We start from the raw sequence: 70755 nt of genomic DNA on the forward strand, positions 1-70755 counted from the left end.
GGTTTACTAGTAATTTCCAGTATTAATAACGTTGTTTAACACTCAGAAGGATGAAAGACATCCTCCAATTTAAGGTTTTTATCCTGACAGATTTACTTATGTTATTAATCAGTTATTCTTGCTGTCATACCACAAACTTTACTGGGACTACTTGTGTCAATTGGGCTTGTAAGATAAAGCACACAAGCTAACAATCTAAAAATTTAATTGTTAAAAGAATCCACTTGTTTTGCACACTGGGCATTTGTAATCATCCAATTGCTTTAGAAACTATATTTAAATAAATTTGAAGATGGGGTCAAAACTATATTATTCTTTTTTTCTTAGAACTGAAAAATCCAAGATATTTTGTAGAGCTTTGCAATATAATTACACAAAATATTATATCAGTAGTTGGTATGCCAGGGACATATTATAATGACATCTGTGCTTGCTTCATACCTACCCTGCACATAATAGATACAAACAATTGCAAAGAAAATCGGTGGGCACAAGTTCAGTTATCACGCTCACTGCACATGCGAGTGAGACTTTAGACATGTCTGTACAGTAATGTTACGTTAGAATATAATACTAAATAGCACAGGTGAACATGGGACAGAGCTTCAGCGAGGGCTAAAAATGAGTCTGTAAACTCTCCAAGACCACCAGATTGGTCTGTGGTTAATATTTTGTGATGTGTCCCCGCTGATATTAATTTGCTATAGTTCAATTAAAGTTAGCGTGAGACAACCTAGCTATGCTACACTTGCTTCCTTAAAGTGCTATGTATGCATATTTTTTTCTGTAAGTCATGGAGCTTTATATCCAGCACTTCACTTTGCTTACTTTCATGATGTCCTCTGCTTAGACATGGATATTATATATGGATTTATAGAGCCAGAAGTATGCCTTGGCCTCTGTAATTGGTAAGAATAAACAAGTTGTAAATCTAATGCAAGACTTTTCAACTTCTTGGCAATTGGGAGTGGATGACATCAGTCCCATTTACACTGAGGCCAGTTGTCAGATGAGATATGTAATTTTATACGATAGTGGAAAATTGTCCTGGAGGCCAGATGTGTCTTGCAAGCTGTCAGCTGAGCAGGCTTTGTTTCATGTGTTAGTATTCATAACTCCATTCTACATTACAAATGATAATATTTATATTCAGTTCCTCTGAGAAATTATCTTGTCTCATTTCGTGAGCATCAGATAAAATTCCAAGGAGATATAAGTGATTTCTTTAAAATAGGACATACCAGCATGTCCTATTGACTGAACATTTTTATTTTAAATATAGATGTACTTGTTGATATGGGATGAGCAATTATACTGTTTTAATTATTGGGACAGTAGAACTGTAAGACTAATGCAGAGAACTGTTATGAAAAGAACTAAATGTAATCTTTTGGGTGATATTTTAAAATTATTTTTATTCAGAATAGAATAGAATATTTCAGTTGGAAGGGACCTACAACCATCAGCTAGTCTTACTGCCTGACCACAAGCATTTTCTAAATTACCTTTAGCTGTCTTACTCAGCTCTAAGATACTCACAGGGACTCAGCCACCTCTGCTTTATAGTTCTGTCTTACATATGTGCTTCTAAGTTGGCATCAGTCAAAAAGCTGGATGCTCAGTGCTCCTCACTGTTGTATGTTCACGTAACTTCCATAAAATGACGTGACGATAACCTGTGGCTGGTTCTGTTTCTCCGCATTTCCAGATAGCCTCTCTGAGAAGAGGGGAATGCACTAAACTTGGCGAGACACAGGTTTGAGAACTTGGCTTCGTCATGATCCTCCTTTGACATTGAACTAATTGCTTATACTTCAGTGTTTGTGTTGTGGGTAATTGTACTGCGGAGTACTTAGCTGCCACGAAGGTGAGGGGGATGCCCTGGGAGACGTGGCACTTCTATTCCTCCAGTGTCAAGCAGGCAAGATTTTAGAGCAGGATGCAGAAGAGACAGGACAGACCATCTTTAGTACATCTCCCACGTTCTCATTTTCTGTTGATCAGCTACAAAACAGTTTTGGTATGGAAAATATTTATTTTGCAGCTGGGTCCAACCTCGCTCAGAGTCAGCGCTGCAAAGCCAGGCTGCTCCTGAAGCCCCCTGCACCAGGCTCGATGCCCTCTGCACTGCTCAGCGTCCAAGCGCTTTGTAACAGTAACCACGGGGCTTGCTTGCCCTACCCACGGAATCAGGGCATTATTCCTCAGTGTACGAGAGGCTCTGACTGACCAGACCCGGCAGCACCTTCCGAGGGAGTGGGGATGGTGTCCAGCGCCTGTGGCCTCAGCCACTGCCGCCCGTTACCTCAGTCAACGGTAGCGCTTGGGTAATGCCAAGGTTGGTAACCCTGAGGATGCACTGATACAAGTCATACTAAAACCACTGCAAACACTGCGGCATTCACAATCTTTCGCATTTTCCGTCACATACAGGCAGAGTGAGCGTTGTTACCAGTGCTTTCTACCCAAGCTGACCGTGATCACTAACGCACTGCCCGCCGATGCCGCTGTGCCGGGGCGGGCAAACCCCCAGCCCACCTTCCCGCTCAGGGGCCCATCCTCCGGCGTGCTGCCGGACAGCAAGCAGGCACCGGGCCCAACCGCTGCCGTCGCCCCGGAGTCATCGCCTGGGGGGGCGTGGCCAGGCCTCGGCTCCGCCCCAAGGGGGCGGGAGCGCTTGCGCCTGGCACCAGAGGGCGGGCGGCAGCGAATGAATCGTGTCTTTCTTCTCCCGCTCCCGGAAGTAAAGGAGCGCGCGGCTGGGGCGAACTTCCGGCGGCGGTTGCCAGGGTGACGCGGTTACCAAGGAGGCCGCGCTGGGCCTGCCGCGTCGCGCCGCTGTGAGGAGAGGTGTGGGTCGGCAGCCCTCGCCTTCCCGCTCCTCCAGGATGTTCATCTACCTGTGCAAGAAGGTGCTCCTGGGGCACGGAGGAATAGTCGGGGCGGCGGGGGGGACAGGCAGCCCTCGAAGCAGGCGGAGTTCCCGCTTCCCGCGCCCCCCCCCCCCCCGACTCCACCCGGGAGCTCCCCGGGGACTGCGAGCGCGGAGGCCTTGGGGCGCTGAGGGGACCCTCGGGCTTCCTCCCGCTGCTTGCGGCTCTGCTAGTGCTGGTGGTGCGGCCGTGGTCTTTGTCCCTGCCCATAGTGCTGCCCTGCTCTGTCCTGCCTGCTCCCTCTCGGCCTGGGTTTGGGGCTTGGGGTTTCTTTGGTCTTCAGCTGTCTCCCAAGCAGCTGCTTCCCCGGAGACGTTGGACGTAGCTCTTCATCTGGAGACCAGCTCGTGGCAAAGCCTTGTGCACTGTGTGATCCCTCTCACGTGTTTTGTTGCTCACAGCACCTTCTCTGCGCACCTTTGAAGATGTCCTGTTATTATTTACTGCATATGTTAGATTTCCCTTTTCTCAAGTGTTGCGTTGCACAGTTTCACTAGTGCTTGTAATGCTAATTGTCTTCTGTCTGGTTTTGCACGTACTAATCTGTTGACAGAAATAAGTTTATCTTGTGTGCTATTGTAGGTGTCTTGGAGGTGTTCAAATGGAGTATTTTAAAATAAAACATGATTATTACAACTATGTAGAGATATAAATTACTTCTTTTTCAGATTGCAATTCCTGGTAATGTTCGGTTAAAATGTATTTCCTGGAATAAGGATCAAGGTTTCATAGCCTGTGGTGGCGAGGATGGATTACTGAAAGTTTTAAAATTAGAAACACAAACAGGTAAATAAGACCTTTATTTTTTTTCTTTTCTTTTTTAAGAACAAAATCCACCACACTTCAGAATTCTGAAAGCATAACTTCTTCCATAAGTTACCTGACAACATTGCATGTGTTTTAAATGTGTACATAGATAGTTATGTATTTGCATAAACATTAAATGTGCGGTCACTTTCTTTTGAACACTCTGTTTTCCTTGGGCTCGTCTTACATGGCACACATGTCATTTGTGTACCTGTTATATCTGCTGAAGTTTTCTTCAGTGCTGCTTCTTTTTTATGGCATATGTTTCATTCTTGTTCCTTTTGTATAGGCTTCTAGTTTATTTTGGAACTTATTGTATCTTGATTTTGTTTGAATGTTCTCTACCATCTTCATGATTTTAGGAAGAAAGCTGTGTGGGTTTTTTTTTTTAAATAAATATGTTCCAAGACAAGTAAAATCTAATAAATTTTCAAGTTCTTTTAAGCCTTTTTCTGAATGTAACAAAAAGTGGTAGCCATAGTTGTTGTTGTGTGGGTTTTTTGTTTTGGGTTTTTTTTCCTGAAAAAATGCTAGACCTTAAAGAATACATACATTTGGATGACAGATGTGAATAGCAAACACATTGAACTGAGGAGTGGAAAATTCATCCTGCAGTTACAATTTACATACTTTTAGGTGAATGATTTTATCTATGTGAATAGTGATTAGAGCTGCAGTATTGATAGAGACACAGTAATTTGTATACTTTATTAGGTTTATTTTATAGCTATTTTTATTATTTTTAGATGAAGCAAAAATAAAGGGACTTGCAGCTCCTAGCAATCTTTCTGTGAATCAGACTCTTGAAGGTCATAGTGGTAAGTGTTTTTGGGCATTTAATGTACTTTTGATTAGAATAAAAAAATACAAAATTTTATGATGTTGACAGAGTAATTTTGCTATAACTTTTTATTATAAGCCTGAAATAAAGATTATCCGTATTCAACTCAGGTGTGTAACAGCTTGGCTATCTATTTTTACCAAGTTATCTGATGAAAGACCTACAGTTAATCTTTCATGATTTGTGAGTGAATTACTGGGTTGAGAATCAAACTGATGTAGTCTCACCTCGGTTGTCTTTGCTGATATGGTATGTATGATGCAGAATGTGTGCTGCACAAACCAGGCTCTCCTCTACCTGTTACAATTTAAAGTTTGCTTATGGATTTTGCAAGGTTAAGTCTGTGAACTTTGACATTACAGCCTAACCTGTGTTTTGTGTTACCTCAGGCTTTTCTTTTTCCAAATTATTTGGTCCCCGTTCATTATCCTGAGAATGAAATACTGATTTCTTTTTAAGTGGATGATGCTATTGTATGTGTTATATTACAGAGGGACTTTTTTTTACGTGCAGTGCTACTGGTATAGTACTTGTTTTCTCTGACATCAGTGTGGTTAATCTGGAGATGCTACTCAGTTGCATGGGGCTAGAATACATTTTTAAGTATCTACATAAAAGATCATGATACACTGCTCCAATACATTTGTTCACATGCTGCTTTGGTAGATGACAGATAAAGAATGCTTTATAGCATAAGAGAAAAGCTAAATTGATGGGCAGTTGATGCTGGAATTTCTGAATGAAAGAAACAATGATGTTATACTGTGGTTGTTTTTTTTTTTTTTTAAAAAAAGGGGGGGGAACAATTTTCTCTTAACACTGTATATATAAAGTTTTAAATCTGTACGATAGGCTAAAATCAGAAATGAGACTAAAAGCCGTAAGCATTTTTTCTAGTGACACATATGTGGGTAAGCCTGTGGGGTTTTTTGTGTTGTTTTGTTTTTTTATAGTGTCTATGAGATTTCCTTATATGTTATTGTAGCTTTACATTTTCTTCTGAAGAAATCAAAGTTAGTTTTCAGTAAACCTGATCTCTGTTTTAAATATATCTTCATTTCCCTTTATTGACAAATTGCAGAATGTGTAGGTATGTAGACTGCAGTGTGGCATACAGACAAAGTTTAGAGAGGTTAGAAAACAGGCTAGAGAAAGATAGCATGTGAAAGTAAAAATTGAATGCAGGGAAATTAGACAGGGACAAATTAAACTCTCACATGAGAGATATTAAATGGTCATTATACGTGGGCAATGAGATATGAAGAGAATGCTAATATCCTTACATTATTTGAAGAAATAGTCTTTTTACGAGGATTTGCAGTTGAAACCTGCCAACAGTCAGGTTATTTTAGCAGCCTGGTTAAATATGGTCGAAAAAATGAATTGTGAGGAATTGATTTAGTGTATATTTTGAATGGATGTCTTCAATTCTGAAATAGATTACTGTTACCTTCAAAAATCCCTGACATTCAGGGTATCTTTGATTGCATCCATTGATAAAGTTCATGACTGAAATCCTGAAAAACGGAAAGGATGCAGAGGACATGGATGACTGTAGTGGTGAGGGCATGAAAGTGTGATGCTTGAAGTGGCCAAGTACATATCCAGTGTTGAACTGATGAAATAAGTTGCTGTTTAGAAACAGTTTGAAGATGTTTCAAGTCAAGTCAAATACTTGTAGGATCTCATATGAGACTTGAGGGTCTGAAGGAATTGTGTGTAGTAGAGTGCTCTTTTTGGTAATCAGGAGGGAGATTTTGTTTTAAAAGTGTAGCACTACTGAGGATCAAGCTACTAAGAGGAAGAAATAAACAAAAACATCTTATGACAGTAAAGTTTTGTCAGCTTCCCAGACTAACATGTCAGAGGTAGTCTGAAACCACAAAACTATGATTTGGGTTTTGCATATTGAGGCAATATTCTGAGCAGAATTTGGAGAGGATGGGTGGGTGACTACAGAAGCAAAAGGAGCTGTTTAGCAGAATTTTGAAAGAGGAAATGAGTGGTAGAGAAAGAATGCCTAAAACTAAATCAAAGTCAACAGTGCAAATTTCTGCAAAGCTCCAGGTTGATTAAGTTGGATGTGGTGGGTTTTATTAACTTATTTAAATGGTGTAAATAAAAAATGTGTATAATTTTCTAGGTTCTGTCCAAGTGGTGACATGGAATGAACAGTATCAAAAACTGACTACCAGTGATCAAAATGGACTCATCATTGTGTGGATGCTGTATAAAGGTATTTTACAGGACAAATTTGAGATGGGATAATGTTCCATGTTGTGAGAAATCTTTTTTCTTTTATTTTTTTTCCAGCAATTTTTACAGTTATTTTTCAGACTTTTTATTTTGCAGACTGTAAAGCTCAAAATAGATTTATAACAATTCTCAAGTTTTTCTTGTGATACTTGTCTACATTTTTTGTAGTGTAGTGGCATATAAAAAGGCATTTGTCCTGCAGAGCTACCTTAGGAAAAGATATCAGTTCTTAGCCATGTGTTTGATAAACTACTCTAAATTTCTTATTTTCTTATCTCTGTTACTTTATTCCCTTGGAGGAATATAGTATATTGAACAAAAAAAGCAGCAGTGCTTCTTTGTGTAGATTCTATTTTGGGTTTCATTTAATATTTAAATAGTTCTGCAAAGTGCATCAAGCAGAGACATACTGGTAGAACTACAGTAACTTAGCAACTCTGCTTAGAACATCAATTAAATACTTTCATAAAAACAATCTTTAGAAAGGTTTAATTAAGGCAGTGAACTAATATGACTAACTGTATTGCAGTGATTGGCTTTTATTGTTCTTGACCTTTTCACACATACATATTCTTCCTTGGTACACTTATATTCATTTGAAAGCCAGCAAACCTCTCAGTCAGATTGACCACTTTCCAACACGTGGGAAAGAAAAAGGAAATAAAGGGTTTTCTTTTTCTCTTGGGGATTTTTGTTTAATGAAAAATGGAAACACATAAAATCTCAGCTCAGCTTCTTATTTTAGGAATAAAGAATATCACTTGTTTAGTCTTTCTGCCTGATATGTGGTGGCTACTGTCACATTAATCATCTTTTAGTTTTGGAAAAGAACCAGTAAATTACTTAATACATATTCCTATCAAAGACAGTTGTTCTCTCTGTTTATGTTTCCTAGTGTATTCTTGTCAGTTCTGAAATTATATAAGCACAGATCTCTTCCTGTAGGGCCCCTCTCGGACTTTGGCTCCCCTCTCCAATTCCTCATTTGTCAGGTTCTTCTTGGACATAAGTAACTCACATCTGAACACTGGGTTTCACAATAATTATGCCTGTATAGTCTGGGGGACACTATAGCATAGTCTTGCTAAAGATTTACTGAAAGGGCAGAAGAACTTTATTTTTAATTCCTTTCCAAAACTTATTGCTTCTGTAGCTTGTTTTATGTTACACTGCAAAGTCGTATGTAACCTACTATCTCATGTTTACTTATAACCAGACCATTCTTAGGTTTTTCCATTTCATTGAACACCTAATTTGATTGCTTGGTAACTTTTGTAAACATTTTGTGTGTCTGTACTATGTTTTATTTGGGTTTTTTTAAACAACTTCAGGAATTCATATTGCTAAGAAATGTCATGATCATCCTATTTGCATATCTTTTGAACTGAGAGTGATTTTACTCTTCGAATTCAGTGATTAGCGTGTACCTTGAATCCACTAGAGGATTGTCAAATCAGAAGTGTAACTCAGTTTTTCATTCACTACTAATAGGTGCTTGGTATGAAGAGATGATTAACAATAGAAATAAATCTGTTGTTCGAAGTATGAGCTGGAATGCTGATGGACAAAAGATTTGTATTGTATATGAAGATGGAGCTGTGATTGTTGGATCAGTGGATGGTAAAATTTAAGCTCTACTAATTGTTCTGGTATTACATAGCTTTTGGTTTCAGTATTATGTACATAGTGCCTCTGTTTCTCTACATAAATACAATGAATAGTTACTTTCTAATTGCTGCTTTGACTTTCTTTAGCTGTTTCAATTTTTACATTGGTAACTTACATCCTATTTTTAATTTTTGTGGTATGTTTATTAAGTACAATCAATGTTCTGTTACAGGCAATCGCATTTGGGGAAAAGACTTGAAAGGTACCCACCTGTGCCACGTGGCCTGGTCCTCGGATAGCAAAGTTTTACTCTTTGGAATGGCAAATGGAGAGATTCACATTTATGACAATCAGGGAAATTTTATTGTAAGTTCATGGTGGTATAATAAAGGTATTAACTTAAAATAGTAAGTTTTTCAGGCATAAAAACTTACTTCCTCTTAATTTATTTCATGTTCATTTGTTTAGTTGGTGGACTTCAGTACTGAGAACTAAACAAAGTCTTATGGACAAAGTTTTTATTCAAGATTTATGCAGCTGCAGCTTTCTAATATAAGTATTTCTTGGTAGCTAAATGAATATCACATCAACTAATGTCTTTTTGCCTTGCAATAGTTATTGAAAATGTCAAAATATGTATAATGATACTAATTAAATTAAGCTCATGTTAAAAGTACTGGTGTGCTTTTAGAATAAAACAGTAGTTTATTTTCCTATTGTTCCTTTCATTCTTTATTACATAAACAATGTTACATGCTTCAGAGAAAACCTGGTAATAAGTAGAAAAATGAAAGGAAGTAACTATAATTTGCTGCATTCCTACAACTTAAGTTTACTTATTTATTTTTATCTACTTATTTGGAATATTTGAATATGACTATGACAAAATGCTAAACAGAAGTAAAACACTGACTTTGAAAAAAGCAATGTATTTGGAACCATGTTCTTGACTTTTAGATGCCTATTATGGGGAATTTTCTCCTCCTTTCCTTCCTTTCCCGAAGAAAGTATGTGTTACCCTTCCCATTTTCATTTCTTTAACCCTCCACTGTATCTTTCTTCCTGCTGAGTCATGGTGTTTCTAGCATGTGCTGTAAATTACCCAAATTCTTTAAATAAGTTGTTGTTGCTCCCCCTACCCCCTCAACTTTTTATCAACAAAGTGTGGTTGTACACTCCCTCCCTCCCTTCCATAAGTTACCTGGTAGCCCTCCTTGAACTGATCCAGTGTACTCTTATCTTTCAGAAAAAGCCCTTACCTGTGTTACCAGATGTACAGGGCTAATTATTACAAAAGTAAACTTATTTTAATTGGTGTTCTAATTTGGACACTTTTCCAATTATTTTTATATATTATTTAAGAGACTTTTATGAAGAAAAAGCTGACAAAAGGTTTCTTTTCAAAAAGAATAAAATCTTCTGGCCAGGAATGGTTTGAAATTATTTTTATTTTTTTGCAAAATTCCAGTGGGGTTCCTCGTGTGTGTGCACCTGTGTGTGTTGGAATATTTTTGTGTATTTTGGTTTTTTTTGTTTTTAAGTTACTTTTCAAAGAATGAAAATGCCAACATTAAAGTACGTCTTTGTAGTTAAAAATATGTTTTTATATGTCTGATCTGGCTTTGAATAAGGAAGTTTTTCAAACTCTTAAAGTTTTGAGAATGTGAAAATTTTTCTTGGGACAGGAAAAAAATTTGCATAGACATCCGGTCTTTTGCAAGGTATCAGTAAAGATAGAAATTGTTCTTCTAAATAGCATGCTGTATATGACTTCAAATAATTAACCATTCTTGTCTAGGTGAAAATGAAACTGAGTTGTTTGGTGAACTTAACCGGAGCATTCAGTATTGCTGGAATACACTGGTATCATGGTACAGAAGGCTACATTGAACCAGACTGCCCTTGTCTTGCCGTCTGTTATGACAATGGAAGATGCCAGATAATGAGAGATGAGAATGACCACAGTAGGTACAAAATGTGAGGTGCTAATTACTGAGCTATTCTTGACCCAAAACCTCTACTTGTGTTTATATTCTTAATGTCTATTTCTTAAAAACTAGATCCTGTATTGATTGACACTGGTATGAATGTAGTATGTATTCAGTGGAATCACTGTGGAAGCGTATTGGCGGTGGCTGGCTCCCTAAAAGCAACTTCTCAAGATAAAGATGTAAACATTGTGCAGTTCTATACTCCGTTTGGTGAGGTAAAAACATTTAATATATAATTTAAATGATTTTTTGTCTTAGTATGTTTTGTCTATGCGGGCATTACTGGTGGAATTTGGATGCCAAAATGTAGATGTTTAGTGTGTTTAATGTACTCTAAGGTATCTAGGATATCCACCTAGATCTGGAAAGATGACAGGACCAGGTACACTTTTAGAACAGCAAGTTTGTGGCCAGTGTGAAAATCCAAGTGCATCTCATAAACCACTAAATGATGGGATCTATATAGTGTCTAAATGTGAACACCTAACTCAGATACCTGAGGTCAGGCTATAGACAGTAAGATTTTGGAACGCTTGGGCAGCAGTTAAGATGCTCACTTAACATCTGTGTATCAAATCTGGAAGTACTTGTCTTTCTCCACTGGCTGTGTAAGACACTCAGGCATCTCTAGATTAGGAGTTCAAAATTAGGCAGTGAATCCTCCCCTCTATTTTTATGGAATCAGTAAAACTGAGAAAACAGCATCTGGTATCAGTAAAAGCAATGGCTCAGAAACTTAAGAAAAGGTAAACTGTTTCTAATCTCATTTGTCTGTTGGGGATATTGTTTTGTAAATCTTTTTGTACTTCCTGTCTTTTTTATAAGATGTCTCTCAACTGTTCAACATTTAATAACTTTCCTATATATTTTTGTTCATAGTGCTACTCTTGCCTTGCAAGATAATTTCAGGTAATTTCACTTTGCCTCCTAGTAATATAGCTGGAAATCAGTAAGTTAGTTTTAGGTAGCAGAGTATGAGGAAGTTTGTCCCTTGTACAGAGGAAGTACTTGCCAGCCCTGAGGGTAATTGTGCAAGGATAGAGCTGTGAGCTGTGCTGCGAAAGGGGTTAAGATCCAACATCATCTGTAGGGGTTTCTTTAGTTGAAAGTATTAAATGGAACCAAAGATTTTGGCAATAATGTTACGTCTCTGGTTGCTAATGTCCTTCAGATTAACTGAAAGAGATGTTCCAGATTCTATATCTACTGTTTAGAAGTAAATTCTTCAGATTTTAGAACTGTTCTGTACTAGATCCGATATTCAGGTATGGACTTAACTTTTTGGAAGATGGTATCTTCTGTGAATAGTGTGTGACCAGCATTTGAACTTGGTATTTGCATCTGATCAAAGGCATGGAATAAGTACTAAACTGTGTAATTTCATTGATAACAGTTTATTTAGGCACAAAGTTTTGCCATCGAAACAAAAGTTAAATCTAAGCATAAGTATCAGTGTTCTGCTCAGAAAAAAACCCTGTATTTTTTTAAAGTCTAAAATTATTCAAAATCTTACAGTAAATAGTAGATTAATGTGTCCTTTATTACATACGTCTATATTACTTGAAAACAAAAAGCTTCCCACAAACAAGTGCTCTGTGGGACTAAGTTTATAGTTTTTGAAAACATTATTTTTTTAATTGTTTCCTTCATTCAACTTCAGATTCTAGAGACAAATAAAGATATAAAAAAAAGATGGAAAGTATATTTCTTTGCTAGCTCTTAAATTGTAAATGGACATCTAATTGCTTTTCACAGCCCTTTTTTGAAAGGGAACAGAGGAGAATGTCCATTGCCTCACTGCAAATTGTGTACCTCTGCAGCTGATTCATTGTATGCTCTTGACAGAGATTAGCTGGATGTTTTTATTTGTTTATTGCTGTGGTTAAGGGTGTTGTACATCAACTGACTGATACACTTCCACCATAAATGAAACTTCTGAAGCATGTCAGGTATCAGTACTGTTGTGTTTATCTAAGTAGTGACTGAAATTATAAAGGTGATTCAAATTACCACCGAAAGGAAAAAATGTTTATACTGTCATTCTCCATCTATTATTTATTTTTGTCAGTTTGAACTATCACTGAGTCCTGTTGTTTCTTTCTCCCTGACAAAAAAAGAATTGAGGCAAAAGAACACTTTATGGTAATGCATGTTAAATATCTCTACCTTTGTTTGCATGTGTATTGTAAGTTGGGAGTCATTATTGGGTACTATAAAGAAGGTCTATGGTTTTCATCAGCTATCAAAACTGTTGTTTATGTATTTTAGAGTGGTTTCCCTATGATTAATTCGGAATCTTTTTCTTTCCTTGTTTTAAACAAGCATTTGCGCACACTGAAAGTTCCTGGCAAACAGATATCTGCCTTGTCTTGGGAGGGAAGTGGACTGAAAATTGCACTAGCTGTCGATTCTTACATATATTTTGCAAACATTCGCCCAGATTACAAGGTATGTAGTAATGTGGCACTTAACCGTATTAATAGTTTCCTGTTACTTATTCTCTTTCTGAATGGTTTGAAAAAGTAGCTTTCTCTAATATATAAATCAATGCTTAACTTATTGCTGTTTGATCAACACTACTGACTTGAAGTTTTAATGGAATGTGAGTGTCTGTCTTGGTGATGGAATGACTTAGCCATTGCTTTTATAATGAATTAGTGATTTTATTTTTATAATAAGGAAATGTATGCTTTGTTAATATTAACAGAATTGAGCGTGATTATAAATTTGGTAGTAATTGAGGCTGTCATATAGGTAAGGCTCCGGTGTTTTCATTACTGTTTGGTTAAACTGCGTGGGCTAAGTGATACAATGGGAATTGTTTGAGCCTTACTTTTACTGTCATTTTTTTGGTGGTGAATTATTAGTTTGAACCATGAGAGTTGTGTAGAAACCTGAATAGTAGAAATTAATGCAACGTGATAGGCGTACTTACATTTCAATTCCCAATATACTTTTTACAAATGTGTGTTCAGCTAATTCTAAATAATGTTTTTATCTTGTCTACCAAATGGGGGGTTTTTTGTTAGATTTTTAAAGAGTTAGGACTATTTCACTTAAAATTACAGTTTAACAAAAAATAGCAATAACTGTCAATTGTACAGTATTGTGTACTTTTTTTTCCCAGCACAGGATATGTTCTTTAATCATCAGTGTGTAACCACTGTGATTAAAGAGAGAGAGTGCAATGTGAGGAACATACTGCAGCTATATTGAAATGTATTGTTCCACTCAGTTGTGAAAAACCATTGGTCAGGGAGTTATAAACACAAAACTGCTAGGAGGCAATCTCAAATAGTTTGTTGTAAATCTGCTGGAAAAGACTTTGGAAATTTGAGCTGGAAAATAGTCTTGCAGGAAATGCTACCTAATGTTTATTCTGGGAAATGTGTAACAGCTGGAACACAGGCCTATTGCTTTTTCTTAAACTCATCAGTATCTATGAGACCATGTTTATTTCAAGATCTGGCACAGTTTGCGAATGAATAATATTTTGAAACCTTAGTTTTAGAAACTGCATGTGTAAGCTCTTTTTTCCTTTTGCATATTTAAAGTTCAAAACAATGTGCTCAAATTAATTAATTTCTGCAGCAAATAAACTCTTAACCTGTTGGTAGTATACTCAGTTTCAATGTTAAATATTTTTATGGTAAATGATGTATATAATACATATTACTACTGCTATGTTCTTTTTTATTGTATCTGTAACTCCATTTTTGGAACTAGGTATTCTAAAAGGGGACAGTCATTAAATGGTAGTGATTCAAAACTGTCATTCACTTAGGATGGATTGGAATTAATGACCTGGAGATGAAGTGTTAGTATCCCACTACCAATCTACTAAATAATCTGGTTTTCTGTATTTTTCAAGGATTAACATAATAAGAAAAGGGGGGTCTAAATTAATATGACAGTAAAAACTATGAATTGAGCTGATCTCTTTTAAACTATTCATAGTTAACGTGGCATCTTTTTGGAGTTCTAATACTAATTTAGAGTCTGTAGCTCTAGTTTTATTTCTTCTGGTATATTCACCTTGTCCAAATCTACATCGGATTTCACTTTATATCCTCATCATCTAGCATTCTGGGGTCCTTTGCCACTTCTTGTATCAGTTTTAGATTTGACAAACTTGTTTTACAGTTTACTGACTTGCTACCTCATAACTTAGTCCTTTCATATAAATTTTGAATATTCAGAATAGTATAAGTTCCAGTTTGCATCTCTAGGAAGGATCCTGTGGGTTTTGATCTTGGTTGTCAAAACCTACCTTTTATTCCAATGCTTTTATTTTTCTTCCTGTATCCAAAATGAACTTGATTTTCTTGAAAATCCAAGTAGGTCATAGTTAGTTGGGTCATCTTCATTCGCATGTCTGTTGCCTCTCTGAAAGATAATAAATAATAATAAATGATGATAATAATGAATGAGGTACAACTTCCAGGGCTAAAAACATGATGACTGTCCAGTGTGTTGTTTTTATCCATGTCCATCTAATTCCATTGTTTATTGTATTATTTTTACTTTTTACATCTCAACCTTGTGTGAAAGTTGGATTTACTGATTTGTGATTCCTGGAATCACAATGCTTTTTATATCTGCCCTCTCCTGTTCCTCTGACTATACTCTACAACATTGTGTTTGAATTCCTGTAGAACTCTACTTGGGTGAAAACCATTGGGTTCTGACAATTTATTACCATTCGGTATATAGATGTATTCTAAACATTATTTTGCTGATACTTTAGTTTATTGTCTCAGTTTCATTCCCTGTGGAGTGTGGGAACCCTTCTGGCCAGCTCTCTAACAAGCTTTCTCCTCTCTCTGTCTAGTATATGCTGATGCAGAGAATTCTATTAGTTTTTCTACAATTGCATCATCATCCTTAAGTGGTTTGCTTTATACCTCATTTGTTTTTTCAGCTTCACCTCCCTTCTGAGATATTTTCTGGTTCTGCTGTGTTAGAAAGGGTTTTCATTATTAATTTCTATAATTTAAATCAGTTGAATGCAATAAAATATATCTCATGGTTTTTACAGTGTTTGGATATTCCATTTCTTCTTTTGCCTTTTTGCACTTTCTCCTACTTGTTAAATGAATAATTATATCCTCCTGGGAGGAAGGGAGGGTTTTTCTCATGTTACTGATATGGAAGAGGTGGTGGAGTTCTTATAGTGCTCTAATATAATTGCTTATTTTTGTCTGCTTCAGGAATTGCACTGTTTGTGTTTATTATATTACCCTTGGGAAATGAACTTTGGGTTTACAATTCAATAGTCACAGAGCAAGCATTTTCATGGCAGAAACCATCACACACAGTGGATATTTCTGTGTACCCACTGAACAAGGAAGAAACAAGAGGAAATGAGATCTTGTCACATTTTGAGGCTGATCGTCCAGTTCTGATTGCGATAGGTTATTCTGTGTGATGGGAAGGCTTTTTTTGCCAGTTTAATGTTACGCAAATAACTTATTACTGGAGCTGTGTTCACATACTTTTAAGAAATCAGTTCATCACTTGACATGTAAAGAATATTAAATACTGATCATATATATGAAATAAACTCTTTCATAGCTGTGAACAATTTTTTTTTTATTGAATTCTTACAATTTCTGATAGGTTTTATCAAAATTGTCTCTCTTGGCAGTGGGGTTACTGCTCCAATACAGTCGTTTACGCATATACGCGACCTGATCGTCCAGAATACTGTGTAGTCTTTTGGGACACAAAAAACAATGAGAAGTACGTGAAATATGTCAAGAGCTTGATTTCTATAACAACTTATGGAGATTTCTGTGTTTTAGCAACTAAAGCAGATGAAAATCAACCTCAGGTAAAGTCTTTATTTTAATTTTCACTTGAAATGCTCTGTTCCACGTGTCAGTGCTTTACAGCCAGAATAAGATTAAATATAACATTCTGAATCTGTCTCAGTGCGTGTCATTCAGTTGTCATTTGACAGAATGGCACTTGAAGGGGCTCAGTGTTTAAAAACAAAGAACCTCATCAAACAACAAAGTAATAGCAAAAACGTGCAGAACTCATAAACTGCCTCTATATTTTAACTCCTTGTACCCGTTAGTAACTTAATGAAAACTGCAGCCTTCAAGGTTAATGTTTCTTTAGAAATATTTAGAACAGTTCTCTGAAGCAAAGCTAAAAGCAGGAGAACATCAGAATGGTAACAAAGCGGGGGAAAAAAGGGGAATTTTTTAGGTGATATAAATCACGTTGCTACAAACTGGTCCATTTGTTTATTTATTTATTTAAAATGTAGTGACAAATGACATGATAAATGTATCCTTTGGTTAATATGTGTTCCATTAGCGTGATGCTAACCGTTACGCAGTTTTTCTTACTGCATTAATTTCTGAAATATTTTCTATGTCACTTGTATATTGCTTGCAAAGGAGGAGCATGAGATGGAGTCAATTGGCGCAACGGTAAAAAATGTTTTAGTGCGGCTTTGCTTGATTGTGGCATAAATGGTGTACTGTCTTATGGATTGAAAATATGATGGTGAAATGGAGTGCAACGAAATGAGATTTTTCTAGGTTGTATTTTTAAAATAGGAAACAAACAGTGGAAGGACTTAGTGTAACTCTTGAGAATAAATAAGACATTTAATTTTTGCATCTGAAAATTACAGATAATAAGCATCTTTCAATTATTTCAAAATGGTTCTGGTGTAATTATTAACACTGTTAGGGGGTCAGCTTTTAGGAAATGAACAAGCTTATCCTTTGGGTGGCAGTTCATTAGAGTTGCTTTCTGAAAAACAGATTTATTTTGCAATAGATTTTGGTCATTAGAATTGTGATTTCAAGAGGGCAAAATGTACAGCAATAGCTGATGGGGCAAAAAAAGACTAATTTCAGCAGGAACCATTTAAAGGTACGTGAATGTCAGTAAGTTATGAAGAACTGAATGTTGATACCCATAGCAAGGCTTGAGCTTTCTGCTGTGATCAAATCAGACAGTGCAAACTCCCTTGTCCTAGCACCACCATGTAGCTCGTGCAGCCTCTGTCTTGGATGCTGTTACTCCATCATCCCTTGGCAGTCTCTGGTCTACTGACTTAGAGTCTCAGAAATAAGTAAAAAGGGCATAACAGAGAAATTGATTAAAGAGTGAATGTTGGGATAATTTACCAGAATTAAGAATTAATATAAACGTAATGGAAACAAACAATAAATAGTTTTAAAAGCCAGGTGTGGTTTCCTACAGAGGTGGAGGCTCAACATAATTTTTTTGGAAAAAAGAAATTCGAGAATGCTGGTGGAAAGTTTAATTCATGAATAAAGAAATAAAAATATTATTTTTGAGAGGTGTTTATTGGTGGCAGAACCAGAAAAAATATTAAATTGAAAGAAATTCTTGTTCAGATCTTTTTCTTTGAAAGAATGGAGTTAATACAGCAGCTGAAAAGCTAAATTCTGCCATTCTCATGGGATTAATAAACTATCAATCTGCCAGTTTAAAAGGGTAAGCTATACAGCTGCTGTAGTCTGCTACCACAATTACATGAATTGCTCAGGAGACAAAAGAGCTATGAAGAACTAATTATCTTCCATTTCCTGGAGAGTCACAGCTCTTAGGTGATTGAAGTTTTGGCAGCCCTGTATTTTATTTATTTATTTTTTTAAATCCAAAGACTTTACAGTGAAAGTTGCTACTTCCACACTTCTCATTCAAGACATTCTTATTTCCCTGTGCAATCATCTTAAAGCTATTTAATCCTTGATTTAGGTCTGGAAAAATAAATACATCAGCAGTGACAATGAAGCATTGGTGTTTAGGTCAATTTTTATTTATTTGCATCTTCCTGAGTTTAACAGACCAATCGGAGGTATCTGTGCTATCAAAGCCTTCCCGAGCAGGATTACAAGAAGGACAAAACTCATCAGTTGTGTAGTATTTGTGATACTGCAGGGCAGAGAGATAGCCTTATTCACAATTCTCCCCACATTGTAGCCCTCTTGGAGGTTCAGGGAGATTGAGGTTTCCTTGAAGGGTAGAACAACTTCTGGGAGCCAGCGAATGGGTCTGATGCAGTTTATTGGATTATCCTTTGCATGAACAGCTAGGCAAGAGTTGAGTCACTGAGAAATTGCTGCTGTATCATGCTAGTAAATAATCTCAGTGCCCCATAGAGCAGGGGGTGAGACACTGGCTGTCTTGCCTGCGTGTTATCTGTGGACTCTGCTGGTGGTACATCCTGCATATTGTATTTTGTCTGGTAGACTTGCTCCTTTGCTTAAAACAGCCGGTCATTTTCCTGTTTTGTGCTTGGCTTCATTTATAGTGCTAATTGGCAAATATCTCATTACTCTAATGCTTATGCTGCTTTATATTTACTGCAGTCATGGCCCCTCTGTTTTCTGTTGCTGATCAGCATTAGACTGTGTGAAATGTGGGTTATGAGATACACCTTCACAGAAAACCTTGTACAGCTTACTAATTTACAAAAAAATGTGGTAGTAATGACGCTTACTTTTACTTCCATACAGTATGTGCTGGTTCTCTGCAATTCTATTGGCACTCCCTTGGATCCAAAATATATTGATATTGGTAAGCAACTTGCAATAGTCTTATTCTGTTGGGTTTTTTTCTGGTCTTTGTAATGAATTTCTTATGCAAGTCTGTTGTTCAATGAAACAATCACTGTGTGCTAACACCCCTTGCATCCAAATATTGTGACTTTCTGTTCTATACATGGTTGTAACTATGATTTTATATTGGCTTCTCACTTCTACTTGGACACTCCCTAATGTAATAAACATATAATCATGGGTTCCCAGGTTGTGAACTGTAATTAGTGTTGGAAATGACCTATTAATTACTCTATTAGTAAAAAAAGTGGCATATAAAACCGGTCCTATTCCTTGTAAAACTTGGCTAAATGTAAACTGATTCTTCCAGTTAATAGAAACTATTTACAATAGAATTTTTTAAAATTGTTACTTTTCCTTTTTTTCTTTTTTTTAAAAAAGGATGTTCTTGGTGATTCACACTTTCTTTCACAACAGTGGTAATTCAGCTCCTTATTAAGAAAATGTACTTTTTTGAAGAGAGTCCTGTTTCTCAGAGCAATTGAAATAGTTTGGTCTGGACTTTAATTTAAAAATAACATGTTGCTGCTTCCCAAATATCTTAAAGATCAATTTCTCATATTTCAGTATTGATGATATCTTTTCCTTATAATTTTTATTACAATTGTTTTATCTAAATAGTTTCAGATTATAAATTAAATGTAATAAATAAATAAATCAGTAGACTATAACAGAAGTATGAAAATAACCCAAATCCTAAATAGATCTGAATTCCAGGTTTTCCCTACTGCTTGTTTGCTGCAAGTGTTTTACAGAACACTGTAAACCACAGTTTTCTGAGAGTTTTGCTAGAGAATAAAGATCATTGATTTTTCCTTTCCAACAGCTGTGGGAAGTGTGGACAAACTGACAAATTAATCACCTTTTTGATTAATTAATCCACTTTTGTTTGTTCTGGTTTTCAGTTTATTTTTGGTTTGTTATCCAAATAGATCTGAATTTGGACTCAGAATAGACACTGTGAACCCCATTTGCCATTTTCCTTTTGAAGCTTGATTCTTTGATTAACTTTTCTGTTTTGTTGAAAGGCTAAATCATTCATAATGAAGTTTTAGCAAAAATATTTATTTGCTTTTGAATGAGAGAGGAGAGTATAGTTATTTAAATGAAAAGTACATACTTATTTTTAGAACCTCTTAGCTATAAAATGGTGGTAGTAGAAGGTGTATTTGGCAGTAGACATCTAACTTGATCCACAGCTTCTCTGGGCAATCTGTTCCAGTGTCTTACCACCCTCACAGTAAAGAATTTCTTCCTCACATCTAATCTGAATTTACCCTCTTTGAGCTTAAAGCCAATACCCCTTCTCCTATCACCCCATGCCCTTGTAAATAGTCCCTCTCCAGATTTCCTGTAGGCCCCTTTAGGTACTGGAAGGCTGCTCTAAGGTCTCCCCGGAGCCTTCTTTTCTCCAGGCTGAACAACCCCAGCTCTCTCAGCCTGTCCTTATAGGAGAGGTGCTCCAGCCCTCTGATCAGCTTCCTGGCCCTCCTCTGGACTCGCTCCAACAGGTCCATGTTCTTCTTGTACTGGGGCCCCCAGAGCTGGATGCAGTACTCCAGGTGGGGTCTCATGAGAGTGGAGTAGAGGGGGAGGATCACCTCCCTTGACCTACTGGTTGTAAACAAAAAACCAAAATATTTTCCCTACCTGTGCCAAAAAGAGATGTAGCTATAATGACAAGAAATGTCATGAAGTTTCTTCAATGTAAATTGCCTTCTAGAGCCATTGTTTCATGCTATGTGCAAAAAAGTAACTCTTCTTTCTAAATTAGTCTCATTAGAGAAGTTAGTTCCAAGTCATAGTGCTAATACTTGGCGTTAGTATTAAACAATAAACAAAACAGCCATTCCGTCTGATAAAATAGATGGGAAAAGTGCCTAGCAAAGTTTTGGTAAGACAGAAATGATGAGGAAAGTAAGGTGAAGATCTTTAAGAAAAGGAAGTAACTACAATTCACAGAAGAATATAGGCAGGGAAGAAAAAAGCAACCAAAAATAGAAGTAGTAGAGATCATTAAAAGTATTATTTTCCTCACCCAGTGCTACTAAACAGTTTTATTATATATTAACTACGTTTGTAAGTGTAATTTTCTAATACTGTTTAGTTTCTCAGTGATAGCAGGAGGAAATCAGCTATGAGTCAAATATTTATTGTGAAATTCATGCTGTATATTGTAGATCATAATTAAAATTAAGAGTATCCTGCTATGATGAATGAGTTTGACTTCTTTGTCCTATGAGATGTGTAAGAAATACTGTGGTACTTTTCAGTCTCATAATTTCTGTTTATGTCAGTTTGATGCACTCTTGCTGCCTTTTATAATAGGGGTGGTACACCAGATTCTTAGGGAATAAAGTGCCCAGGAAATTCAATACCAAGAATTTTACAATGTGTGGAAGGAAAAAAAAGACCCAAAACCTGAGCACTGAAGTAAGATGATGTGGTGGGTGGTGGTGAGGGTGGGATGTCTGTTGTGTCCCACCCCATCCTGTCCCCCTTCCTGATCAGATGTCTACACTGTATGTTCCTACTTGTCTCCTGGACTTACTTGACAGGTGGGATTGAGGCGGTGGGAGGAGGATTTGGGGACTTATAGGGAGTAGTTCATCTCATTTCTATAGTTGACATCTAAAATAAGTTCAGTGACTCATTCCTGAAAGGGTCTTTTTGCTCTCCATTGGGTACAAAGAAGCCCAGGGCAACCAGCTCATCTCTGTCAGAGATGTCTAAAATTAGGCGAGACGAATCCCACTCAAACGGTCAAAATTAGCTTTGTATGTACGCCTCTAACTCTGCATTTAAACTCTTTTCTTTGCATTTTTCTTGTGTTATGTTTATGTGAGCTTTCTAAATCTATCTGCGATAGTCGTCTTTATAAACAAAGGTATCACTTTCTTTGATTCCTGCATTATGTGCTGTCTCCTACAGCTGTCTGTACACAGGAAAAGAATCTTCTCCAGTGACTGAAAACAGTTAAAGAGAAATGCTATTTAATTGAAAAATGCTGTTGTTTTTCTAACTGTATTTGAAGAACCGTGCTGAAGAGATTAAACAGTCTGGAAAAAGCTTCTCTTCCTTTAGCTTAACTAAGCTTTCTGCAGTCTGCTTCTGTTCCCTCCAGTGCCAGAGGATCAGTTTAGTGCATAGATTCACCATGCTCTTTCCTAGTGTGAGCTCATTTGTGAAAATGCTAGGCATTATAGCCTTCAACCTCAGAGATGGACAAATACTTGAGGTTAGTAATATTTGCATTTTTGAGTCCTGAAAAAATTCTCTAGTCTCAGTAGTTCAAACATAACAAGCAAGTCTTTCATTGCTGTATAGTAAACACAGCCAAAGATTCCACCTTTTTTTTTTTTTTTTTTAAAATATATGCATCCTGTAAGACTCCTTTAAAATTAGCCCACCAAACTTACAGAAGGGATTGAAGGTGAAAGTGAAAAGCAAACACCTATAAATGCAACAGTTTTGGAACACATTGTGCTGGTTTGGTCATAGTGGCTTTCCTTTTTTGTAACGTTTAAAAATACAACTTTATGGAACAACTTAAAATATTTATAACATCAGGTCAATTTGGGTGAGGTGTAGACACTTGTACACAATCAAGGTCTTAATATGCAGTATATCATGCTGTTTATCACAGTTGGAGCTTCTTGGCAGTAGAAAGTATAATTGTTCCAGTTTGACAGGGTGCTGAACTGCAGCAGCTGGCTGGCCTTGCTGAGGTCAATAGAGAGAGAAGGCCTTGTAAAACCTTAAAGGCAGAAGACCTTTCTGTAAGTTCTTTTAAGATTCCAGTTGGTGCATAATATCTAACAAAATCATCCTTTGGTCCTGTTTATAAACAAAAAAAATCAGCTTTAAATCAATTATCAGGCGAGAGTAATCATTAATAGTTTAAGATATAAGCAGTACAAAAGTAAAATTAACATATCTCTTACTCAGGATAATTGGAGGGGTGTTACTGACTTATGAAAAATATATTATGTCTGTAAAATTATTTTTCTTTCTCTTCTTTCTACCAAAACAGTTTTTCAGATATTTGTCTTTTATTAAAGCGATAAATTGTTGCATTGAGTTCTATCCAGAAAATAAGTTGCTTAAGTAATTTTTGTTTTGAACTCTTGTTTCAGACTTCTAAGTGCTATCTTTCAGAGTGGTTTTAAAACACTTAGGTTGTTACTTTATTTGATTTTCATAAATGCTTACGAAAAAATGCCTTCTCATATAGTAGGATGTTCCTCAACAGACCACTCAGTGTCTGTGTGCTCTTGCCTATTCTTAAGTGGGCTCTCTTGACTGCCATGAGTCTAAACTATATTTTTTAACTGGCTGTAATTACTGCAAATTGAACACACAATATCTCTGGTTTTTTACCAGACTGTCCCTTGTTGGAATAGCAATCACCTGGTGCTCTACTGAGTATAAAGATCTTACTCCTCCTTGAAAATTTGGTGCCTGCAGATCTCTTGGGCTTTGACCACGTAGGAAATTGATAGTGGAGAAATAAGATTGCTAATCTAGGGATGCTAAGTAGCTGATGGAGCATCTGAATAATGTATCTGAGAACATGTGTTAAGGCACAATTTGTACGAATTGTCAATTTAAAACATTTTATAAAATTGTCTCAACAAAGTGCTATTAATCTCCTGATGACAAAGTAATTGTGACAGTGTGTAATATTTGATTCACCCCCAGGAGATGCAAATCTTAGTTTGTTGGGCTCTAAGCCAATAGTTCAAGAAGGGCTCAAAAAAAAAGTGCTTATTCCCTTTCTTCGGTTGAATTTTTAATTATGTCATTAGCTTTCTAATACTTGCCTCTGCTAACAATGGCAAAAAAGGATTAATCAATCATTATTTGATGAAAAGCTATCACTTCCAGTTTCATTAGGAAGTGATGGATGGTTACATGTTAAAGCTCTTCCTCATGTTGCCCTTTATTTTGTCCAAGGGCATTTTTCCTCCTGTGCTTCCTGTGCCTTGTTTTTGGGGTCCTTCACAATAGCTAGTGTTTCCTAGCCCATAAATTAGTCTTTTCTCCATTGTCTAGCATTATTATATTCCATCCTACTAAGGTACAAAAATTAACTAACAGAATTTCTTCTGTGCTTGTTTTACGGGCTTTCTGTCAAAGTCCTTTCATGAATAACTAAATATAAACTCTAGAAGGTTAAATATCTTGTTATATAATATCTTTTTAATGGAAACACAACAGATGGGATCTGCCTAGAAAATGTCACTCAGGCTGGATTATATCATCTTCTTACACGCGCTTAGGAGCACTGACATAGTGAAGTGTTGAGTTATCTTTCACATGTGTGTTAGTGCCCAGTTAAATGAATACAACAGCCTGATCAATGTACAGGTGGATTAAAGGCAGAGTGCTGGAGTCATGCCTAGGTCTCTCGCCTCCCTCCTGGACGCCTTAACAAGGATGACTGAACTACATGTGGAACAGCACTTGAATTGCTGTTACTTAAAGTTAATTGTTTAAAGTAAACTATAACTGATTTTTAGTATTTCTTTGTATTCTGTAAACTGTGCTCATTTGTGAGTTGTCCCATGTGCAGTTCAGTTGTTCCTGCTGCTGTCTGATGTTTTCTTCTATTTATGAGCTAACACTTCTAGAGGCATTTGAATCAAGCTCTAAAATTAGGTAGATGTTATTGATCAGACTAAGTTTGTCCCAGTTTCTCAGGACCGGTCTGTAACAGACTTGTAACAAAACAATAGTTTAGTCTTGTGTCTGTCGGATTGCTTCCCTTCCATCACATTTAGGTGGGATTACTTGTCTTTCTTGTGTTTGTATATCCTATCCCATATACTAGAAGGTGTCTTGGCTTTTTCATGCAGCGAAGTAATATGGTCGTGCATTGAGTTTGTTTTCTATCTACTATTTTTTGAAGAAGATTAGACATGAAAGCAGGTGTTTTCTAACTGTTTTGAAGTGAGATGGAGTGAGTGTGGATGAAATACAGACATTGCAGAAGGCTATTCGAGATTCGTGGATATCTAAGAAGTAAAGTTTCTCTCCTTCAGGAGGAGGTTTTATGAAGGAACAGTGAAGACAAATGAAGTGAGAAGAGAAAGAAGGGCTAGAGAAATCTTAAAGGGTAGTTGTTTCAAATGTTTGCATTGTTTTGATGGGATGGCGTGTTTAATCCTTTTCAGTATTTGATCACTGAAAAGTAAGGCACCTGTTTAAATGTTTTCCATACATATTTTCAAGGTCTGAAAATTAAGTATTAGGACATTAATACTGAAAGTAGCTATCTGCAAAATCAGTTGGAAGAGCTAGACAATCTGAGAAATCCACGTTTAGCATGGAAAGCTGCTATGCAGGGGAAATGCTGAGCAGAGGAGTGTCCAAATCTCTTGCCGCCTTCTGACTTAAGGTGCTCGCTTTTCTGTCTGCTTAGTAGTCAGAGCATGAATTCTTTGAAGGGCACTGATGCCCAAGTGAGCAGCACTTGCTGCTAAAATCAAGGCAGCTGTATAAGATGATAACACTTCCCCACACTAAAGGAAACTAAGTAGTTAAACCAGCTGCCTAGAAAGGGATTCTAGATCTTCCTCAGCCTGAAGGGACTGAAATGAGCATCCTTCCTTCCCAGGAAAGGACAGATCCCTTCTTTCTCTGCCCTGGCAACAGCCCAAACTTGGAGTGGCTGGGGCATCCTTTCCTTGAGTTGAAGCTATGCTGTTATGCAGCCAAGAAGAAAAGCATTTTAGGAGCAGAGTGTAGCCCAATGGTTAAGGCTCTGAGGTGAGAAGGGGGATAGAATTGAATGGAATAGTTCAGTTGAAAAAGATCAGCAACAATCATCTAGTCTAACTGCCTGACCACTTCAGGGCTGCTCAGAAGTTAAAGCATGTTATTAAGGGCATTGCCCAAATGCCTCTTAAACAGTGGCAGGCTTGGGGCATCAACCACCTCTCTAGGAAGCCTATTCCAGTGTTTGACCACCCTCTCTGTAAAGAAATGCTTCCTAATGTCCAATCTAGACTTGGATTTTTTTTTTCCCCCAAGAGATTTTTCTGTTTGTATTTGTTTTGTGTTTGCTTGTTTAATGACTGTCCAGTGTAAAACGCTAAAGCAAGTCTAGAAAAAATCCCATATGTCCTATTTTTATGCAATTTTTTAAACGATATAGACAATTTTGTAAAAGCATTAGTTGCCACATATAGATACTGCTCTTCCAGATGTGTTTCTGAATAGATCTGATCCTCATGATTGTGTCCGTGTGCTGTGTATCCCTCTCATGCGATTTCACGTTTGGCTTAAATCCAAATATCGTTTAGCCTGCTGTTGCAAAGAAAGGAAGGCCCTGCCCTCCATACTGGCTGCTCATTCCTGCCCTCTCCAATTTGTGATTTTTTTCTTTAATCCAACTTAAACTAATCTTTTATTTATTTAATTTTGAGGTCAGTTAGATGAATGAACTGATCCAACTTACTCTGTGGTCAAACTACTGCTACAGCTGATATAAAAGAAGTGGCAGAGAAATGTGTTGGGTTAGTGTGTGGGGTTTTTTGGCAGCAACCATCAGTTTAAGTCTTAGGCCTGTTCATAAAATGCCTAATTGGCTGTATTCGTCCGGATAAAGCATCTTGTTTCTGGATCACCACAGGGCTTATGTGAGCATCCTTTTTTCCCGGATTGGGGTACTTCAGGGTGTGCACAAATGAGTAACTTTAGGCTCCATGGAAGCTGTAGGTCAGATGGGGAGTCTGAGGAATGCCCATGACTTTCAGATGTGGGCTTGGTTAGCATTGTCTTGGAGTAAAGGGTGTAAACATTGCCTAAGCTGAGTCCAAAGATGAGGCTTAGTACTAAAAGTTTGTGATTTTAGCAAGAGGAAACCTTACTCCCTCACAGGTCAGGAGATTCTCACATTTCATTTTAAAGGATGAAAGCATTGATTGTTATGGCATGTACAGCTGCAAGGTAATAAAACAACAGAGCAAATACATAGAATTTATTAATGTTGTTAATGAAACAGAGGAGGCCGTATCCTTCAATTGTATGTGACTAATTATTAAATGTATTATAAGTACATGAAATACAGAGTTGCATATATTGTAAACAACTGTACTGCTCACATGTTAAGCATCACCACTAAGCCTTCTTATCCAGTATTTACATTTATGCTAAAAAGTATTCTAGAGCCATCAGGTAGCTTATATAATCCTCTTGGTTTCAAAGAAATAAAATCTGTTCAACCAATCTTCCCCCATCTGTCTCTCATAGCACTGCTCTTCCTTATGGCAGGCTTATAGCTCCCTCCAGAGTTCTGTTCTGTGCTAAAATACAGAAAAATTGAGATTCACTGTAAAAGAATCAGATTTTGTGCTCACAGCATGCCATCTGTATGACTCAGTGTTTCACTAACAGGCTGGGCTACACAATTCTTCTCAATTTGCCTGTTTTGCCTGGTAGCATACTGATTTACTTGTAGAATTTGAAGACATCCAGGGATTTACTTAATAGGTTTCTATGTTTTTCTATGCCTTTTTATGTGCATTCACTGGTTTTCAGAAAGATGACACAAAGGATTGTAAAAGGAAAAAAAAAAAAAGAGCCACAATACAGTCAAGACAGCGTGTTATAAAGAAAAATGTAATGGTTAGAGTGCATTTATGTTTTTTGTTCCTTTGTTCAGTGATCATTGACAGCAGGACTGAGATACTCCATTTATCTACATATTCTAAATGGGTTTCGGGCTAAAGTAAAGAAAATGCCCTGCCTTCCTCCACTGTCATCTTTGGATGCAATAAAGTAAGGCTAAGTGCACACTTTGCTAAATATTTAATTTGTGGCCATACAGATAAAGAATTGTTATTTGGCCCAGCTATTAACTAAGGTACAAACAGCATTTCTAGGTCTTGTCTAACTCATAATTTGTTAACTGTTTTTAAGTGGTGCTAATCAAATAATCTCCTCTAGATTGTCAACTTTTGAGTAGTCTTCCTTTTATTTATCTTTGATTAATTTCAAATGTATTGGATATGGAGGTATTACAGATCTTGTTAGAGATTTGAGATATTCATGAATGGGTCATTAACCTGAAAATCTGTCTATATGTATTTGATGTCTTCTGCAGCAGTGCATGGAAAGTTGCCAAAATAATAGGAAGAAAAGTGTTAATTTTAAAATCAGAACTTGTAAGGAATTTCTCTGTTGTTCTTCACAATGCCACAAGGCCCCAGTGAAATTTCTTAGTGAGTAATGAAAACTGCTGCTAGGTTGTGTATGGTGTGGTTTTAATTTTTTTGTTTGGTTGGTTTTTTGCTTTTAACCTATGGAGATACGGTTTCATCCATCTGGGAAAAAGTTTACAAATTAGCATCTAGTCCAATACTTGCTGCACTAATTTTACAACTATTTGGGTTTCATAACAGGGCCGTTGTTTGTCACAATGACCAAGACGCATGTGATAGCAGCTTCAAAAGAAGCATTTTACATCTGGCAGTATCGTGTGGCCAAGAAGCTCACAGCAATGGAAATTAATCAGGTAGCACGGACCAGAAAAGAAGGCAGGGAAAGGTTTGTCTTCAAGCTTTGTGATTTTTCTTCCTTTGCATTGCTATCGTTGTTAAAGGTGGATTCTCCCATGCCTAAAAAAATGAACTGTCTTCTCATTTTTCTACTCATGTTTGTTGACTTGCAGGCCTGTAAGATTAAATACTACAGAACAGTTTTTCATAACAAATGTGTGTTTGTTATCCAAATCTCTTAAGCTTTTTAGGATTAGTTCCTGTTCAGTGTCTCCATTTGCTTGCTGTGTGCTTCACTTAGAGCTGTGTGTCTTTATACTTTTTTCCCCCTCCCTTTTTTCTCCTCCATACTCTTAGTTTCTAGGCAGCTATGTTCCCTCTGATGACTTTAACTGTTTCTTGTGTGTCAATGGCTGTAAGGATGTAACGTCTATCCAGCTAGTTCTTCTCTAAATACACTTGTGTCTGATTATATCTTTGATGTCTAATCCTGTATGGACTTTTATCCTCTCAAACTAAACAAGCCAAAGTCAACATCATCTTGCCTCCAAAATATTTCCTTCCCAGGTGCTCATTTGTGGCGTTAACTTTTCTGCCACCTCCACAAGCTTGCAAATTTGTTATGATTTTCTTTTGTATTGTTTTATGTTTTCTTCTCTAGAGATGCTATAGCATCTTTTTTATAAATTTACCATCTCTTGTCACCGTATATCCAGAATAATGAGTAATTATTTGTACATGGTGTAATAACTTACATTGTTCTAGTACCTGAATGTCCTAGCCTTGGACAAAGATTGTAAATTTGATAGAAATATGGAAAAAGTAAATAGTTGTAATTCAGCATAAACTGTGATTTTAGCATTCTAAAATCTTTCCTAATGCTACTTTTTAAGGGAAAAAGCTATGTTGAAGTATGATGAAATATTGAATGTAGTAATACATAAGTTTTGTGGATATGAAGGTGAAGCTTTTCATAAGTATGGAGAAGAGCCTGAGGAAATATGGAGGCACACGTTTGAAAAGAGACAATTGGGGTGGTTGATGGTTTGCAGGAACTTCTTGTTGCAGAATGAAAGTTTATAGATCATATGGGAGTAGACCATCAGTGGCTGTGAAAGTGAAAGCAAATACCGTCTCTGCATATCAGTACAAAGCAGGGTTATCAAAGGGGATACTACTGAATCATAAGAACAGGCATAGCTTTTATTTTCTTTTCCAATTGCAATGGGTTCTTCTCCGAGGATTGATGATACCATATGCTATCAAAAATGATCCTTTCTTTGGACTCATTTTTTCTTCTAACTTTCCTTTTCTACAGGATTTATCATATTGATGACACCCCTTCAGGATCTGCAGATGGACACCTTGATTACAGCAGAGCTATTGAAGTAAGTGATGTTTTTAACTACTTTATTGTGGTGTCACTGGTAGCTTGAAAGAGAAGTAGTTAGTATTGCTTTATTTATTTTCATAGATTTTCATTAGTAGAAGTGGTCATACTTAAACTTTTACTTCTACCTTTTATATGTAAGTGTTATTATTCTTCCCTCTGGTTAGTATGTTGTTACTGTGTCCTTATGTATTGCTGGAAATACACACCAAACTGTAGGGAACATAGAAAAAGTATATTCTGGGGTCCAGTATGTAGACACCTGCTGTCTTCTTGGTGAGAAGCAGCTCCCCTTACTTCAACAAAGTATAAGCTTTTTGAAATTCAATAACCCTTGTAATCCTAGTACTTTTGGCATTTTTCACTTTGTGTGTGTGCACAGGCTTGCTTTTGTACTTACCAATGTACCTGAAATTAATTACAGGCCTCACAAGTCAGGAATGGTTGCCTTCTTTTGTTTTCTGTTAAATGTCTGTTACATTTTGGGTTTCTTATTTTTCTGGAGGCGGGGCAGGAGAAGAAAGGAAGCTGTTAATATTATTATTGTCATGATTCCCATAACAAAGGCTACTAATATCATAAACCATTAGTTTACAGTATACTGACAAAGTTTGATAGCCCCTTTTCATGTGGATACGTAGCAACATTCTTGTATGTTTAAATAAAACTTTCTTTAGCAGTGCATTCTTACTATTGCATTAAAAGTGATATTGATATCACTTGTATACTTTCAGGGAACAAGAGATCCAATCTGTGCAATAACAGCATCTGATAAGATACTACTTGTGGTAAGTTGCATGATTGATACTACTCCTAATTGCCTCTTGTGCTTGTAGGCAGGAGATTCTTCTGCAATATGTTCATAAGCAGTCATAATTTCAAAGCATTTCTGAATTTAGAACTTATACAGATGAAATATCTTTCTAGACACTTTCAAAGATAACTTTAACAGGTTCTTCTGTTAACCTGGACTCTTTCTTTAGGAGGCTAACTCACTAAGTGCTTACAATTTAAGTACAGACTAGTTGCCTGGGTTAGTACCTATACACAGGGTTTGATAAAGTCCAGGTCAGGACTTTATTCTGTAATCTGAGTTCTGGGAAGTCTCTTCTAGGCTGTAGGTAAACGCACAAAGATTTACAAAGTCTGTCCAATTACATATTAATGGTATAATGTATGATGATGGATAATATCACATGTATGTAGTATGCTATATACATATGAGTACATTCTTGGATTATAGATATGTATGATGTATAAGGTATTGTATCATACCAAACAGCTGGTGTGGTTTTTTTCTGATCTGAAAAGAGTGATCTCATTAGACGAACAGACGTACTGATGGCCTTTAAAACAAACTAACTGAGCAGAACAAAGATAGAAAAAGAACACTGTTCAAAATTCTCTCAATAAGCATTGCTTTTCTCTAGGGAAGAGAATCTGGTACTATTCAGAGATACAGTCTTCCTAGTGTTGGTATAGTACAGAAGTATACCCTGAACTGTCGTGCATATCAGCTGTCTTTGAATTGCAACTCCAGGTGAGTTACAGATCTGCTTCTAACAGAGTTATCCGATTTTAAAATAAACCACTACAATTTGTGAAAATACTAATTCTGTGTATTCTAGGATTCTATAATAATCATTTACTAATTTTACTTTGATATAAACTATTTATTAATTTTAGTTGTTATTAATGGTGGCTTAACTGTTTATTTATTAATCACATCTGGCTAGTCATCGGATTGCTCTGAGAGATTGTGTTAGTAAAGCTCTCGTGTGTTTTAAACTAAACTTTAGGGGGTGTGTGGGAAGTTTAAGGAAACATATACATGAAAGTATCTTTTTTATTAGATGAACCAAACATAAGCTTCCGGTGATCATGACATGAATTGACAAAATTATGTCATAACCTGAAATTTTATATCTCTAAGTCTTCTTTCTGTTTCTGTGTCCTCCTAATGCCTGGAAACTTTGTTCATCCCATGTTAATTTTCCATTGTTACAAGCTGTAACTGGTGGCAAAGCTTCTAGCAAGACTGGTTTTCCTAAGCTTCAGCTGTGCCAGTACTGAAGTTGCTTTCTACTTAACAGCTTTTTTTTTTTTTTGCAAGAGAGAGTGCAAGAGTCTTGGCAGAAAACGCAAAAATATACTGACTAAAGAGGACTTGTAAGACAATTTTAATCACTTCAAAATAACTTTATAATTTCAAACAAAATTCGTCATACATGTGTAAATTGCTCACCTTTTTAGGTATAGACCACAAATAGATTGCTTCACTTAAAAGGCAATATGATCTAGTCAGAGCTGCATTAGTTTTTTGGGTGTTTTTTTTTTTTTTTTTAAATTGCTTTTGAAATTTTAAGAGATTAAGGTTGAAATACGTTTCAATATTTAGAAATGCTTTTAAAGTGGCATTGTAGTAAATATAGGCTACTATGACTCACTGGAAATTTTCAAATGTAACCCTTTAGAAATTGTATTTTCCCATATTTTAAATAACTGCAAGGATTAACTGGATTATACTTTGTATTGTCTGGAAAAAAAAAAAAGAATACCCTTTGTAGAAATATAAGAAATCCTGTTTTAGAGATTAACAGTTTGCATCACCACACTGTCTTTTTCATTTAAGAATCTGCTTCATTGCCTCCTAGTAAATAATGAAAACCAGTTCTATTCGGTGGATCATTTTAGGCTCTGTCAAGAAAAGTTTTGCGAGGGGCAGAACCTGCAATTTATTCAACTTGATATCTGAAGTATGAAGGATCTTCAGAATGCTGGATGAAAAATGGGCATATTTTTGAACCTTTGCAGTGCCAGATCTTCTATGAGCCAATGAAAAACTTCTTCCCACGTCCCTGGTCCCTCTCTGCTGTGCAGATAAATGAAAATCACATGCATCTCACTGAATCTATGGAATTATACTGGTATTAGATTAGAGGGGAAATTCGGCCTGAGTGTGCCAGTTTAGGGAACTATTTCAGATTTACAACCTTGAATGGTATTATTTAGCTCTCTTATTTTTCCTTCCTTTGTTTTTTCTGTAGTCGTGTTGCTATCATAGACCTTTCAGGTGTTTTGACTTTCTTTGACTTGGACACACGGGTAGCAGACAGTACAGGACAGCAAGCGATAGGTGAACAGCTGAAACTGGAACGCAAAGATGTCTGGGATATGAAATGGGCCAAAGATAACCCAGATTTGTTTGCAATGATGGAGAAAACAAGAATGTATGTTTTCAGAAACTTGGACCCGGAGGTAAATATTAACATACATAAACTACTGATTTTACAAATTTGCTTGTAAGTTAATGGCTCTATGTTGAATAGTGTTATTCTTATGCTTACCATTCAATTAGGCAAGTGTTTATATAAATAAACTTGCTTCTGGAAATCTCAAAATCTTGTTAGCTCTAATGTGGGAGTGTTGTTTAGGAACAAATAAGTAAAATGAACTATCAGTCCTGGAAAGCTAAAAATGTTGTCATATTTTTCTTAAATGTATGAAATATTTTCAGAAGTATATTTTTGTATGCTTTGGAAAATAGAAACACAATTTTAGTAAAAATATGTAAAATACAGTTCAGTTGAATCTAAATATTGGCAGGTGTTCCTTTATCTCTTTCTCATAGCTTAGTTATAGAAAACATGGGCATTTTAAATTACGTCTGTGTATATGGAATTGTCAATAATGTTAATGATTTTAGTATTTGTTTCCTGTTGGAAATGCAATTAAATCCTAGTTTGGAGAAGAATAAAGTATCTTTATATGTACCTAACAGATTTGGTTAGGATTTAATCAGACAGAATACAAGTTCATTCCTTTGTAACTTATTTAACTTTAAGGAACCTATACAAACTTCTGGATATATTTGCAACTTTGAAGATTTAGAAATCAAATCTGTTCTTCTGGATGAAATATTAAAGGTAAGTATAATTAATTTTATTTTGTAGGAACAGTTTGCGTCTGTCTTAATGATTTGAACAGTAGATATATATGTTGGGTGAAAATAAAGGTTACATGGAATAAAATTATGTTTCTTTATCCATTATGTTAGAATCCTGAACATCCTAACAAAGATTACATCATCAATTTCGAGATTCGGTCATTACGAGACAGTCGAGCATTGATTGAAAAAGTTGGCATTGAGGAATCTTCCCAGTTCATAGAGGACAATCCACATCCCAGACTTTGGTAAAATCTCTTTATAAGCTAACTTTGTTTAAATTTGTGTTCTTTTGTATTCTTTTCCTGTTCAGACAGATCTGGTGTTAAAGTACAACACCTCCAATCAAAACCAGCCAAAGCAGTATACACTTAAACGAAATCATTTAAGAAAAAAGAAAAAAAACCCCACAGTAACAGTGCTCAGCTGCTATCTGAAGGGCTGCTATTCTAACTAAGAATGTCTCTTCATTGGACTGAATCACCTCTAAAGGGGTATTACAGCATTGAGGGGAGGCCCAAAGAGAGCCTTGCAGTCCCCTGCTAGCCTGGCTCCTCACCTCTTTTGTAATTGACATATTTGGGCAGTTTCAAGCTGTGTTATGATTTCCCAGAATGAAGGAAAGTGAGTTTTTTGTTCCTGAGCATTTGAGAATACATGTTTTAGGAGATGATGAGCAAGTGTTCAAGACTCCTCAGTAGCCAACTTAAAAAAAGAACTTGGGGCCAGTGCTTCCCCAGGCTTCTAGTTCTTGAACCCAAAAAAGTGGGCTGTTGTTAAATTGGAACTCTGTCATTTTATGAATGTTGTAGTACCTGGAATGGTAGGCATGCCATGTGTGTCACGGTAGTGGGTATAGGGTATGGGCTCAAGACACCTTTTTGCTCTATGAGCCCCAAAATGCAGTGCTCCTTGCTTTTAGGGGTGAATCTGAAGGAAATGAAAAAGCTGGCAGAAAGCTAACTTTAAGTTGGTTAAATTAAAATTCAAATTGAGGGTTGAGAGGGTATTTATTTATTTTATATTGAATCTTGATGACAAAGAGCTTAAAACTGAGTAAATGGAACACATTAGAATGGTAACAAAAGCAGTTGACTAACTTTGTAGCATTTTGGACAGGCCATAAAGGACAGATGAGAAAGGATAGGTATGTTAATCATGTTGTTTTGCAGCCTCTCAGAAGTAATCTGAGAAAAGGAGATGTTGGCGTGTTTAAACTAAACAGGGACTCAGCTATTAAACTAAACTTGAAAAGCCTGCACAGCAAACATTTGAGAGTAAACCTGTAAAAACAGGAGTTCTGGAAATCTATTTAATATTCCATGTCATAAGGGCTGGAAGAGTAAATGCCTCAGTAGATAATTTAATGAAAAGTCAGTAGCAGAAGCTAAAACTTCATTGACAAGTTACTTGTTGAATGATGCCAATTCTCTTTAACTTCCTGGAGGTTGTTTCTCTATCCATACCTTTCTTTAGTAATTTTGGCTCTGTTTTGAAGCTAACTGATTTCTTGCAGTATTGGATGTTTGGCTTGCATCAAAGGGAGTTGAGAGTTCTCTGTTAATTCTGATAGTTCAGAGGGGGATTTAGAATTGCTGAAAGGCTGGCCAAGACAATTTGCTTTAGAAGTTTGTCCCTAAAAGCATTCCTTCCTATCCAGTTGTGCTTTTGTCTCCAGAAAGTACATTCTGAAAAACAGGATTTGATAGCTACACAGAGTAGAATATCTCAAGTTAGAAGGGACCCACAGGGATCATAGAGTCCAACTCCCTGCTCCTCGCAGGACTACCTAAAATTAAACCATGTGACTAAGAGAATTGTCCAGGTGCTCCTTGAACTCTGACAAGCTTGGTGCCCTGACCACTTCCCTGGGGAGCCTGTTCCAGCAACCAACCATCCTCTCAGTGAAGAACCTTTTCCTAATGCCAATCTGAACTTCCCCTGACACAGCTTCATTCCATCTCCTCGTGTCCTGTCACTGGTCACCAGCATGAAACACATTATCTCGTATTTTATGCTGTGTGTGTGCGTGCGCATGTGTGTCTGTGTCTCCATATAAAGCAATTTATGTTTTATTATATAGTTTTCCTAGGTTTAAGAAATAGATGCTTCTGTAATAGTACTGTAATTTTATTAATTTGAATATGTAGGGTATAATGTTAGTTTTGTGAGTCTTCATTTTTACTAATGTCTTGAACTAGCTAAAGATTTTTGGAGTTTTGAAGTCATTCATACCTTCTGCTAGAACCATCTACTTTTTTAATATAAAATGAGTATTAGTTTTGAAAGTCTGTGTCTCAGTAAAAATTTTATATTGTAAAATCATAGAATCATAGAATGGTCTGGGTTGGAAGGGACCTCAAAGGTCATCTAGTTCCAACCCCCCTGACATGGGCAGGGACACCCTCCACTAGACCACGTTGCCCAAAGCCCCATCCAGCCTGGCCTTGAACACTTCCAGGGACGGGGCATCCACAACTTCTCTCGGCAACCTGTTCCAGTGTCTCACCACCCTCACAGTAAATAATTTCTTTCTAACATCTAATCTAAATCTACCTTCTTTTAGTTTAAAGACATTAACCCCTTGTCCTGTCACTACACTCCCTGATAAACAGTCCCTCACCATCTTTCCTGTAGGCCCCCTTCAGGTACTGGAAGGCTGCAATTAGATCTCCCCAGAGCCTTCTCTTCTCCAGGCTGAACAATCCCAGCTCTCTCAGCCTGTCCTCACAGGAGAGGTGCTTCAGCCCTTTGATCAACTTTGTGGGCCTCCTCTGGACTCTCTCCAACAGCTCCATGTCCTTCTTGTACTGGGGCCCCTAGAGCTGGACGCAGTACTCCAGGTAGGGTCTCATGAGAGTGGAGTAGAGGGGCAGGATCACCTCCCTCGACCTGCTGGTCATGCTGTTTTTCATGAAGCCCAGGACACGGTTGGCTTTCTGGGCTGTAAGTGCACACTGCCGGCTCATGTTGAGCTTTTCATCAATCAATACCCCCAAGTCCTTCTCCTCGGGGCTGCTTTCAATCCATTCCCTACCCACACTGTAGTTGTGCTTGGGATTGCACCGACCCATGGGCAGGACCTTGTACTTGGCCTTGTTGAACTTCATGTGGTTTGCACAGGCCCACCTCTCCAGCCTGTCAAGGTCCCTCTGGATGGCACAAAAAATATGTCAAATGCTGTTCACCTTGCTTCAAAATTGACATGAACTTGATTTTCATTATGCAAGGAAACATACAATATGTCACATATTTATACAGAAGAGATGGATTAGAAGTGCTGAATCTAAAGCAAATATATTCTAGATTAGAACGGGACAGTGCCCTTACTGCTAGAACATGACAAACAGGATGATGTGTTCTGAAGATTGATTAAATTTGTCATACTGTTTTTTCTCTTGGTTTCATTGATGTCAGTGATGAGCATTTGAGTTGAAGTGATAGTAACCTTCTCGAATTGATTAAAAAATACTGAGTTGATACTGCCTAAGCATGGCTTAGATCACTGAAAACAGCAATAATATTGGTTTTGTCAGTGCCCTACTGCACTGACTTTGTTTCACAATGTCAATCAGCTGGTCTAAATTTACCTAGCCTTATTTTTGCAGAAAATTCTAGAGCTCATTGAAGCACCTGATGGATGTAGGTTGGCCTGAAGGTAGAAATTCTCTGTTTGCAGAACTAACCAATGGGTCGATACCAGTACAAGGTTTCCCAAACTGCCGCGCTCTCCCAAACTGCTGTTCCAAACTGGACAACGAACATCCAGATGGATTAGAAGGATAATTTAGTCTTCATGGCTAATTTAGTTGGAGGCCTTCAGACTGAGGCTGCCATCAAGGGTTAATGTTATGCATAGGTAGAAATATCTAAATGGAACTGCATTGAGACCAGCAACACATTTCACATTGGACAACTGTAATACTCAACCCTGCTCATTCCTCCCAAGCCAGTGTCCATTTGAACAGCTGAACAAAGAATATTAGTGATTATTTGAACATCTTTCCCTGAGCAAGTAATGGATAGATCACAGAATGCACTGGGGACAAGTATACAACCAAATTAAGACTAGTTAGTAAATAATACAATTGCAGTAACTTACATGTTGTCTTTAAATAATGACTGGTTTAAATGTATCCTCATTTAATTTACTGGATAGCTGCATTTCTGACTATTATGTTTGTTTTTCACACAGGCGTCTCCTGGCTGAAGCTGCTCTTCAGAAGCTGGATCTGCAGACTGCTGAACAAGCTTTTGTACGTTGCAAAGATTATCAAGGTATTAAATTCGTGAAGCGTCTAGGCAACCTGCAGAGCGAGGCAATGAAGCAAGCAGAAGTGGCAGCCTATTTTAGCAGATTTGAAGAAGCTGAAAGAATGTATCTGGATATGGACAGAAGGTAATTGCATGTAGTCATCTCAGCAGCAGATAAAGAAAAAAAGTCTGAAAAAACTATGCTTGCCTTAGTAAAGAATGGCTGTTTTAGCACTGAAAACTCTACCAGTTTCTGGAAAGACAGAAGAGGATCAGATGGTGAGAATTTTGTTGTATCCATAGATAACCAATTCTATAGGTAAATCAGCACATTCCAAACTGTTTGCAAAACCCCAGCTGTTCTAGGTAGTGCTGTGTTTCATAGACATTTTTTTTTTCAAGTATTTTGTCGGTATTTCAACTGGGATTCCAAAAATACAAACAGCCTTAACTAATGTTTAATTTATGTACTGTTGCTTTTAGCTAGTAGCCAAGTACACATTCTTTCCAATTACATATACAAACAACAGAGTTTTTAATGAACTGTAATCTCTGGAGAGACAGAAAGGACTCTGGATGAAATTGTGGACCAATCAATGGAATTTTTGCGCAGGAATGAAAACAAACAAAGCAAAATTACAGTATTACTGGAAAATAGAAATTAACGCTAAGTAATTAACTAGAGCACTGTCTTTACTGAAAAAGCATAATGAGAAATAATAAGCAGCAGTTGTACAATGTAGCCTGTAGGTGGTGGTCAAACACGGAGAAGCATGAATCACTTATGCATATGTGAAATTTTAAAGCTTTGATTAATAGAGCCATGAAAAAAAGCAGGGAATGATGGAGAAAAAGTTATTTCTTTCATGCTGCCTCTTCCCTGGTAAGGGTGGGAGCGGGAGGGAAGGCAGGAGCTGGGGAGAGATACACGTTAAGAGTCTGGTAACAGAAAACCTTCTTGCACATAGTTAATTAGCCCATGGAAGTATGCTGGCTTGGAGAGCTGGACTGTCTCATAACCACTTAAGTCGCACTGCAACACAGATTTTTAGATACAGCATATTCCATATGGCCGAAGAGAAATACGGCCATTACAGGATTGCAGATTTTTTTTTTTTTTTTTTTTTTACTGCTTTCTTCAACAGTAGAGCATCTTATTCTCCAGCTACAAGAGTATGGGAATACTGTATTGACCTTATGTGTCTCCTCACCACTACAAAAATTTCGATATGGACCTACCATAAATCAGGCTGAAATAAAACTATTTTTCAAATACAATTTTAAATTTTTTTAGATTGATGCTGTTATTTAGCTGACTGGACTGACTTGCTATTGCCTTCCTTTACTCACTTGTAAATTTAGGACATTTTTAAAAGAATTGTATATATCTCTCCCATTTTTTTTCTATGCACCTGCAGAATTACTTCTATATGAAGTAATATAGAATTATTCTATATGGTGGAAAAAACCTGCCAGACAGACACACGATGGATCATATGTATGCATGAATAATAAAATGGAGAAACTACTACTGAGTCCTTTCTCCTTCATCCAAAGTCATCTTGAAACTGAAAGTGAAGTCCCTGAAATCCATCCTCAGCTTTAGCCTTCATTATTCATATTACTTGCTCCTTGGGCCTTCTCCTCATCTCCCTCCTGCTTTTTTAGCCTTCTACAGCCGCTGCCATCTATTGTAGTGGTCAGCAGTGAAAGATAAAGAATGGTATACAGAACCAGAGGAAGTCTGAAGTAGCATCAGCCCAACTGTCTTGCCAGCTGCTCATTTAACTCCTCTGAATGGAGCATGGCTAATAGGGAAGCGCATACGTACGATATAACCTGTGAGCTCTCTGAGTATTTGCTTTTATGGAATACTGTTTAAATTGTAAACAAAATATCAGAGATCATTGTGATACCTGTGATGTAGGTTATGAACATGAGAATACTTTTGGATGCTTTTCTCAAGATTTTTGTTAGCTATTTTATTGTCTTTGACTTTTCCTTGCTATTTTCTGTTTATATTAGAGATCTTGCCATTGGACTACGGATAAAACTGGGAGATTGGTTTCGAGTATTGCAGCTACTGAAAACTGGCTCGGGTGATTCAGATGATGCCCTTCTTGAACAAGCACACAATGCTATTGGAGATTATTTTGCAGACCGTCAGAAATGGTATGTTCTGTAGAGGACGTAGTAAGAAGGAAATTATGAAAGAAATTATAAAACTGATCATAAGATGTAATTTATGAGGAGGGACAGATGTCAGGAAAGTCAGGATGCAATACCTGCGATAATTTTGGAATTATGAGATTTAGTTCAGACCTTTATGGTTCCACCGCCTACGTGCCTTTGAACAGAGAGCTGTTGATCAACTATCTGAAGAATGAAGGTGATAAAAATCTCAGTTTTGCCAGAAGACTGTTTGCTTCAAAGGAGAGGGGGTTGGAGAGAAACACCTATACAGTTGTATTAGGCTAGATATAGAAAGTATTTAAGAAAAAGAAATCAGTTGAAAATAAGAGACAATTATTAAACATCAGTGAATTTCAAAACTAACCATAAGCTTTCTAGAATGCTTAAACCCACAAATATTTGAAAAGGTCCAGAGTTCTCTCTGACCTGGATCTGTCTCCAGCTCTTGCCCAAACTGGACACCCAAGGAAGATTTTAAAGAACAGTCCACGTATGTAATGATGTTTCTCCAGAACGCTTTTTGCAGTCACGTACTTACTGAGCCAGAAGTGACATCTTCATATTTAATAACTTGCAGAGAAATCTTCTTTCATGAACTCTTCTTGTTGCCTTCTAAGCCCATGTAAACTTTTAGCATCCAGAACACTCTGTCTCACAGAGTTCCACAGCTCCACTATGTATTGCAATTACCCAGACTATACTATCACAAAGAACTTGGGTCCAAAAGCAGTTGAAAACTTGTGATTAGATTTTGAAAGTTGATTTTTAGATGCTTTAGGTAACTTTGGAGAATGATCTTCGAGATTTTAGTGCTTGTGTTTTAAAATACAGAGGCACAACAGTAAAACCCTTTTCTGAAAGTTTAGTTGTAAGTTGTCCATTATCAGCCATGATCTGTGAGATATGGGAATACAGTTTTAAGATTCCTTGACTTCCTAACCTTAAGCTAGTCAGAGAATCAATCTTGCTACTACTTCAATATAACAATTTCTGAAGATTAAAACTTCTAGTGCATTTTAGAAAAACAGTGAAATTCTAGCTACAAAAGCGCTCTCAAGCAAAGTTACCTATTTAAAATAATGTAAATTTAAATTTACAAATGCAAAAGGCTTACACAATGAGAACCTTCACTTGTGTTTATATATCAGAAGCCACCACTTTTTTTTTTATTATTAGGTTAAATGCTGTACAGTATTATGTACAAGGACGAAACCAGGAACGTTTAGCTGAATGCTACTACATGCTAGAGGACTACCAAGGACTGGAGAATCTAGCTAACTCACTTCCGGAGAATAATAAATTGCTCCCTGTAAGCAAAAAAGCACCTTTATTTTTCATTGCCTTATGCTCAACTATTTATTGAAAATTTCCCATCTTGGGAGGGTTAAGAAAGAGAGAAAGAATGCAGTATATGACCTACTCACTGAAGCATAATGGTGTTACTTTGGTATTGATCTCCAATATTACTGTTGTTTTCATACTCCGTCATTCTTCCTTTCCCTTACTGTCCAAGTTTCCCAGAAAGACCTGATTATTCATCATGCTTTATGGCCACTTGGCTAAGTCATAATTCACTGTTTCCCTCCCCAAACTGGCATTTCTCTCTGAAATAGCTGTGCTTCACTGAGAAGTCACCCCTCATGGCTGGACCTTTATCTTTCATTTTGTCATCTACTCTACACTGGGTTTTTCCCCCCCAAATTCTTCCTGGTTACTATCCCTGGTTTAACCTCTTACATGGCAGCTCTGGTGGGAATGCTAATGTACAATGAAAATTGAAGATACTCTGCTGAAAGAAGGGAAAGGAGGTAGTATAGCCTGAAATTACCTACTAAGTAATAGCTAATTTAAAACTATGATATGATTGAGTAATCCAAAACACTTGAAAAATCCAAACCTGCTCATTTAATGCCATTTTCAGTTTGCACAAAGCAAGATGACAGCACTTTTTAACTTCTTTCTAATAGCAAAGTTTTGTGAAATACCTTAAATAGTAAGAACACAGTCCTTTTGGTATGATTTGATTTGAAAGAAAATTTTTTAAATAGCCTTTTTTTAAAAAAAAAATTTAGTAGTGGTGTGTGAAAGTAGCACACTGTTCTGAAGATTTACAACAGCGTGTGTTGTCTTCACAGAATCCACAAAGCAAACAACCCCTTCTCCCCCAACGTCTTGGAATTAAATTAAAGAATATAATAGTATTTCAGTCGTTACACGATGTACTAAAAATCTGGAAGTGAATTTAACATGGTGCTGATGCTTTTTGCAGGATATAGCTTATATGTTTGTAAGAGTGGGGATGTGTGAACAAGCTGTGTCAGCCTTTCTGAAATGTAATCGACCAAAGGATGCGGTAGATACCTGTGTACATCTCAACCAGGTAAACCAGCAATAGATCATCTGCTTTACCGATACCAATATAACAGTGAGATTTCTATCCTAATGCCTAGCTAAATAGAAGTCCTTGTTAAGCATCTGATGATTTGTCATGATTTCTGGAAAATTCATACTTCAGTGCTTAAGCCAGTTCTCTGAAATTAGGATTAGAGCATTGGAAGGACAAAGCTATACACAGCAGTGTTACTTCTGCGTGTGTGTGCGCGCGTGCATGTGTGTGTGGCATGCTCAGCATGTGCGGCCTTTGCAGAGCCAAGCTGGTAGGAAGACTGGAGAGCTTCTGGCTGCTCATTTTCTGCATCCCCCTCCTTCCCTGTACAGACACAAATGTATTTGGCTACATTAGGATGTACCTGGAAAATTATCTGTATGTTTACAGCTAGAGTTGTTCCCCAGTATGACTTACCTGTGCAAATGTTTGTGTCAACACAAGTAAGAGAGAAGCTGAGGATGGCTATGAGGAACTTGATGTATGGGAACAGGAGTACTGGCTAGTGCTGTCTTTATGCGAACAAATTCCTAGTTTATGGATCTGAAGGGCTATTAGGTATGAGATTCAGCTAAGTTTCTCAGTCCTGCCAGACTTTTGATCTGGGGCAAACACAGTAACGAAACTGTTGAAGATCAGGAAAATTCACAGACAAAATGAGGTATATAGAAGGATAAGTAAAGTGTTATTTTCTGTGCCTTAAGCCTATGGACTGAAGTCCTCTTTAAGACATGCTTTTGAGAGTCTGGGTTTTAGTAATATCAGAAGTGTCGAAATCGGCGTGTCCAGCTATGAGCAGCAATGAAGTGATTTTGCAAAGCTTTTACCAAAGCGGAAGCAACTGCTTTGTATGTGGTTTTGGACAGAGGTCCAGCATTTGTTTCACTGGCCTGCCGTATCACGATTGGCACTGATGTTAGCATTTGTATTCTCTTGGTTTTTACTTTAGTTTTGTAGTAGCCCGGTTCTAAATGGTGATGAAGTATTGCACACAAATGTTGCAGACTATTCATGGATAACCAGCTTGTTCTGAGAATGTGTTTGAAAAAATGAGGTTGATAATTGTCTGCTTTCATTTCTAGTGGAATAAAGCAGTGGAGCTGGCTAAAAATCACAATATGAAAGAGATTGGATCCTTGTTAGCCAGATATGCAAGTCATTTACTGGAAAAGAATAAAATCCTTGATGCTATAGAACTCTATCGTAAAGCCAATTATTTCTTTGAAGCTGCTAAGCTCATGTTCAAGGTATTGCAGGTTTTATTTTTATGTCAAATAACTGGGTTTGTGGACTAGCTCTTATTATTTCCATGCTACTTTTATTTTCTTGGGGTTATTTTAGTGTTAACGATGTCCAGGCGATAAGCAGATGTCATTATACAGAGTACTGCAAAGATGAATCCAACTCCTAAGTTCAAGTATCTCTATCTGAAATAGTTACCCTGGATGTCCTCTGTAGCCAGTGGAGAGGAGACTTAGGACACAAGCCATCAGATTTATTTTGAGACTTTCACTTCAGAATGAGATGAACTGCGCCTCAGAAAAGGTCCTGTTGCCCTCCATTGCCTATAGCAGACCAGCCTGGGAGCAGTGTCCACATTATTTTATATGTTGTGTGGGTTAGTTTTATCTCCTTTATTTTTAAAAATAGCAATATCACTAACTAGAAGTTAAATTTTGGTATTTCTTCAATTGGTACCTTCAATTAGAAACTGCTGTGGTGTGCTTTTAAGATAAAGATATTGCTTAGATTTGGTTTGGCTGCAGAGATTTCTGTACATAGCTTATAAAGTCTGTAAGAGTGATATGTAATTTTTACAGCAAATATTTATAGTTAAAAAAAATATATATATATATGTATATGTTATTTTCAAAAGCCATTCTTCTTTTCTGGGAAAACCACCAGACCTTATTGAAAGCTATGTATTTCTTAAACTTCAGTGTTTAAAAATCACTATTTTTTATTTTATTTTTATATTAAGTCAATAGACTTATACATGGTTACACTGATTTATCCTTCCTGAGAATCTGGCTTTATATGCTTGTTAGCTAAATAAATATAGAATAATGTACATTCTTCACTTTGACGTTTTCATTTATAGTTCTGTTTGCAGTCTAAATTATTACATTCAAATGCAGAATCACTTTTTGGCATCATTTCCTAGGTTTGTACAAGCATGCAATTGTCCAAGAGAATGAAGCAACTCTTCTAATATTTTTTTTTTTTAAATCTACATTAAATTCTTTGGGTTTGTTTTTTAAGATTGCAGATGAAGAGGCAAAGAAAAGGACAAAGCCTTTGCGAGTTAAAAAGCTTTATGTATTAGCAGCCTTACTTATAGAACAGTGCCATGAACAAATGCAAAATGCACAAAGGGGAAAAGTTAAAGGAAAAAGTTCAGAGGTAAAGTGTCTTTTTTTTCTTTTGTTTTCCCTTCTGATTTCTGGTTTATGCTCCCTAGTCAGAATAAATAAAGCTATGTGAGGCTATTACGGTTTTTTTCAGAACGTTTTTTCCTGCTAAGAACAAAGCTTTCCTAAAAGCAAGTCTTCCTTGAAAACATATTGTTCAAAGTATTATTTTAAAACATTTACATCATATGTATTAATAGATATTTTTCTTCCTAAGTTTAATGTGTTTTCTCTTAATGTTTTCACTATAACAATGAAAATCATACTAAGAAATGCCAGATTTATTTTTTTTCCTGTAAGACTTTCACTTTCCTGTCATTTAGGAGTAATTATCAATCCCAAAGAGAGATCTGTGATTAGATTAAGCTATGTTGGCTATAATTTAGCAGGGAGATGGCTCCAGATATGGGGGAAGCAAATGGAAGAATTTTTTTTTTTTTTCTGCTCATGCTTTCATCTTCCTATGCACAAATGAAAGAGTTTAAACAAAGTTTTAAGAGATCTGGTGTTGAAATGCAGTATTAATCCAAACTATGGACCAGTCTGCAGATGTGCACAGAATATATTTGTACACATGTATATAATATTTATCTTTTAAAATCTACACCATATGTTCTGCCTATGCACTGTATAAAATACCTAACAATGTTCACTTTAGGTCCATGTATTTATATTTTCTCTAGTTAACACAGACAGTGGTGTAATCACCAAGTACAGAAAAGTTCTTTTCATATATCCCCACTTCCTGCTGTATCTGTTTTGTATAAAAATTACTTGTGATACTGCTTTGTTTTCAGACTGCTTCAGCTTTGGCTGGTTTGCTAGAAGAAGACATTCTTTCTTCAACTAATCGCTTTGCAGACAATGCTTGGCGAGGAGCTGAGGCTTACCATTTTTTCATACTTGCACAAAGACAGCTCTATAAAGGTTCTGTAGATGTAGCACTTAAAACAGGTAGGACTTCATTTTTAACCCTGTAAAGAAACTAATTTCACAGACCTGCACAGCACATAATTTCACTTATGGTTGGCTCATTTTTCTATTCTTGCTAGATCCATAGAATTTAAAACAAAACCATATAATGAATTGAATATGGCCACAGTTGAGATAGATACCTGTGAAGTATTTTCTTGGAGACAATGTGAATCTAACTTAGCTAATATTACCTGGTTACATTGGACAATCTCTGAAGATGTTCTGTTGACTGTTTTGTTTCTTTCTCTGAATTATAAGGCATGCCTGAACTCACATCAGACCTTTCTGTAGAGCTTCATAAAAAAAATTGTGGGAGTTAGAGAAGCAAACAGTGCTCAATACTTTGTCCAAGTAATGAAGGTCCATTTCAAATACTTCTAACATGTTAAAAAAAAAAAAAGTGTCTCAAAAAGACACTTTAATTTCCCAGTCAAATCTTCTTTTGTTTTTTTTTTTAAGAGTTGAACCATGCATGCTTCACAGTCATGTCAATGAAAAGACTTTGGTTCCTTGTGTCCAATTTGTAAGATATACTCTCTACTAATAGCAAATATTTCATACAGATGCTTGCGCTTCTCAGAAGACTTGTAATAATTTTTTTTCTTTTAATTTCTTAGCTCTTCATTTGCGAGATTATGAAGACATTATCCCTGCAGTTGAAATCTATTCCCTTTTGGCACTCTGTGCATGTGCAAATAGAGCATTTGATATTTGTTCAAAAGCCTTTGTTAAACTAGAATCCTTGGAAACTCTTAGGCCAGAGCAGAGGCAACAGTACGAAGACCTTGCTCTAGAGATATTCACCAGACATTGTCCAAAGTATAATAAAAAATCTGATCTGGATGATGTTCTTGAGAGGTGCGTTTATATTTATATGATATTGTAATAATACTAGCATTTTTTTTTCTACTATTGTCTGCATTTTGGGTTTTAGAGGGTTTTGTGTGACCAAGTTAATTAGGTGCTTTGCTGCTTAAACCAAATATTGGGCTAGAATGATACAGGTGTTAGCCAGTCTGCAGAAAGGATAATACAACACTATTTTATCTGGGACAATAGACACTGACTGTATTCGAGGAACTGGGCATAAAGATAAACTTCATCTTAATTTGAAATGCACGTGGACAGAGCATAGGAGTTTTAGGACCTTTGATAAGGTATTATGTGCCATTCAAGTAATACTGTTTGCATCACCATTGTGGTGTGATGTGAATGTTTAACCATTATTAACTGATAAGTCTCTAGTGGTTTATGTATTACCTAAATCTATGTGGTGTGAGAAGATGACTATGTGAAATGAAAGAGAATATGAAGGGCACACAGGGTAAGTCCCTGGAGTGGCTGTACCCACAATGGTGTCTTTGACATATATTTCCTGCGAACAGCATGGAATTTCTGAGTGTAGAAATTGATTGTGAATCAGGATTTTAACCTGTCTTGTTAGATTTCACTGTGCAGATGTAGTGAACCTCACTAGTGGCTTTCACGTTGACTCTTCAGAGGAATAAATGTAATAGTAGCGCAGGTGTCTAATTGGACTTCACCTTTACACGGCCTTCACTGCTTCTTTTCACTTAATCTTTTGGATCTGCTGGTCCCGATTTGCTCATTGTATGGTTCTGGGGGCGTGCAGTCTGTTGTGTGAAGATGTACATACTTGTCTATGTTAACAGTGAAGCGTTACGTGATTTAATAACTTCTAATCAAAAAGCAGTGCACATCTGAATAGAGAAGCAGTATTTTACAGATGAGCATCACAGGTTTTATAACTAGCTGTAGGCACACAATTAGGTATTTATGCTGTTGTGCAAATTTCTACAAAACAAGTCTTCGTTGCTATTTTAAAGCCATGGTTTTATTCTTTCAGCTTTATTTACTCTTATCTTTTTTTTTTCTTTAAATAGTGGAGATGGGAAACTTCCTGTATGTGTTGCAACAGGAGACCCTATCCTGGAGTATCGATTCTGGATGTGCAGTGTATGTAAGCATTGCATGAAAGCCAAAGAAGCAAGCAATTATAACTTCTGTCCTCTGTGCCACAGTACAGCATAGCACAGGATAAAGGACTGTTCATCCTAAATGTCTCCTAAAAATACTCTCTACAATATTACCAATGTACTATATTTTAAAATAGAACTCAGGTACTGTAACAGATAGTGCCACTATTAGAGAAACATTTAAAAAACCCAACAAAACAAAACCCCCAGAAAACCCACAAGAGAAACCTTTACTGGTTCCATTTATGTGAAGAAACGACTGTGTTAAGACTCCCATTTTTTTGTTAAATTTTTTACAAACATTTAAGGTAAAAGCATTCTTCTCTAATTGTAAATTGAGCCTAGTTTCAAAACCATGTGAATTGAATGTAGGTTCATCTTAATGCATTTTACTCTGAGCAAGCTCTATTTTTAGTTTTTATAATTCCATAGGAAATTATTTTCTCAAAATTCACAATTTCTGAAGGAACTAATTCCCAAGTTGAAATAACACCACAGTAGTTGTGGTAATATTATTGTATACATTTTTCTACTACTGTTTTACTACAGCGATGGTACCAGTTTAGGCAGTTTTCTTTTGCCAAGTGTATTTAAACCCACCATGGCAATAAAGGGCTTGCAAACATGTAGCCATTAGTCTGCATCTGGGTTCTTGAGCTTTGTTGAGGTCTTCAACCAGTTAAGGAAACCTCTGTGAACCTTCAAACTGGAACGTCGTCATGAGCTATTTTATTAAAGCAGCTTGAAGAGAGCGGCTGACATCTGTTGAACAGATTTCAAGAGCTGAACTGTCATCCTTGTTATACGCGGAGGTTTCAGGAACGCTGTTGTGTTTTATTGCTGGATTTGAGCCTCAGCTCTGGAAGTGCTGCAGGTCCCTGCTCCACGCCGCGAGCTCTCCCCAGGACAACCCCAGCAGCAGCCGGGAGAGCCTTGACGTTCACGTCGTGCGTTAGTTTGAGAGGAGCGCGCGAGGCCTCTTCTGCCCCGTCTTTCACAGCAAGTAACGCCCTTCTCCTGTACTTAGGCCGGGTAAGAATAAAACACATTTTGTATAGAAAAATAGTAAACATGAGTATTTTTTTTCTCTATCCTGGTGTTTGAGTTTCTTTTTCCTTCGTAGAAATGTCTATTAGCGGGTTGTACCAGTTATGTCATTCCGGGCAGTGCCAGTTGCGTCATCCAGTGTTCCGCCAGCAGGACCCGCGGGGGGGCCGGGTACCAGGGCCCTTTGTCCGTCCCCTTCGCGGCTCTCAGGCGCTCGGATTCCGTTCCGGCCGTGCCCGTGACGTAACGACGCGACGGCTCGGCGTGACGTCACTCCAGCGCCTCCCGGAGGCACCGCTATGGAGCGGGAGGCGGCGGAGCTGCTGGCGGCGGCGCAGGCGCAGTTGGCGGCGCGGCGGCTGTCGGCGGCGGAGGAGCTCTACAGCCGCTTCATCGCCCGGTGCGCGGGGCCCGGGTCCGCCCCCGCAGGGTACGTGCCGGGGGCGGGGGGTGGATGGGAAGCGCGGGGCCCGCCCGAATGGCCACTCTCCCTCTGTCCCACCCCGCAGCGCCGGCCGCGACCTCGCAACGGCTCTCAACAACCGGGGCCAGATCAAGTACCTTCGGGTGGAGTTCGCCGCCGCTATGGAGGACTACACGGCCGCCATCGAGTGCCAGCCCGGCTTCGAGGTGCCCTACTACAACCGGGGCCTGGTGCTCTACCGGCTGGGTACGGGCCGCGCCGCCCCTCAGCGCGGGCCAGGCCGCGGGGCTCCCGCCGCGCAGTCGGTCACGCCAGCACCGCCTGGCCCGGGGCCGTTCCCCCGGGTGACCCGGGGCAGGGCAGGGCAGGGCGACCCGGGCCTGCGGCCTGCGAGCCAAGCGGCCGTCCTTGACCCTCCGCGCTGCCCCGGCACGGCCTGCTCACGGCTTCCCGCCCGGGCTGCCGTCCGCCCTGCGCACGGGGCAGGCGGGGAGCTGTCCCAGAGCTGGTTAACGGCCGAGAGCGCTCTTTTACCCAAAATTCGCCCGAAGCTGCAGAGTAATTCCTCCCGTTTTACAGAGGGAGGGACCTGCCCCGCACCGGCAGGGGAAAGACGTCACACCAGAAATAAATGGTGTGGAGGGACGTGTTCTTCTCCAGTAATCACAGGACGTTGCAGCTACGAGTCTGCCCTGTGTATGCAGTTAGAGATCCCTGTTTGCAGATGTGCTGCTGTGCCATTTGAAATGATGCTATTCAGGGGAGAATAGGGGGGAAGATGCAGTTTCAGTTTTGGAAAGACTTGTGTTGGGGTAAAACTAGCCAATTCCAAACATGGCTGTTAAACCTAAACTAAAGCATTTCTTAAGTAGGTGCAGCCATAGTGAGCACAGCCTTCGCAGTTTGCGGTGGGCTGTCAGGTACATGTCTCCGGGGAATACGCTGCCTAAGTTTTGAGTATGCCGTAAGAAGATGACACTCCTGCTCCTTTTGTTGGAGCTTGGTTGTTGCAAAGTCAAGACCCAGAAGTTGAGGGACTAGAGAGAGCAGGAGGAGAATGGAGCCAGACCAAGGGCATCAGCTGGAAGCGGTATGCCTGTGTTCCACATTTATGGCAGCCTGGCTATTGGTTTGAGCCTTTTGGCTCCTTTCTTTGAATAAGCAGGCGGAATTGAGCCTTAAGTCCATTTTAGGTTCAAAAATAGGCACTCGGGTTCTTGCTCTGAAGACCTTTGACTCCCACTTGGGCCTCTGGAGAATCCAAATGTAGTGGGTCCAGTAAGTACAGCTGCTACTTCTTGTTGGTGAAAGCATTAGGAGTCATTATTGAGTTGTGGTTTGTGAGTTTCAGTGGTTACAGAAGTATAATTTTTTTTTTTTTTTTTTTTTTTTTTTTTGGGACAGGATGCTTTGATGAGGCCATGAAAGATTTCAGGAAAGTATTAGAGTTAAACCCCCAGTTTGAAGATGCTGCGTTGAGTCTAAAACAGGCTATTCTTGATAAAGAAGAAAAACAAAAGCGGGGTTATTGAAAATGCAGCTAGTGCTATGAAAATGTTTTGCTAAATATGTGTTTTTTGGCATTGATAGATGGAACTCAAGATCATTTACATCTGTTATGCCTTACTGAAGAAACCTCATTCTTGGGTAAATGAGTTAAAAATGGGTTATGATTGAAGAATAAACTATTTTTGGATATTGTTAGTGTTGAGGAAAAGCATTATTTTAGATCTGTGTCGGATACTTGTACAGATTTTGTACAGAAGTACTTCATATAGGCGTTGGAAGCTCAGTAACAGCTAATGAAGTCTGTGGTTCTCTTACTAAAACTGTGTTTCTGTACTCTTTCACAGATTGTTTTAAATAGTCTTTCCTGGGGAAGAAAAATCAAACTATATAAAACATTAAATACTTAAAATTGGAGCTTGTGAGAAGTACAGTGATTTAATAGTGCTTGTCCACGTTGAAATGTAAATTTGATTTGAGCTAAAAGTGCAGTTGTTAATTCATTATAAGGTGTTGTCCTTGAGATACTTTGGTAACTGATTTGCTTTTCACTTCAGACTATTTCTGTATTAAGAAATACTTCACAGAAACAGTGAGATCTTTTTAGGTAACACCATCTGTACCTTGCATGAGGAACGTGGTATAAGAATTCAGTCCTTTGTACGTTTGTTCACTCCTAGAGCTAGTTTTGTATGACCTAAGCAGGTAGGATCTGAGCATACCTGTTTTTTGTAATCCCATTGTAAAAGTACTGGACAGATTAATAATTGAAAGAATAAAAATGAACATGTACTTTTTATCTCATGATTGTCTGTAGAGAGCTTATGGTAGAGACTGTAATCGGGCTATTCACAGTGGGAAGTGGGCTTTCTCCTTTTTATTGGAAAGGTCGATTGCTTGAAAAATACAATGTGAAATCTGTCAGATTGAACTGGCTGTGAATACCCAGGCAGCTTCATTTCTCACATGATAAGAGGCACCATTGCTGAAACCTAGAAATCACGGATAAGAAACATCCTTGCATGTTCATAGCAATGCAAGTTCTAATCAAAGATATACTCTTTGATTGCCCACATGAGCATTAGGATTTTTTTTTTTAAATAAATTATACTTAATGACAGTTCTGCTTCTTGTGGTGAGTTTCTCCATGGATGATCCTGAAGCCTGGACAAGTGCAGGGCTCACTGAAGATGGTGGAACCCTTTGAGGTAAGTCATGGGAACAGACTTGAGCCTCTGAACATCTTCCCCAGCAGCCTTGCTGACATCACTCTGAGCTTTGGGGTGAAACTGCAGCTGCCGCAATGAGCAAATTTGGAGCATGGGGCTGAGAAAATGCTGTATTTGCCTCTTTTGTTACATGACACTTGACAGCAGCAATTTTTAAGTTATGGAAATATGATGCATGATAGCAGAATGTAACCATTGCCAGTTTGGAAAGCAGGCTGTGGTGTCATAACAATGACCATATTTTTAAAAAAGTTAAATTTTTTATTTCTCTGGATATATTAAGCACATGCTTTGCTTCCATGTTTGTATCTTAGTGTTCTGTCTCCAAAACAGCGGTAATTTAAGAACTTGGCATGTTTCATGCCACCTTGGTCTCAAAAATGGAGAAATCTCACCAACTCTTTGTTGACAGTGAGAAGGAGAGCTAGAACTAAGCCTGTTCCTGACTTGCCGTGCCAAGAAAATTAAAAAGACAGTATGAACAGTTGAATATGACCTATGAAGTTTTACTTTGCGAGATCACAGATGCGGTTTTGCACAGACCACTGTTTAAATGACAGGAGAGAGAGAAAAATCAAAAGATTAACAGCAAATAAGGATTTTAGAAAACAAAGATGCTTGTAATAATATCCCTCCTACTTCCCAGCTTGTGGTGGTTTGTGAACGTTGCTCAATTAATGCATTCATTGTTGGCACAGAAATATTTCACTGGACTGGGAGCAATTTTATTGCAGATTCCCCACAGTATTTCCTTCTCTCTCCTGTAAAAAGATGAACTGTCATTGTGCATTTCAGCATAATTTGGAATTGTTTCAAGGTAATTTTGGCCAGTAAGGTTCCCATACAACTTTTCCCCTTTCACGTGCATGCATGAGTCACTTAGTCCTCTGGCTTTACATCACAAGACTAATTGGGGTTTTCAGTCTGAAATTACTAAGTAGGATTTTGTGGTGTTCTTTCACTCAGGCCTGTTGAAAGGGTATAAACCACCGTTACCGATATAAAAATAACTTGAAGAGAATGCGTTTAGAAACCCCTTGTTCTGCAAGGTAGGTTTCCCATTTGTAATCCTTGAAGAATTAAAAGTCTAACGGGGAGTAGTAAAATTCATTTAATGTAGTGTTTCCACATGAAATTCAGACAAACTCATCTTGTAAAAGGCGCAGGGGTTGCATGCTTTGGACGCTCCACAGTGTGGAGATGCTGTGGTTTTACACCTTCACCAGGCTTTAGGGGTTGTCTCTGCTGGAAAATTACAAACCTCTCTGGAGCGTCTGGGTCAATCCCGTCTGCCCGCTCCATCGCCCTTGTGAAACGTTTGCTGGTCAGAGTCATGGCGCTGTACCAGCCAGTCCCACAGGTGGTTGCTGCTAATGGACGTTGACTGTCTACTCTAGCTAGAAATGTTTCAGACATGAATAATTCACAGCCGCTTTCCCAAGGTTTCCTACCTATAAACCTACTCTCCAAAGCCCTTGACTCTTTCTGTCACACAGTCTTCACTGGCAGCCCCTCTGTTTAGTTTGTTCCCCATAGCTGGGATTAATTTGGCAACTAGTAACAGTGTTCTCACCTGGTGATTTACCTCCAAACTTACAGAAAATACCCAGTTTCCTCAGTACATTACAGGATGTTTTGGGTTTTTTCTCTTCATTATCTGGAAGAACAGTTTCCCAAGATCTTACTTGCTCAGAGAACAAGGCAAACAATAACATCATCACCCTGTGCTTTTCCCTAGTACCCTGTTTGTCCTACTGAAGCATGGGAGTTGTCACACCACTTGCAGTGTTGTAAGGCCTTTCCCTTGCTTTTGCAGAAAGTAGGAGAAGATGACAAAAGCCCAGGCTAGCCGGCCAAAAGCAGGGCACAGAGTGGTGTGAGGAGTGTTTCGTATGTGTTTAGGGTGAGGTGCAGTGTGGGGAACAAGGAGCCATTCCGACGGGAAAGCTGCAGCAAGTTAAGGGAAAAGGGCTGGGTTGTTAGGTGACCAGGATACGTTTCTCTTTCACGTGCTTTCCTTCTGAGTGGACAACAGAGGTAAGTCAGCATTAAAAACCTGAAAATCTTTGGCTGTTAACAACTGAGGACTGCACTGTGCACTGTCCCGTTTAGTAGGTAACCTTAGTAAAAAGTAAACTGGTGGTGAAAGGTGCACTATTCAAATGTTGTGGGGAATGAACGCCTTTGTATCAACCAAGCTCAGCTATGCAGGTCATACTCTCCCTGACTGTCAGAAAGGGAAGGGTTCAGAAAGAGGCAAAACCAATGTTCAATACTGAAGATTGCTAGTAGAAAAAATAATATTTTATATTCTTTTGTGTTAGCAGATTATTGTCGCTCTGCCTAATCCTTTTAATACAGGCGGAGGCTGGATCAGCCGAACAGATTCAGCCTCAGCCTGCGGCTTTCATGCACAATGGAAGGGCTGGTTGCTTTTCAGGAAAATGTTTGCTGTGAGGTCCAGTCAAGGTAGAGGCCCACCTGGCAGCGTGCTGTCGTCATTTGGGTTGAACTCTAGTCGGTTTCTGAAGATTCACTGTTTCTAATACTTTCCTTGTAGATCCCTTCAGTCCATGAGCAAGGGTTGGATGCAGTCCACAGCATTGCTTCCTACAGTCCATGGCGATCAGGTTTTTCATCATTCATGTTTTTGTGTTGTGCAATAAGCATGCAAAATGTACCTGAAGGACGTCTTCATCTCCCAGCAAGAAACAGCTAGTCCAACCCTGCCGTAGACATCGGAACATTAGGTTTCAAGTCAGGTTCCCCCTACTCCTATGAAAAAGACTAATCCAAGGTTCAGTGCTTTCCAGGCTTGTATGGGGAACGTGTCTCTCGCACCTTCCTAATTCCTTTTCTCTACATTGGCTGGACATTGAAGGGTTGTTCAACTATATTGGTATGACCAGAGTGGTTCCTGAGCGCCTAATCCAAGAAAGAGTTTAAGCCCGTGGGCCTGAAAACTGGAATCTAAGACATGAGTTAGGTGCTGAAGTTCCATCTGCAGCACCCGAGAGGAGGGAGTAATCTCAGGAGAACCTAGATGCAGAGCAATACGCCATGCAATAGCGTGACTGAATCATAGCTTGGGAAAGACACTCTCACAGCTAAACAGTGAATGCCTAACCCTAACAGACTTTGTGTGATTGACTGTAAAAAAACATCATCTACCATGAACAGCAACCAAGATAGGAGGAGGCAACCAAGGAAGTGGAATTTCTCTGGCTTGTCTGCGAGAATGTGGGAAACTGAAATGCCTGTGGAAATGGGAATGCAGTTATGTCTCATCTCCTCCCTTTCTCTCCCAACATACCGAGGAGAGAAAGGTCTCCCCATCTGGTGGAGGGTGGATGGGTATGGAATGCTGCTGGACCCCTTCCTGGCTTCCCAGGGCAAAAGGGAAAGATCTGGGATGTCCCACTTCCTGCAGAGGAGTTTACCTCAATCTTCTGCAAGACTGCAGAGTAAGCAAGCCTTAGTGACGCAACACCAGACCTGATGCTCATCTGCGTGGAACTAGACAGTGTCCCATGAGCACTGGGAAAAGAAGAGCTAGCATTTAGTCATCGTGATTTAATCTTCATCCCAGTTTACAAATTTCGAAAGGACTGCTTTTTAGATTAACAGAAAGTTAACCTAAACTGATGAGTTTGTTACTTGTCAACATTAAAAATGGGGAATGTGCTCTTGGAAAGTGTGTGGGAGCAGTAAGCGCTCTTGACCCTGCAGTGTTAGCTCCGGACAGTAGAGTGCACTGCTCATACAGCAGAGAGAGAGGAAAGCACCTCCCAGGCTGCTGCTGGGGGGTCTTGGGATCCCAGTACCCCCCAATTCCTTTTTACTAAACTTAGTCCTTTGGTAGATACAGCTTTAAGACTACATTTATTCAGCAATCATCACTGGGAAGATTGCAGCTTTTGGGAAGCGTGCCACGTGTACGTACTAATCAGCGTGCGTAACCGAGCCAGCCTGTGAAGATCCAGGCTGTACGAGCTGCGCAAACCCACTGGAGACTGCACATGTGTGCGTTATCAGCCTGCATCGGCATCAGTGCAATTGCCCCCTCCCCATTGCTGTTGAACACCTACCCGTGCTGCAGGCGCACCTTTGGTTACGGTATAGGCATATCCTGAGATTACAGGTGACCGTGTGTCTGGTTTGTCCTTGATCTCTAGAAAATAGCCCTTCTAACTTTTATTCCCTTTAAAAAATGTTTTCTGTGGGCACAGAAAACAAAATATGAAGTCAGTTGTTCTTTTTACTCATGTTAGAGCATCCGTCTTCTCCCATTTTGTAGAGTTAGCCTTTTCCATACTTGGGCAGGTGAGAGGAAAGTGAGGAACTAAGAGGTTTCCAAGAAGCTCATGTCATTTCAATGTTCTAGTCAAAAATCTGCATTAATGGGAAAAAAAGCATGCAGTTGTGTTGCGTGTGGAAGAGGCCCTAAGTAGAAGATTGCTTGGCTCTTTGAAGCCACTGTTGGTATCCCAGATGGCTGCTGTTGCACGTTAGCAAGGAGATATTCTGCACTTATATTACTTTTTATGTATTTTTATTTGACTTTTCAGATTTGCACTTTACATTCGCATGGGAGGATTGGCAGTGACTTTATGAAATATTACAAGAAGCAGCCATAATCAGGGCTGGAATAATTTTAGTGATCTGCAAGTCCATATTTCAACAGCTGGAAGAAACAAGAAGTGTTATTTTGCAGCCTTGGGTTATTTTCTGTTAAGTTTTCTTTTGAAGCCACTTCAGAGAGGTAACAGGTTACAACATTTAGTAATCCTGTTAGCAGACCCTAGTGTTTTGCAGTCCTGAGTCCCACAGTCTGGTCTTTTCACTTCAAGCAAGATGGTTGTGGTGGTCACTGAAAGAGGTAGCTCCTGTGTCTAGTTGCACCGTTTAGGAAAATTTTTAAAATTTTGGATCCATTTTCTGTCAGCTGAACGGTGGTGGCTGCTGGGGGCAGTCTAGTTGAAAACCTGTTGAAATAACATCTGGTTCCAAAACTGCCTGCTAAAGCCCAACGCCAACATGTACTGCTCTACTGCTGGCATCTTCTCCAGAGCCGTGCCACCTGTGTTTGGCTTGGCAGGCAGCTCTCCTTCTTCCCTGTCTTACAGACTCAAGCTTAGACCAGAAGACTGCAAACCCTGCCTGTTCCCTAGTTCTTGTCCCAGAACTTACTGTTCTAAGCTCTTGAAGGACAGGCTATGCATTGCTTGTGCCACAAAGCGTGGTCAGCTCTCTAGGTGAGTACACAGGGCCTGGTATTCTTACCAAATTCACTTTACATGCGTCATCTTAGATCTGGATCGACAATCCAGACTGGTCCAGCGAGTGTGTAGCCCTGGAGATTGGCTGAGCGGTGACCTGGAAAGGCTGAGAATGATAAACAGTGTATTTGTGTAATTTTTCAAGAATACATACGTGCTGCACATTAGGTGCTAACGTATTGAAGTATGAGCTAAAGGTAATGTTATACAGCCCACATTCAAGGCATTTCAGATGCCAAAACCAAAGGTCCTACATCCCTTAAAAACATCAGGTCAGGAGCGCTTCGTAATAGCTCTTTTTCTCCTGAACACCTACCCTTCCTCTCCCTGCTTGAGCTGCGCTGTCCTCTGCAGGGGCTGCCAGGTAGTACGTTGGTAGGAGAGCAGGCTGCCACCAAACAGTGCACGTACACCTGAGAAGAAGAAAAAGTACCATTTGGTCTATATCAAATCCCTCTTTGCAGATCATTGTTCTGTCTTTTGTCTGCCTGCTGCAGAAGTTACGGCTGATTAGACTTGGGCTTGTCTGAACGCTTGCATGCAGCACCTTCTAGCTGAACCTGCCTTGAATTTCAAATTTGGTGTCAAAGAAGCCCTCGGGCAGTTTGGTAACTGAGAGGCTGAGAGGAGAAGTTAAAACCTCACAAGCTGCACTGAGGCTATGTATCAAAGCTAGACAGAAACTCAATCTAGTGCTAGATGCAGCTGTGCACTTAGGAAGCAGAACAAGCCAGAATTGCATCATGTTCATTTCTAGCAAGTTCATGACTTGAACTGCTCATGAAAGGCCAAGTCAAAAAATAATATGGTTACTTAAGCTGCGGAGGCAGGGGTACTGCCATGGCTCATATCAGTACACGTGCAGTAGGAGCAAAGCACTCTCAGCTGACTGTCCTGGGTTGTCTTTGCTCTTTTTAGACTTGGTAGAGGAGGACAGAACCCAAAAAGTCTAAGACCAAACCCACATGCCTCTACTCCCCTGCCCGTTGAGGATCTGAGGAGATGGTTGACCGGCTGGGACAGATGGGAGTCAACAGAGCTGAACTTCATGTGGATGTTATGGCATGTAAGTTGACTCTTCTGTTCTAGCCCTTTTGAGCTGAAGTGCTATGAATCTGACCCTATAAAAGTCAGAAACACCATATAAAAATCATATTTACATACCAAACTCTTTTGTTTACTTGAGCCAGTCCAATCTCAAAATGGTGTTGCACAGCAGATTTGAGAAGAGAACTAAATTAAAGCTGTGCACCAGTCAGGCTATTTGGGCTGAATGCTGGCTAGGTCTTAAATCTGCGAGGTGTTTAAATTGACTATTTTTTAAGTGGTCTTAAGAAGTTCAGGGTGAGCCTTTGACTTACTTTCACCTGTTCCAGTCGCTGTGTCAGGGTCCTTACTGCTAGCCTTTTAAAATGAGAAGGGTGTCTCACCCTGGGGCTAACAGCTACTGGACAGAACTCTGCGACATACTCACTGCCGTTAATCTTGCACCTATTTGAGAGAACAGATCAACAGATGTAGAAGAAATCAGGGTTTCTTCAATGAATGCATCAGTCATTCGATAACTACTTGCCCATCCACAGTGATGTTCCATCTTGGGGTGCTGTTGAAGTCTGGAGACCTGGTTACCCAGCAGTTTTCCAGGTATAACTTGGCGTGGGGGCTCTTGTCTTTCAGCTCCACCTCAAGAAACACAGGCTCCATGGGTCGCTTGAGTATTGCCATGTTGGGCTCGTAGAATTCCACAAAAGATTCATCTCGAGAAAATGCAGGGGATTTTGTTGTTTAATTTTATTTAAATTAAAACATGTTTGAAAATGTTCTGATTTTCTTAGGAGGAGACTTACCTTTGGACACTCTTGAAACTACATTCAGGGCTTGTCTTATCCTTCTGTATACTGCAGAAAAGGAAGTGTTAGTGAGGTTCTTTAGTAGGAAGCAGGACATGTCTTAACAAGGGAGCTTACAACTGAAAGTCACAGAAGTTTAATAATGGAGGAAGAGAATTGCCTACCTGCAGTATTTGATCTTGGTACCATTGTTCCTGAGCCGAAGGGAGGTGATGTGGATGGATCGCTAGCAAAGGCACCAAGCACTAGGGTCTCTTTTGCTCGATAGTAGCACAAGACTGTTAGTCTATAGTAGGAGAAATGGTAAGGTTTGTGTTCGCTTTTACTTTCCAGCAGCTGTTCCAAAGTGAGCGGTGTCAGTGAGCAGTAACTCCTACCTGTAGTCTGGATCTCTTGTGATTGTCGCTATGCTCTGTCCCGGAAGAGTCTCTTTCTCATAAGAGATTTCATTTTCATAAATAATGTGATCACCTTCAAACTGTGCATATGGAAAGCTCATTAAAAATTGAATCTTCTCAGGAGCTGGGGCAGGGGAACAAAAGAGAAAATGCAGGAGAGACAGAGACTTCCAGCAGATCTATCTGCTTCAGCCATGGGCTTACCTTTACTGAAGTGCCACAGGTAGTGACGTGGAACTTGAAGAAGGCATGTCCTTCATTATACTCTCTAGGCTTGCAAGATCTATCCCTTAGTTTGGTTTTACTCATATCAATGGCAGGAACTGTCTTCATTTGGGCAGATACCATTATAGTACCATCTGGGTGGCATACTGAGAAAATCAGAGAGTTGGTTATAAACTCAAGGAAAGAATCACAGATCTTTTTATTGACTGATCACTTGTATAACTTACTTATAAATGCTGAAGAATTAAAATTGCAGCTGACGGAGAACTTCTGTAAGGTCTCCATAGTTCTCACTTTCCTTAGGGTAACATCAAACCTTGCTTTAATTTTCTGAAAGGACACTTCCTGTGAAGGAGGTGATGGAAGAGGTCTCCTGTTAAGGTACGTGATCCATATGTACAAAGTTCTGCTCTTTAGCTTGTGCCACTTGAATGCTAACAAGTCACAAGACTGAAGTCAGTGTGAAGACTCAAGCCTGATGCAACATGGGGGCAGAAGTTTTCTGGTATAAATTAATTGGTCACTGTCACAGAGATAAATTTTGGCTGATTATTGTAGAATAGTTTAGATGTTTATTACAGCATCAATTTTCCCCTGCCATGTCTTAACATGTCTACAAAATGTTCCTTTAAAAGAGCTTCTTTTATGAAAGTTATATTGAAATATTGTTTCTGGCTCAGTGCAGTTGGGACATTTTGCCTCATCTTACTAAAAATACTGAGGAGTTTGTTTTTGAAGACTTGGTGCATATCTTTTAGAGACAGCTTAGCACTGCAGATTACATAACACATGGCATTACCAGAAGGGTCCATGTCCGATACCTCTTGTCCTACTTGCACTGGCTTAGAGTCCTTCCCTCTGGAGGTTTTCCAATACGGCACTACAAACTGTGACAGCAGGACTGTGGCTCTACGAGCAGAGAGTTCTACGTGCTTTAAAGAAGGCATTGCTATACAGTTCGTGTACCTCATAGGTAACTCCCACAGCAAACAGAGGTATTTGCAAGATCAGGTGTGTAGAATTGGTAGCTGGAAGATACCCATTGGTAACCGCAACGTGCCGGTTCAGGAGCTTGTTACCAAGATACAGGTTCCAATACTGGTGCAAGCCAAAAGTAGGGATGGCTAGATACAGGTTTTCTTCATCACAGGAACCAACTGCTTCTGGTAGTTCTGTGGGAAGAAGGTGGGACGAAGAGTTAGCAATGAAGGAAGGTTTGAGCAATGATGTTCGGCCCAGGGAGGCATTACTATCAGGGGTAAATTTTGTGCTGGCACTGCAGCAGCACTGTTACATGTGTACTGGCATTGTCTGCAGGGTTTGGCTGTGTTGTGGATGTAGCAGCTCACGATCGGCGGGATCGGGAATCCTTGTGCCTTAGTGGTGGCTTGCCAGCTTGCTTCCAGGACTACTCCCTGTTTCAGTAAGGCAAGCTGAGCTATGTATGTAAATACATTTTTTTGGTCAGCCTTCTTTGGGTTGAACCCAGAGCTATTTCAAAGATAAAATAGGACAGTCAGGAGACTCTGTCACCTTTGTGGCATCCAAAATCTAAGATGCTTGAGAAAATACCAATGAGACCTCCTGACTGTTTCAAATTGCATTCAAGGACAAACTGAAACTCATAGCAATGTCTGAAAGTTTTGCCAGTAGATATATGTTCAAGTTATGAGGCATCTTGTTCTCTGAGTTTGCAAGCCAACTTCTTTTACACACTAGTTTTTATTGCTCTCAGTGTCTCGAGGGCAGACTGTCTTGCCAGTATGCAGAAGAGCTGCCATCAGAAAAGCAGCAAGTTGGCTGTGTTACCAATAATGAGCTATTGAAGGGTGGGGTTTTCCCAAAAGCTCTCATCCTCAGCCTAAAACTGTTCTCACTGAATTCAGTGAAAATCTGATCCATGCTGTTGATGCAAACCAGTTAATATCAGGGGAAAGCTTACCGATATCAGCAATCACACACTCCACCTCTGCAGAATGATAATAGAGTGTCATCTCCGGACCCACGCTTATAGTGTAGTTAATGAGGAGGGTATATTTTGTTTCATTTCTATTCACATACTGGAAAAGAGAGAAACGTAAGGCTGCAGTAGCAATGGCTTCCAGCACAGACAGGAATGTATATCCTGAGCAGCACTAAATAATTATTCCAACACCCTCCTCTCCCCTGCAAATAGCACAGTCTCCAAAAACATTGCTTCAGTTGGCCTAAAACTATTCAGAAATTTGGATTGGATTCAACAGCTCTTTCGGCCAAACATAAATGTGGAGAGTGTAGTGCCTGTTGAGAAAATGGAGGCAGAAGTGAACACAGTGGTGTTTCCTCTATAGCCCACTGGTGAAAGAGCTTGTAGAGGGCAATCCAGGTCCAAATCCTTATTCTTCTTTACTCAGAGTGTGGACTGAACCCAAGAGCATGAGTAATCGGTAAGACAGAAGGTGTGAGGAGATGCTATGAGAGATCCCTCTCAATATCCTCATTTACTTCTCTAAAAGTGCCCCCAAAGCAAAACCTGCTGTTCAACCTGAAATAAATACTTCTGAAAATGTTTGGCTTGCTTTGATCCTTAATGCAATTTAACTGTGGTTTAACTGCAGCCTGAAAACTATTTGCACAAGTTCTGATCCTGTGCATTCACAATATTGTTCCTTGTAAGAGAAAATAGCATCGCAGTTCTGTGTGATTTGGTCGAAACAGTGGTAGAGGACTTGCAGTTATGCATCCTCCTGCTAAAATGAGAGGCTGAATTCCCTCTATGAGTTTATACTTTTTACAAATATTTAGATTAGAAATGGTCTGAAGCTTAACAAAATTACATGTAGAATACCCTGTGCCTGCCCGTACGTGTTTGCACGGTGCATGGTGCCAGCAGTCGAATGGCTCTGCATAAACAGCAGGTTCAGGAATTACTGGATGTTGGTAACTGGTGTTTGCAGGATTGCAATAATTGATTTATTTTTCCAAGGCACTCCTGTTTCAAGGGACAGCATTTAATAGAGATTTGACAAACCTCTTCCTGCTGGGTGTGCGCTTGGACATTAGCCATGCTGACAGACACTAAAGGAAGTCATATTTCATACCATCTAATCACGCTTGATGCTGCATGTCTCCCAGAGATCTAGGGAGAGCAAGGTGGGGACATACAAGCCTCTAATCTTAATTCAGATGAGCTCAGACTCATTGACACCTTTATGATTGAGGAAGAGCTGTTGGTTAATAAAAGCCAGACTATGTTCTGAAAAGGGACAACCCTACCTCCTCCACTCAGCTGCTGAAGTGACTTGCTGTATCTTACCTCCTTTAGAACATATGGATCATCAAAAGAGACTTCCAGGATAAATCCTTTTGTTCTATTAGAAAAGGGAGTTTCATAAATCTTAAACCTATGGTGCTGTGCTTCTCTCAGGGTAAATGGCACATTTCCTATTGCGATTGCCACCAGAGAGACATCAGGAAGAAAGTGTCCAAATGCAACATTAAATAGCCTTTCCTCTGGCAGAGTATCTGTAGGGAGAGAACATCAAATTACTCCTGGTGTGGATCAAGTAACGAAGACAGTTGGGGTGGCCTCCCGTTCAAGTTCCAGGAAACTTAGCCAACAGCCATCTCTTTAATGGCTCTGATTAATGAGTGTTTGTGTTCTAGTCAGATCTGAAATACTCTGAGCACATGAGAATTGCTTCAAGCTGCAGGAGATTAACAACAAATACATACAACTTTACAGCAAGTGGGTTCAGTAACTTTCTAGAGGTGCACTATGATGTCCTATAAAGCAATCTAGAATGTAGTTCAGCCACATAAAATATGGAAAAACTATCATAATGTATGCCAAGAGGCTCCTTTTTCTTTATCAGTTATCTAGACAGCTCCAAAGATGTTTAGTATCTTAGTGCATTGGAAAAATATCATTAAAAACATATTACTGCACCACTGGTTGGCACAATGATTTCAGCATGCTCCCAAGATAAAAAATGCAGGTGGTTTTGGGGAGAAAATGCCATCAATGAATGCTGGCCTAAGACAGTTCTCTCCAGTGTGATAACTGCAAAACACAACATCTTTATTCTAGGGTCCCAGGTGCTCACTGGAAAAATCTGTATGTTAGTGTGAGAGAAATGTTCACGTTCTTATCAGCAACTGATAATTTTCATTTCATCCCATGATGACAGGTGATAAATGGTACATCCATTAAGGCTAACGGCTTGGGGTATTTTGTAATACCTTGCATCTTGAGTTTGGCTAGCAAATTGGAAGTGGGAGTTGAGAACAGTCTGGTGAATGTAGGTGTGTGGCAGAGGTCAAATGAAGCCATGTATAAAACAGCAAAAGGAAGAGACTGGTAAAAGTGAGGGGAATGACTTACTGTTGATAACAGTTGGTACTTGTGGCATGAAAGGTGTGGTGATGGATTTGATGACAGTATATTTTGTGGTTTGCCAATCTGCATCTGTCCACGTGTGCTCCAAGAATAAGTCGATACTGTAAATGACTCCATATACACCATCAGATATGGAGCTCTAGGAGGTAAAATGTGTGATTAAGTCTTAATTCTCAATAGCTCAATAGAGGAATGACTGAATATGGTCAAAATTCTTACACTAGAAAGAGAAAATAGTATTCTAGTATGGTTTGGGATGGATTTTTCTAGTGGAGGTTGTTTGTTTGTTTGCTTGTTCCATTTGTCTGGTCCATATTTGGCCCAGATACTGCTGAGATTTTTAATAAGGAGGTATCAGGGTTGGGGGATGTCCTCATTAAGTTTAGTAAGTAACCATATTTGCATTTATTTTTTTGCAATCCCTGGACTACCAGTCACGTTTCTCATTCTGTCCCGGTTGACTCTGAAAGTTTGTCAGTGCTTCCAAGAGTTCTTCAGACCAAGTCTGTCTGGTGTTACATACACACAATGATGTAAGTGTCCACTGATACACCGAACAGTGAACTTCTGAACAGGATAAGTCAAAAAGTCACACCAATGTAATCTTCACAGGTGTAACTGGTAAAGAGCCTTGTGAGAATATTGCAAACTCCTTTGTACTCAACATTTCTTTGGACACTGCCTCTATACCTGTAAATTATAGACTGACAGAGAGTATATTATGTCCAAATCAGGTGGCTGCACCCAAACTACATGCTGGGAGCCTGTCTCATGCTAACTTATGCTGCCTGCATGAAGATTGTCTAGGAAACTGCTCACTGACCCACGTCAGAAGTGTACCAGAACCAGTTCTGTAATGTAACAACATAGATAATTGAACTTCAGTACCCAGGAATCCCTTCACTCTTAACTTATTAGTATACTTTTTAGATTATTAAGAAAAGACAGTCTCTTGCTTCTGTTATGTTTTGTAATTAGAGTTACTTAGTTTCTGAGTAGGTGCTTTCAAAACAAGGAGAAGGAGCACCTAGGTCTTCAAATATTTCTTGTATCTAAGAATTTTAAGCAGCAATCAATCACTGTTTGGAATGATTTGTAATGGTCATGATTTAGAAACATCTTCCATGATGCAGGCTCTCAAATGTGTTAGTATGTGACAGGTTCGTACTAACCTTTAGCTTGCCTCCTTCTGCTCCAATAGGGATAGTTACTCCAATGTGTGTCTGGTTGTGCTCCAGTAAGTAGTTGTTTTCCTCTGGGTTTACTATGGCTCGGCCATCGACTCCCATTAAAATGTTTTTAGATAGAAAGGTGGATTCTTGAACCACTAATGTGGGGATAACACTTGGCACAGTCCATGTTAGCGTAGTATCAGTGAACCTGATGCCATCTGTTGAGTTAGATAGACAGTCTCAGAAGGCCGGGCAATTGGAGTTACCAGTGAGTCTTCACTGTGTAACAGCTGTCTTTCCCTGACTCCTTTTCACCAGGGTACCTTTTCAGCTTTCACTAATGAAATACCTTGTAGGATATTAGCCAACTGATGGTCATTTTGTCAGAGAAACCCTGGTGCTCAAAGTAAACTTGAATCACCAGTTTCAGATGAGTAATTAATTTATTCATAAGAACCAAGAGTCATGCTCCCAGTTACCTGCTCTGTTGTCCTTCTGGTCCCAGGAGTTGTGCCTTACTGGCAAAAGGAATGGGGCACAGACACCTGTTTGGGCCTTCTCCTTGAACTATCAGCTTCAAGATCACGATAACTTAGACCATCCTTCTTCCTCATCGATTGTTCAAATTAATACTGTTCTGTGAGAGACAGAAGGTGCACCCACCACTGCAAAAATCCAGGCTAGTTCTGTCTCTCCAGAGAAAAGGACTAGGTGAGTCCCAACGATGCAAAGCTGCATGCCCTGTATGGAGTTATATGGCAGTGGAGAGCCAACGCTGAGGGGTTAGTCCGGGGGAGGCTCCCTGGCCCTTCTGCAGAAGTTTGACTTGTCTCCAGTCCCCTGCGTATAACGTGAGGATTTGAGAAACCAGAGACAAGGCATGACACTGCACAGGGAACACAACTGATGTAACATCACAGCAAGGAACGTGTTTGTCTGGGACTAAAGCCATGGACTCTTAGCTCATGTTGCTCAGAGAGCAGCTTGTAAACCTCTTCTCTTAGAGAGTAGGTCACAGGGAAATGGGGAGACTGTGTTTTCTGCTATCTCCTTAGGTGGTTATTTTTGATGAACAAGGAAGAAATCCTTACCAACAGGACAGGAGACAGTTGTGTCAATCAGCAAAAGCAGCCACCGCTGCCTGTACATGGAAGTGGAAGTCACCATGTTCATATTTACGCCACTGACCTGTTGGGATGCAGGCAGAACAAGAAAACTGATGTCCTAGAGACACAGTGGAAACAGCACAGTTTTGTGTCTGATTGAGAGCAACAACTCACCATGCTGACGTCAGACTCGTTGCTGTGATAGGGCGCACGGAGATACACTCGGGACAGCGTATTATTGAAGCTGTAGCCCAGTTTTGCTGCATCGCTTACCGTTATTGTCTTTCTCCCTGATGGAGAAACAAACATCAGTTGCCATAGTTGGTATGCAACATTTTGAGTCTGCAAGAGAGGGATGAGCTGCATGAGATCTAAGTCTACCAAAGTCTCTTAAAAAACTGTGGTGCTGTAGCATCTATTTTCCTATTAGAAACTGGAGTCACTGGAGTGGCACTGGACACTGCTAGTCCACTCCAGGCGAGAAACACCCTTCATAAATATAAAGGTAAGGAATTCCATAGCTCTTTAAGGCATCTTTAGAGATCATTTTATAGCAGCCCTGGAAGGAGCTTAAACTGGTGGCCTTGAACAAATCCCCTTGGACAAAATGCCTGTGCTGTTAATAAAATGATTGCTTTCATGTCTGTCAATTGCTGGAGCAGTTCAGAGGCCAAATGACAGACTACCTTTTATAATACATAGCCATACTGTGTCAAAGATAAGAAGAGAGGAATGTCTGTACTGGGCTAGAACAAAGTCTCCTGAAATGATAAGCATTTGGGGGGATGGTCAAAAGGAAAATGGGCATAAGGAGAAAGTAAGACATGAGAAAAATAGGGAAAACATACATATTTTCCCCTAATACTTTCCAGCCTCAAATAATTTTCATCTCAGGGACTCCTGAGTTATCTGTAGCTTCTTTGTATTTTGTATGTCTTATTGGATTTCTCTTCGGTCATTTTTTCCAGACTCTCCTTGAGATCAAGCAAGTTTTAGCAGCCACAACATCTTTTGGCAAGGAGTTTGACAGATTCACTACCCATTGTGTGAAGAACCACTTACCTTTGTTTGTCTTGAACTCAGTTTCCACTAATGTAACAAGCATATGGCTCTATTCTCCCATCTAAATGTCTTTTTGCAGTCTAGAGCTCTAAGAAAACTTGAGAGGTTTTTCAGTACTTGATGGCATCTTTGCCATCTCCCTTTTTTTGATAGAGATGGACCTATGCCCCAAGAATGACTCATGAGACCAGCGAGAAGAGGTGGGCTAGGAACTGTTAGGAAAGACTCCCCTCCATACCTCCGGCAGAGCTGACATCCACGCTACGGTGTAGTCATTTGAAACTGCAGGGACATCGGTCTTCACTGATACCTGGGGAGACAGAGGAGATTCTTTGGGAACAAACAAATCTTCAGCATTATTACAGGCGTGGGGAGTGGAGAGAGGGCTTTCAGATTTCTTCCTCAGTGTCTGTCAGGATTTAGCAATTTACATTTGCTGGAGGTAATTAAAGTGTTTCCAGAGAGATTCTTGATGGTGGTAATTGTGGCCTTAAAATGAAAGTTAAAACCATGGCATTTATGGTGGTGCGTGTACAGCAGAGGGAACACTTTGTGTATAACAAGGTAAATCAAAAATCCTGTTCCATAGCTGGTAAGCTGTAAACTAGGTCCCACTCTGGAGACTTTCAGGGTCATCTGGGTCTCTCCACTGGAGGTATAGGGAAGTTATAGAGGCTTTAGCTTTCATTTGCATTGTTTATTTTTGTTTCCTATTGGCTTTAACAGGACTGGTTCCCTCTTCCCATGCAGGCTGAACACCTGAAAATGCAGGATGCCCAATACCTAATGTAGGTGCTATGGTGTAAGTCTTGCCAGCATGTGCTGCAGAGTGAGGCGAGTTCTGGACACTGAGTTGGGAGTCAGTGTTTGCCTCCGACATCTGTGCCATGGTTTAAGTATGCTGCAACACCCAGACTTGACTGCACAGCCTCAGGTCCTAACAGGAGAAACATGTTTCTGCATTCTGCCTATAGTAGTTGCGTACAAAAGGCAGTGAAATTTGTTTTGTTCAGTGCCCTGCTTCTACATCGGTGTGCAGATGCTGGTAGCAGGCTGGACAGCCAAATTGTACCACCCAGTGAAAGACATCACAATGATGTCCTCTGAGTTGTGTGATGCAGCAGGGGTGCAGCTCTGCAAAACCTAGGTTTTATTATTTCAAGTATAAGGATGACATTCTCACAGATGATGCAGCACTTTATAACATAAAGGGACTCTCATGAGCTAAACAGGTTGGCCTGCCTGGCTGCTGATTTGCTTTCAGTGGCTTGATTTACATCATCTGTACAGTTAACTGAATTTCACTGCATGCAAAATACCTATGACATGTAAATGCATTACTAATAAGCATCTGCAGTTACACCCTCTGCTGAATATCACCAGGTCGCTATTACGCTTGGTACATAGTATAAAATCAACTTCTGACAGGAATTTGTGGAGGTGGTTGTGCCTGGCAGGGACCTTGGATCTAGGTTCGCCTTCAGTGGGAAAGCTTTTACCTCCATGTAGTTTTCTTCACACACAATTTCTCTTGAAGCCCAGGAAGAGTAGGAGCAGTACATAGGGTAGGTATAGGTCACAGCTGCCCTCATGCTTGAAAATGAGGAGACCTTGATGTTCACAATCAGTGAAAACAGCTCATCTGCCTGGGAAGAAAAGCAGGCAATTCAGCAGATAGTGTGGAAGGTCCCAGGAGCAGCTACATGGGACCATTCAGCCCAGTGTTTGTTTCTGAGAGTGTTTTATAATGATGAGAACAGGTTAAGAGCTGCAGTGACAGTTCCTCCACCACACCACCCTGTCTCAAGTGGTTTGTGTGCAGGGGCTTTCTGAGCCAGAGACGTTGCCTCAGTACTTACAACCTTTGCCTCAGGTCACACCTCAGCACTATTCTTACCCCAGAATTAAGGAGCAGCTAGTCAGTGGAAGATCTGACCTACCTCACCATGCGGTTCACATTCCTCCCATTCATGACTGCGATGTGCCTCCTCATGGAGAAGGTACCGGAGCTTCTGGTTTGGCGTAGGCAGTTCAGATCTATCTTACAAATGCTGTTTAGCGTCTGTCTTGACTAGCTTCACTAAGAGCTCCTTTTGGTCCTTCAGCTCTCCAGGAGGCACACATAAAGCCATGGACTGTCCTTCTATCTGACATGGATGTGTATTTTTCTACAGAAGAAGGCAAAACCTTTCCAGAGAAATTTCCAGTCTGGAAATCCTGGTCGTTGCACAGCACACTGTACACCCCTCGTTCTTGTTAGCATAACTTCTGCCCATAAAGTTTTACCTTATTTTTTCTGTGGGGCTTCCAGGACCAACCAGACTAAACATGGACAAGCAATGAAGTTTCTATTCTGATATGTTCTGTTTCTAGGTACATTTCATCTCAACTAACATTTAGGAATTAGAAATCCAGTGTACACTTTTACCCATATTTTAGGAAGGGGTGAATCACCTTCCGGAGATGCCTGTTTCTCTCCATTGACTATTGTGGAAGCGTAAACAGCTAGTTTAGACTAGACATTATCTTTTAGATGGCTAAAGTTACGTGAGACAAATCTGGGTCTAATAGATGTGTGTGATCTACGTTCCTAGGCATGTGTTAACAGGCACATTACCACACAAATTAAGCCAGGAAATGATCTGCCAGAATCACACTGCAAATGTTGCTTTTTCAAGCAGATGCCTACTTCTTTCCAGAGAGGCTTTCAAGAAACTCTCTGGCAAATCAGCAGCTACAAGGATATGCTTGAGAACTGGCAGCTAGTCAGCAGCATTAGGCTAAGTGTCATTTTGTGGAGAGAGGAAATCCCATGTCAGTCACAGTGAACAAACCTCATACTGTAGAGCCATTGCCTATTCATTTCTACACACCATCAACACCAACTCCTTGAGTTCACTATACCTTGAGTTCTCAAAACACACCATTAGAATGCCATATAATATCTCAGTCTTGTCTTTTTGGAGAGGATGTACT

The 70755-nt window shown here is 39.0% G+C and overlaps 3 protein-coding genes across 10 annotated transcripts in view; 2 read left to right on the forward strand and 1 right to left on the reverse strand.

The window, feature by feature from the left end:
* Window positions 1-2781: 2781 nt before the first annotated feature.
* WDR35 (WD repeat domain 35) lies at window positions 2782-49194 on the forward strand. 3 transcript variants are annotated; one of them, XM_054819966.1, is made up of 28 exons: window positions 2782-2912; window positions 3602-3719; window positions 4487-4558; window positions 6725-6817; window positions 8329-8457; window positions 8678-8811; window positions 10244-10409; window positions 10506-10651; window positions 12759-12884; window positions 16084-16269; window positions 16847-16879; window positions 18947-19007; window positions 28456-28600; window positions 29870-29939; window positions 30676-30729; window positions 31372-31481; window positions 32989-33199; window positions 33787-33867; window positions 33999-34135; window positions 38083-38286; window positions 40167-40313; window positions 41511-41643; window positions 42604-42714; window positions 43803-43967; window positions 44983-45123; window positions 45929-46085; window positions 46724-46964; window positions 48011-49194. In XM_054819966.1, the coding sequence occupies exons 1-28, from the start codon at window positions 2889-2891 to the stop codon at window positions 48156-48158; spliced, it is 3543 nt and encodes a 1180-aa protein (XP_054675941.1). In that variant the 5' UTR covers window positions 2782-2888; the 3' UTR covers window positions 48159-49194. The 3 variants fall into 3 exon arrangements, with proteins under 3 accessions (XP_054675941.1, XP_054675942.1, XP_054675943.1); XM_054819967.1 differs by lacking the exon at window positions 16847-16879; XM_054819968.1 differs by lacking the exons at window positions 45929-46085; window positions 46724-46964.
* Window positions 49195-49418: 224 nt separating this feature from the next.
* Window positions 49419-52156, forward strand: TTC32 (tetratricopeptide repeat domain 32). 3 transcript variants are annotated; one of them, XM_054819975.1, is made up of 3 exons: window positions 49429-49580; window positions 49660-49820; window positions 50979-52156. In XM_054819975.1, exons 1-3 carry the CDS (start codon window positions 49450-49452, stop codon window positions 51104-51106), a joined length of 420 nt encoding a protein of 139 aa, XP_054675950.1. In that variant the 5' UTR covers window positions 49429-49449; the 3' UTR covers window positions 51107-52156. The 3 variants fall into 3 exon arrangements, with proteins under 3 accessions (XP_054675948.1, XP_054675950.1, XP_054675949.1); XM_054819973.1 differs by having other exon boundaries at window positions 49419-49580; window positions 49660-52156; XM_054819974.1 differs by having other exon boundaries at window positions 49439-49780.
* A 2851-nt stretch (window positions 52157-55007) lies between these two features.
* Window positions 55008-70755, reverse strand: part of LOC129204295 (uncharacterized) — a 21538-nt gene continuing 5790 nt past the window's right edge. The window contains exons 6-24 of one of the 4 annotated variants that reach the window (XM_054819971.1): window positions 69279-69425; window positions 68018-68089; window positions 66892-67059; window positions 66703-66799; window positions 65612-65829; window positions 64425-64578; window positions 63357-63565; window positions 62004-62121; window positions 61028-61233; window positions 60289-60406; window positions 60041-60207; window positions 59816-59916; window positions 59603-59724; window positions 59436-59486; window positions 59162-59345; window positions 58950-59079; window positions 57905-58001; window positions 57593-57694; window positions 55008-55035 (exon numbers count right to left, since the gene is read on the reverse strand). In XM_054819971.1, the coding sequence (XP_054675946.1) occupies window positions 57612-57694; window positions 57905-58001; window positions 58950-59079; window positions 59162-59345; window positions 59436-59486; window positions 59603-59724; window positions 59816-59916; window positions 60041-60207; window positions 60289-60406; window positions 61028-61233; window positions 62004-62121; window positions 63357-63565; window positions 64425-64578; window positions 65612-65829; window positions 66703-66799; window positions 66892-67059; window positions 68018-68089; window positions 69279-69425 (2442 nt within the window). In that variant the 3' untranslated portion in view covers window positions 55008-55035; window positions 57593-57611. The other 3 variants (XM_054819970.1, XM_054819972.1, XM_054819969.1) reach the window with 3 other exon arrangements.

Source organism: Grus americana, chromosome 3 (assembly GCF_028858705.1).
Source record: "Grus americana isolate bGruAme1 chromosome 3, bGruAme1.mat, whole genome shotgun sequence".
NCBI classification, from domain to species: Eukaryota; Metazoa; Chordata; class Aves; order Gruiformes; family Gruidae; genus Grus; species Grus americana.

Bases quoted from the DNA above. Each gene is read 5' to 3' on its own strand.
- WDR35 (XM_054819966.1), top strand. From the start codon at position 2,889: ATGTTCATCTACCTGTGCAAGAAG. The intron at 30,730-31,371 runs GTAAGTTGCATG...GCTTTTCTCTAG, and splicing joins CTGATAAGATACTACTTGTG to GGAAGAGAATCTGGTACTAT. The intron at 38,287-40,166 runs GTAATTGCATGT...TGTTTATATTAG, and splicing joins TATCTGGATATGGACAGAAG to AGATCTTGCCATTGGACTAC.
- TTC32 (XM_054819973.1), top strand. From the start codon at position 49,450: ATGGAGCGGGAGGCGGCGGAGCTGCTGGCGGCGGCGCAGGCGCAGTTG. The intron at 49,581-49,659 runs GTACGTGCCGGG...CCCACCCCGCAG, and splicing joins CCCGGGTCCGCCCCCGCAGG to CGCCGGCCGCGACCTCGCAA.